This window comes from Theropithecus gelada, chromosome 11 (assembly GCF_003255815.1).
Source record: "Theropithecus gelada isolate Dixy chromosome 11, Tgel_1.0, whole genome shotgun sequence".
NCBI classification, from domain to species: domain Eukaryota; kingdom Metazoa; phylum Chordata; class Mammalia; order Primates; family Cercopithecidae; genus Theropithecus; species Theropithecus gelada.
The window spans coordinates 99,729,055-99,799,887 of record NC_037679.1 but is presented as its reverse complement, the minus strand read 5'-3'; the positions used below and the strand labels follow the sequence as shown (position 1 = coordinate 99,799,887).

Here is a 70,833-nt window from a genome sequence, read left to right as displayed (position 1 = left end):
AGAGGGGGCCAGTCAAACAATCTCGGTTGGTTTTATTGCTGCCACATCCAGGAATCAGGTGCCTGGAAAAAAATATGCTTACAGGATCAGACTGAGGAAGCTGCAATGCCATCTGGGGTCAGGAAAAGATTTTTGTCCAAGTGCCAACTGCGGGGGCTGAGGCAGTGTGGTGCTCCGCTGGCACGGAGTCTGAAATAGCCCAGGAGGTGCTGGGGAAGCAAGGAGGAAAGCTGCCCAGAATGTTACCAGGGGAGGACTGGGGACTTCGGTGGGGATGGGGGAAGATGCCGAAGGCTTGAGCCTTCTACACTGGACAATTTAGAAAATGTTTCGTTGGGAAATTTTGAAACATACACAGAAGTAGAGACATAGCCTAAGAAGTCCTCAGGCGCTCACTGCTCAACTTCAACACCTACCAACTCTAAGCCAATCTCGTTTCATCCTCATCCATATTTTCTTTTGTTTCCCAACCCCCAACCTCATTGGGTTTTATGGAGGCAAATCCTAGACATCGTATGAATATTTCTTTCTTTCTTTTCCTTCCTTCCCTCCCTCCCTGCCTCCCTCCCTCCTTTCCTTCCTTCCTTTCCTTCCTTCCTTCCTTCCCTCCCTCCCTCCCTCCCTCCCTCCCTCCCTCCCTCCCTCCCTCCCTCCTTCCTTCCTTCCTTCCTTCCTTCCTTCCTTCCTTCCTTCCTTCCTTCCTTCCTTCTTTCTCTCTGTCTTTCACAGAGTCTCACTCTGTTGCCCAGGCTGGAGTGCAGTGGCACGATCTTCGCTCACTGCAAGCTCCACCTCCCAGGTTCACGTCATTCTCCTGCCTCAGCCTCCCGAGTAGCTGGGACTACAGGCGCCCGCCACCATGCCCTGTTAATTTTTTTAAATTTATTTTTATTTTTTATTTTTAGTAGAGACCGGGTTTCACCATGTTAGCCAGGATGGTCTGGTTCTCCTGACCTCGTAATCCGCCCACCTCAGCCTCCCAAAGTGCTGGGATTACAGGCATGAGCCACCGCACTTGGCCGCATCCATGAATATTTCTGCAAGCATCTCTAAAAATAAAAACCTTAGCTATCATACCATTATCATATGTAAAAATTTACAATCATTCTACTCTATTAAAATGCAGTATTCAAATTTCCCAAATTGTTTACTAATAGCACTTGATATTTTGATCAACTTAGGTAGAATTAAAGCTAATAATTAAAAAGGGAAAATGAGAGATAAAAGGCAAAGATAATAAGGGAAAGAAAGAGGGAGAAATTAATGAACACGTATTTGTTGGATGTCTGTAATATACCAGGCCTTGTACTGGGTTCTAGGGCATTGTGACCTCATTTTAGGAGATAAGAAAACCAAAAGGCAGACAGGTTAAGTCATTTGTCCAAAGCCAGTTCACTTGTAAGTCTTGAAGATGTAATTCCAATTCAGGTCTATACAATTCCAAAGCCTGCCTTTTTCTTCTGTACCACGTTTCATCTGAAATAACTAAATAATCTACTAGGAGTTCTTGGAAAGAAAGAGAAGAGAAAGGATAAGGGGAGTAAAATTCTATTATCATCAAAAAGTAGTAAAATAGAATTGTTTTGGAGTCAGATATTCCTGGATTTGAATCTTAGCTCTGCAACTGAGTGGAGAAGTTTCTTTCCTTTCCTAAATCTTACTTTCTTCATAAGTAAAATGAGATGTAGCAAGGATTAAAATAAAGATTTCGAACATTTAATAGTGGTTGTTGGATGGGAGTGGGGATGGGAAAAGAGAAGACAAGAAGTAGTCAATATTTACCTCATTCTTCTGCAGACTAGGGCTTCCCAGTCACTGATAAGAATGATAACTAAGACCTAGACAAGGCAATCCAGCAGTGATAACACGAACAACAGGGGTCCGTGTAGGAGGTGGAGAGGTGCAGAGGCAGGACGGATCAAGGAAGTACTCAGCCAATGCCTGTCCCTTTCTGAGCACAGGAGCAAAAGAGGGGAGTGAAGGTGAAGATGGTGTGAGAGTGGGAGAGTCACGGGACCCACCTGAATGATGGAGTGGGTGGGAGTGGCTCAGCAGAAGTGGGGAATAAGACTGGATTGACGGAACCTCAAAAAGTGGGAGATAACAGACATACTCCTTTAAATACTGTTATCGTGTATATTTAAGGTGTACAGCATGACGTTATGAGTTACATATAGATAGTAAAATGGTTACTATAGTGAAGCAAATTAGCATATCTGTCATCTCACTGAGTTACTCCAACCTGTTTTTTTGTGTCAAGAGCAGCTAAAATCTACTCATGTAGCAGAAATCCCTCATACAGCACAATTTTATTACCTACGGTCCTCATGTATACATTAGACCTCTAGACTTGTCCATCCTACATCCTGCTACACACACACACGCAAACACACACACACACACACATACACGGGTTCTTCTCAGACACACAACTCTTTATTTTCTCCCTCCCACTCCCGTGGCTGGTAACCACTGTTTTATTCTCTACCCAGAGATATTCTTAATCAAACAAAAGGTTTGCTCAGAACTTCAGGAACATGAATCCAACTCTGATATGCCAGTCAGATTGGGTAAGAGAGAGATGTGGGGGCAGGGATACTAATATAGTAAGTGGTGTAAATCCTAAAGCAGGTCTCAAGGTGTTGGGATGAATACTGATTTTATAGGTTTCTGCGAAGTTTCCTATGCACAAAGATTTTTGAAGCCTATTCACAGAAATTCTTCTTCTTTTTTTTTTTTTTTTTTTTTGAGACAAGGTATTGCTCTGTTGCCCAGAGTGGAGCACAGTGGTACCAACGTGGCTCACTGCAGCCTTGAGTTCTTGGACTCAAGTGATCCTCCCACCTCAGCCTCCAAGGTAGCTAGCACTACAGGCCTGCATCATTATGCAGCTACTTAATTTTTTTTTTTTTCATGGAGACGGGGTCCTGCTATTTGCCCAGGCAAGTCTTGAACTCCTGGCCTCAAGTGCTCCTCCCACCGTGGCCTCCCAAAGGGCAGGGATTACAGGTGTGAGCCATTGCTTCCAGCTGATGATATTATGCTAATGTTCTGATAGTAATGTCTTCTGGTTTCAAGAAAAAAAGAGAGAAGTTCCAGATGTCCAAAAACACCTTGACCAACCATGGCCCCTTTGCAGAAAGAACCCACCAATCAAAGCCAAAACCCTATCCACCAGCAACTGCAGACACAAGTCATGATGAATGAAGAAGATGTTGCCAAAGATTGCGCCAGCAAAAATATGCAAGGGAGACACTGTGTTATTATCATAAAATAAATTCAGAGACCCAACGAGTTCTGAGAATCTTGCTGATTTTGGATACGTGTTCAAATAGACACTTATTTTAAGACTCTTAAAATGCCATTTTGGAGCAGCAGCTTTAGTGACAGTAAAATTTGAGCTGATGACAATGTCAAGGGTTTCCTCCACGACTTTTAGCTATTAAAAACAATCTCATAGTCTCTTAGGAAGATTTCCTTTTGATCCAAATTGAGGTTCAGCTATTGATTTCCAAAGAGTTAGATTACTAGGATCGTTAGGTTGGAATGAAATACCAGGGACGTCTTGCCTATTGTCATTTTCCTGCAGAAGAGCCCGTGTGTGTGTGTGTGTGTGTGTGTGTGTGTGTGTGTGTGTGTATGTGTGATTTTCTAGTGTGTGTGTGTGTATATATATATATATATATATAGAGAGAGAGAGAGAGAGGGAGAGAATCATAAAATCATGGTAAAGCTTAAATGCTGTATGTGAAGGATATTCCACCAAATATTTTTATTTGGTGGTTTAACAATACTCACTTTCAGGAAATTCTTCCATCTATCTTGCTTGCATTCCATTGTTGTAATTCAGGTCAATATTCTAGATTTGCAAGCACATTTAATAAGCTTTACATAAGCACTTTAAAAACATTTAGTCAGAGTACCAGGAGAGAATTATGATATAATAGGGCCCATTTATTGAGACATGAGGATTCACTTTCAGCACTAAATGATGGCTTAAGGTCAGTGATAGCTTTTGGTTCAAGCCTACAATCTTGATTAGACTTTAAAGTGGTAGAGAAATACATCTAGTTATACGTCGTTTCTTCATTTATTTCTTTGTTCATTCCTTCATTCCTTCTTTCCTCTCTCCCCTTCTGTTGATACCTATCAACCACAGAGATATTATAAGGCAATTTTCAAAACAGCGACTTTCTAATCTGTCTCTTGTTCCTTTGTCTTTACTCCTCTTTTGATAAATATCTTCTCTAAATAATCAATTTTTGGAGCAATAATTTTTTCTGAAGGGACAGCTGAGAATTCATTTATTCTGTTCTTTGAGCAGTAGTGAGAAAAGAAATAGTGATTAACTTCAGTTCCTGTGTCATGCTAGGTGTGTGAACCAATCCTTCTCTTAAATACAATTAAAAATTTGGCTACAATTTTTTTAAAAAGCATCTTCAAAACCAGATGTGGAAAGAATTCACCGATCAAAGCCAAAACCCTGTCCACCAGCAACTGCAGACACAAGTCATGATGAATGAAGAAGATGTTGCCAAAGATTACGCCGATGAGAGAGAGATGAGAGATTAGGAAAGATTAGGAAAATGATGAGAGAGTAAGATGAGAGAGTAAGAAAGATCAGGAAAAATATCAGAGAGATAATCAGAACTCCAAAGTGGCCTCAAATATTCTTGATTCTAACAAACCTGAGCTTCAGTTTTGGGAGACATGAGGGGTAAAAGGGAATTATTTCAAGGATTTAGTCTTACTCAAGGTGGGAAGTCTGATAGAAAATATTCCCTCCATTAAGTGAGGACCCAAAGTGATTCACCACCAGAATAAGAGGAATAAGAACTAGCCCCAAGTCCAAATCTTGGGGAAAGTTGCCCTGATGCTGAAGGGGGCAGAGGAACAAAGGCAAGAGAAACATCCTCAGGAGGTTGTGGAAATAAGATGGGCCTATAGGGATTTGCAAGCATGACTGGTGTTGTCTACGGGGTCCAGGGAAGCTGAAGCAATGAACTTGGTTAACATTACCTAGAACAGTAGTACTTCCAGGAGCCTAGAATAAACAAACAAAAATTCTTACTGGACGAAGATACTCTTTATCCTAGACCTCAAAAAGTCTCCCATAAATGCATTTTGCAAGGATAGTGAACAGTACACTGTAAAACACAATTAAGAATAAAAAGGGAAACAAGGCAATATCAGTGAGAAGCAGCAGAAACGACAAATGGCAGGAACCAATCCATAAAGATTTTAGATATGAAAATTATCAGATACAGGCTATAAAAGAACTATGCCTTATTTCTGGATTACCAATATGAAAGCATGAAATTATAAGATGTGAAATATTTTTTTCAAAGGCACATTGGAAAGAATTTCTAGAATTGAAAAACATAATAACTGGAAATAAACCTAAATGGAATGAATTAACAGCCAATTAGATGAAGGGAGAATTTGTGAACCAAAAGATAGATTAAAAATTAACATAGTGAAACAAAAAGATGAAAAATATGGAAGAGAGGTAAAGAAATCTAGAGGATATAGTTCCAGAAGGAAGAGGGAGAGAATGAGGACAGTATTTGCAGAGAAAATGACTCATGAAGGACGTAAGTCCACATATTCAAAATAGCAAATAAGTTACACAAGATGAATAAACGAAAGTAAACCACACCTGAATTTATTAGAGGAAAACTTCAGAGATCTAAAGACAAACATAGCACATCAAAAGGAAAAAAGACAAATTACCTTCAAAGAAGCAACAATAAGACTAAAATTAGACTTCCCAGCAGACACAGTGGAAGCCAAAGAAAATAACTGTTAACCTAGAGTTCTATATATAACAAGAATACATTCAAGAATAAGAAGTGAAGATATTTTCAAACAAAACGGTAAGTTCAATACCAGAAGACCTGCACTAAAGAATGCACTTCAGGAAGAAAAGTTACCTCTAATGGGAAGTATAAGATGCAAGAAGGATTGGAGAACAGAAATTAATTAAACAGAAAAGATACATATAGTAGAGTAGATGAACAAATGTAAAATTGATTCTTTGAAAAGTCTAATGAAATTGACAAATCTGATGGACAATTGATCATAAAAAGAAAGGGAGGGTGCAAATAAACAATGTTTTGAATAATAAGGGGACATAACTATAAGTATGCATAATTAAATATATAGTAAGAAGATACCAATAGCAACTTCAATGCAACAAATCTAAAAATCTGATTTCTTTGAAAATACATAGTAGCAGTCTAAAACAAATTCAAAAATAGCCACCTTGATTAATCTTATTACCTTAAGTTGTTAATCAAGTTCATAGGTAAAAATCTTCTCATAAAGAAATAATCAGGCTTAGTTGACTTTGCTAAAGAATTCTACCACAATTTAATAAAAAATTTCCAGCATTACACAACTATTTCTAATATACCTCATGGAAGACTAACAGTTTCCTAACTCTTACTATGAAGCTAGCATAACCTTGATACCTATCTTAAGGAAGGAAAATCACAAGCCAATTTCACTCATGTATCGCCTATAGATACAAAAATTCTAAACAAAATAATAGTACAACGAAACCAGCAAAGTTGGGTTTTATTGAAGAATGCACGGGTTGTTTAATAATAAAGAAAATTAAATTCACCACATTAACAGATTCAAAGAGAGATGCTATGGACTGAATATTTGTGTCTCCCCTTCTCAACTCATCTGTTGAAATCCTAGTCCCCAGTGTGAGCGTATTTAGAGATGGAGCCTTTAGGAGATAATTAGGTCATGCGGGTTGTATCTTCCTGACAAGATTAGAGCCGTTATAAGAAGAGACACAAGAGAGCTTGCCTCCTCTGTCTCTATCCTTCTTCTAGGTGAGGATACAGCAAGAAGGAGGCCATTCAGAAAGAGGGTCCTCACCAGGCACCAGTTCTATCAGTGCCTTGAACTTGGACTTCCAGTCTCCAGAACTGTGAGAAATAAACGTTTGTTGTTTAAACCACCTATTCTATGTCATTCTATCACAGCAGCCCAAACTGACTAAGATGAGGGAAATACTATAATTATTTTAAAAGATGCAAAAAGTGATAAAATTTAACATCTATTAATGCTAGTAGCTATCAGGAAAATAATGTTAGAGGGGAGCTTCCTTTATCTAATAAGGAATATTGAAATAAACACAAAAATAATAAAAATTTCCTAAGGCAAAGATTGTACTTTATAGAGGAATGTCAATCCTGCTCACTACTTCTAGTCATTCTCCTAGATAGCACAGTAAGTCAAGAGAAAGAAATACGAAGTGTAAAGATTTCAAAGGAAGGAATAAATCTATTATCAGTTGCAGATGCCATATTTCTGACCTAGAAAACTCAAATGAGACTACAAACAAATTATTAGAATTAATTAGATAATTTAATGAGTTTGCTGAGTGCAAATCAACACAAAAAATTAATTGCATTTCTGTATCCTAGCAATAGTTAGAAGCGTATATTTAAACTGCATGTCATTTGCAATAGCATAAAAATAAAGTAGCTACAAATAAACCTAATAAAATTATAGAAGACTTTTATGAAAATATTATAAAACTTTTATTGAAATACATTAATGAAGACCTTTTCTCAAAATTGATGCTTTACATTCAATGCAAACAATAGCCCCAGTTTTGTTTTTATTTTGAGGGAATTTGGCACAATGTATATGGATCAGCAAAAGGCCAAATAAAGCCAGAATATTCCTGAAGAAGAAAAGGTTCAGAATGACTATGAAGTTATGGTAATTAAGAACTTTTAGTGTAGGACTGGTGAAGGTATACAAAAATATAAATCACTAATACAGAAATAGAGCACACAAACAAACCCACACATATATTTATACTGCAGCATAACAATGTAGATCAATAAGGAAATAAGGTTTTTCAATAAAATAACTATTTGGATAATATGAAACTATTTGCATTAAAAATGAAACTGGGCCCCTATGTCATGTCAAAAACAAAATTCATTGCAGATTAACTTTCACATTTCAAGTGTTAAAGTGAAAACTATAAAAGAGTTAGAAGACAATTTAAGATACTTATTTTTTTGCCTTGGGTAGGACCTTCCCTTCTTAAATAATTGAGAAGAAATGCAAATTGTAAAGAAAAATATTCATTAAATTGTTTATTTTAAAATTGAGAATTTCTCTTCATAAAAAATAATATAAAGAAAGTGAAATTAAGCCACAGCTGGAAGAAAAAAATCATAGCAATAGAACAGAGAGAGAATTAATATCCAGCATATATTAGGTTGGTGCAAAAGTATTGCAGTTTTTGCCATTACTTTTAATGGCACCAGTAGATTTTGCACCAAGCTAATATAAAGAACTGTTACAAATTAATATATAAGACACATCTCAAGATAAAAATAGGAAAAGACTTTCAGGTATTCAATTAAAAAATGGTCATTATGAAAAGATTTTCAATTTCAGAAAGTCAGGGAAATAAAAATTAAAATACAATGAGACATTTCACTTCATTCCCATTAGGATGGTTAGTATCAAGAAACAAATAAACAAAACTAGAAAATAACAAGTGTTGACAAGGATGTGGATAAATTGGAATCCTTGTGCACTGATTGTGAGAATGTAAAACGATATGGGCACTGTGCAAAACAATATGGTATTTCCTCAAAAAATTTAGGCAGAATTACCTTATGATTCCACTTCTGGGTATGTACCCAAAAGAACTGAAAGTAGGATCTCAAACAGATATTTGTACACTCATGTTACAGCAGCATTATTCACGATAGCCTTAGGATGGAAGCAACACCAGTGTCCCTCAATGGATGAATGGATTAGCAAAATATGGTATATTTATACCATGGAATTTTATTTACTCTTAAAGAAGAAGGAAATTCTGACAAATGTTGCAACAAGGATGAACCTTGAGGACAGTGTGTTTTTTTTTTTTTTTTTTTTTTTTTGAGACGGAGTCTCGCTCTGTAGCCCAGGCTGGAGTGCAGTGGCCGGATCTCAGCTCACTGCAAGCTCCGCCTCCCGGGTTTACTCCATTCTCCTGCCTCAGCCTCCCGAGTAGCTGGGACTACAGGCGCCCGCCACCTCACCCGGCTAGTTTTTTATGTATTTTTAGTAGAGATGGGGTTTCACCGTGTTCGCCAGGATGGTCTCGATCTCCTGACCTTGTGATCCGCCCGTCTCGGCCTCCCAAAGTGCTGGGATTACAGGCTTGAGCCACCGCGCCCGGCCAAAGGACAGTGTGTTAAGTGAAATAGGCCTATCACAAAATGAAACATACTGTGAGTCCAGTATGTCCAATATTCTGTGAGGTACTTAGAGTAGTCAAATTCATTGAGACAGAAAGTAGAATGAATGAATGGTTGTGGCCAGGGGCTGGAGGGAAGAGAGGAAAGGGGAGGTATAATGGGTACAGAGTTTCAGTTTGACAAGGTGAAAAGCATTCTAGAGATGAGTGGTTGTGATGGTTGCATGTCAGTGTGAATGTGCTCGATGTCCTCAATCTGTACACCTAAAATGGTTATGATAGTAAATTTTATGAGATGTATATTTTACCACAATTCCTAAAAAAATGAGATATTTCATATCCATTAGAATGGCAAAATTTTAAAAGTTTGGACAATAGCTAGTGAAGGTGAATATATGGAACAACTCTAAGTCTTATATACTGCTTGTGGGAGTATAAGACTCAATAACTTTGGGAAAATAATTTGCCATTACCTTATAAACTAAATGTCTCTATACCTGATGGTTCAGATCTTCCATTCCAGGTATAGACCTTAAAGCAAATCTTGCACATGTACACAAGAAGATGCCAGCCCTGTTTATAATGGCAACACAAACACACCGAAAATAACCCATATATGCATCAACAGTGGAATGGATAAATACATTGTATATATTCATAAGCTGAATTATCACACAACAATAATACATGACTGAATTCCAGGAACACAAAATTGACTAGAGAAAACACATGACAAAACAATGCATATTCTGTTTGGAATATTCTGTTACAGGTTGAGTATCCCTTATTTAAAATGTTTCGGACCAGCACTATTTCAGATTTTGGATTTTTTTGAATTTTGAAATATTTGCATATACGTAATAAGATATCTTGCGGTTGAGACCCAAGTCTAAAACAAAATTTATTTATGTTTCATACATACTGCACGCACATAGTCTGAATGTATCTTTATAGAATATTTTAAATAATTTTGTGCATAAAACAAAGTTTGCATTACTTATGTGTGGCATTTTCCACTTATGATGTCATGTTGATGTTCAAAAAGTGTTGGATTTTGGAGCATTTTGGATTTGGGATTTCAGATTTTTGGATTAGGGATGTTCAATACGTGCATTCAAAAGTCCACAAAATATGCTCCGTGAGACTATAAAACAAATGTTGTAAAACTATACTGAAAAGGAAGGGAATGAAATGAGAAACTCTGGGCAGGGATCAGGGAGGGAGTAGAGACACAGAGAGACTCCTAAGGGTTTAAAAGGTAGTGGTAATGTTTTATTTATTAACCCTGATGGTTGGTACATTGTTGTTTACTGGATTTCCTATACCTCAAACTTGTTTTCTAAACATTAATTTATATATTTTCAATATTTAATAAAGTTTCTTCAACACTGGCCCATGGGTGTGTTGGAAGATAGATCAGGAAGTAACCAACTATAGGCACAAGTATGTGTTTACATTACCCGTGGCTATGTGTACATATGTGTAATGTAGATACATGTTCTTTCCTTTTCAAGACAGGCATTTTTACAAAACGGTAGGGAAAAAGCCTTCCAGAAGGATCCATTTAAGAGGGAATTTGAAAGTACAAGGGAGAGAATTTGCTAGTAATCCATAGTGAAGCTTCCTGAGAAGCTATGTGGGCAGAGGATCCAAGTTCAGGTGGAGGCATGGGCCTTGGAGAAGGGAAGAACAGGCCCAGGTATAGCTGGGCACAGGTGTTTGCTGGATAGAAATGAAGTGTGGGAGTTGCCTTCCAGTGGATTCTGGTTTTCTCTGTAAAGTAGAAGGCAAGGGTATTTTCTGAGAATGAGGAATTGGATGCAAAATCTTTTCAGAAATGATTAAAACTTTGGAAGTGAGAACAGGGTCATTGGACCTTGTTCTTGGGAAGGAGAGACTGGGAAGGCTATAGCGCATGAGGATTCCAAGTCAAGGTGGTCTGTCTTAACTTCCTAGTAGTTCCTGGTCTGAGACCCTTCTGACATCAGAGATCTGAGAGCACAGTGGGTCAGAGTCTACAGGGAGGGCTGGAAAATGAACCGTAAGGGATAAGTGTTGGCATTGGTCCCAGGGAGAGACCTTTGGGAACTGGGTTATAGTCAAGTGGGTCATGGCTCCGAGCTGAATAAGTAGCTGGACAGTGCTGACAGAGTCAAGGCAGGGTGGAGCCTTAACAGCTCAGAAGAAACAAACACATACAGCTGAATCGATTCATTGCTGAAATAGATGAGTTGTTTGTTCTATCAGGCTGCCAAGAGAGGAGATTTCCTCCTAACGACAATAGGTAAAGCTGTTTCCAACAGTGCTGAGAAGGTGCTGAGATTTTAGAGAAATGCAGAGTTTTGGGGGAAGCACAGGGTGTTCTGCCATGTGCAAAATTATTGTGTCTGATACATGAGCTTCTTTGCAGTGGCTTTGAAGATGGAATTCATTTGTCCAAGCAAAAGTATTTAATTCTGTTGTGCTGCAGTTTATAAAATATTTACATTGTTATTCTACATATACACATCGCTTACAATCCAGTTGCATTTCTCTCTGATGCACTTTCAATAAGACTTGGACTCCTGACAATGTCATCCAAGCCAATTGTTAGGGGAAAGAATCACAGAATCATTGCAGCTCACAAAGCCCCCAGGATGTCAAACCATCCATCCTGTTGTCTTCAGGCAGAATAGAACCCAAACTAGCCCAAATAAAGAGACTTGTCTCCTACGCCTCAAAAATCAAGACAAGCTGACCAATCTTTCTTAATTTACAGCTATCTTCCTCGAAATCAGAATGTTCTGAATAACCCACTTTCCTCTTACTGTAATTACTGTGTTTCTTAGAATGTGGTATTTAAACAGAAAATCCCAAAGTTGCTGACAATAGACTCTGAGTTCCAAAAGTGTGAAAGTGAATTAGAAGCAACTTAAGGCAATGTGGTATAAAGGAAAAATAAGGGACTAGGAGTCAGGGGCCAGTGTACGCTGTCTCTGTCCACATGTCCACATTGCCTAGAAAAACGTGGAGGGGCCAAGGGCCTATCATCCCTTCCTACTCAGTGTCCTTACCATGTTAGGATAATAAATGCTTTCTTCCCCTACCTCCAAGGGTTTGTCTGAGGATTAAGCAATAATGCATAAGAGTTTTTGAAAAGTAGAAAGCATGGTATGTAGATAAAGATTCAAAACAATCCATTACCATGGGCTGGGTGATGACTGGCATCAGAAACCCACCTTCTTTTACGATAACACTGAAAAGTGTCTGCAAATTGGCTTTTATTTTTCCTTCTGAGACTAAAAGCAATTGGTATCCTATTGATACCAATTCAAGGGTGGATTGCTGAGTGTGCAGGGTTTTCACAGTTCCTTGCTTGCTCTTCCATCTCCCTCCCACCTGGTTTTGTCATTTCACTGCTCATTTACATCTCCACTTGAGTGCGCTTCCACAACTGACCTACTCTGTCCCCGGAAAGGACTTTGCTTCCCACGTCTGCATCTTTGCTCTTGCCTTCCCTCCCCCGTAAATTGCACCCTTCTCTTCCCCTCTGCCGGCCTTTGGGAGACATTGCTCCTGCAGAGCAGCTCCAGCTGGCCATGCTATGAGACCACCTGTCTCCCGTCCCAAAAGCCTTCTTGAACACATTCGATTGCACTAATCACTTGCCTTCTTTTGGAAGCTGTCATTTTCCATCCATACGTCTTGTCTCCGCAACAAAGATAATAAATTTACTGAGGGTATGGGCAATGCTTTTTTTTTTTTCTCAGCAAAAGACATATGCCTTGTAAATATTCAGTACTGTAAAGAGTTAATTGGCGGGGCACAGTGGCTCACGCCTGTAATCCCAGCACTTTGGGAGACCGAGACGGGTGGATCATGAGGTTAAGAGATCGAGACCATCCTGGCCAACATGGCGGAACGGGATCTCTACTAAAAATACAAAAATTAACTGGGCATGGTGCTGCATGCCTATAGTCCCAGCTACTTGGGAGACTGAGACAGGAGAATAGCTTGAACCCGGGAGGCAGAGATTGCAGTGAGCCAAGATTGTGCCACTGCACTCCAGGCTGGCGACATAGCGAGATTCCATCTCAAAAGGAAAAAAAAAAAGAGTTAATTGATATGAATAAAAAGAAGAAAAGTGCAAGACATTCAGAGTGGGGCGTTTTTTTTGGGTGAGATGTGAAAAGACAGAAGGAGCAAATTGGTTTGGAAATTCTGAATTCAATGTTTCTATGGCATTCCTATCTTTAATTACGTTGGATAATTAATCATAGTATTTATTTGTGGCTTAATTTATTGTGTGAATAAAGTGTGTGCTGCATAATCAGTGAGGGAGGTGAGGCGGGCATGTTAGGTTTCGTAGTCTGAAATCAGAGCAATGGCATTTTGCTTCTAAATGACTAGGATTTTAAAAAATATGGTATTCATAAAACCACACTGCAACCACTCTGGAAACCATTAAAATAACCACAATGCAGGACAGACCTGGCTCTGCCTGTTACCTGCCAGCAGCAATTACATGTTGGATTTGTGAAGCCTCTAAAAGTCTAGCACTTTAATAGGGGTTTGAGTATTTGTCACATGACACCGATACCTCGGTTATGGTGAGTTTGTTATGGAGCAAAGCAACGGTTTAGGGTCCTGTCCTAGGTGGCTGAGAAGGATACTGGAAGTGATGAATTAGAGCATTTAAGGGCTGTGTTTTAAGGATATGGATTTTTAACTAATGATCTCATCCTAGGAATACATATCTGGGTTGTGAATGAAAGATAACTGTATGCATACAAGTGTGTACATATGCATGTAACAGTTTGATCTGTTTACTTATATTTTACCTCTATGTCAGGAAGGACTTAGGAATTTAAAAAATACACGCAGCCTAAAAGCACAAAATAAATTTTGGAGGGCAAGAAACACACACACATACACCCTACCCACAGAAATGCATACCGTGGTGCCCTATTTGGTTGCGAGAGGAAGGCTGAAAATGCGGCTTTAAAAGTTTACCTGAAGATAAAAATGCAAATTTTTATCTTACCTGAAGATAAAAATGCAAAAGTTTACCTGAAGATAAAAATGCAGAATCACAGTAACCACAAGACACAATGGATGTTTAAGAGAACCACACCTATCTCGGACATTGAGACCAAGATTTCTTCTCGGGATCCTCATAGCGGAAGACACTGTGTCACATGGTGGATGATGTCCTCCACAAAGTCTAGATATACTTACCATCATGCATTTATAGGGTTTTTTCTTATAATGTTCCTCTTTGCAAGCTAAAAGCATAAAAACAATTCTATGAGGGACCCAAACGGTGCTGTCCTTGTATAGAGCGCACCGTGAGCCTGGATTGACCCAAGGGTAGAATCTCGAAGCAGCATTGTCTAATAAACATTTCTGTGGCCGGGCGCAATGGCTCATGCCTGTAATCCCAGCTCTTTGGGAGGCCGAGGCAGGCGGATCACGAAGTCAGGAGATCAAGACCATCCTGGCTAATATGGGGAAACTCCGTCTCTACTAAAAATACAAAAAATTAGCTGGGCGAGGTGGTGGGTGGCTGTAGTCCCAGCTACTCGGGAGGCTGAGGCAGGAGAATGGCGTGAACCCGGGAGGTGGAGCTTGCAGTGAGCCGAGATTGTGCCACTCACTCCAGCCTGGGTGACAGAGCGAGACTCCATCTCAAAACAAAACAAAACAAACAAAAACATTTCTGTGATGGCGAAAGTGTTCCATATCTGCACCATCCAATATGGTAATCACCAACTACACATGGCTGTTCAGCCGTTGACATGTGACCAGGGGATGGAGGAGCAGAAGTTCAATTCTTATTTGAATTCATTTAAATGTAAAAAGCCACATGCGAGTGGCTATTGTGCTGGACAGAGCAGCTCTAGGAAATGTCTGTGTTATAGGCCTTTCAACCATCACGGATGTTATTTCTTGCAACTGAGATTTGACAAGTTATAGGGCTAAGAGAATACTTATGGCAAGGGCAAAATTTACCTCTGAAAACATTTCTAGGTGTGCTGCAGCACAGAGAAGATTAGGCAATAGAGGTCTCAAAGTTCCATGCTATCAGGTAGATGTAGTTATTATAGACCATTCTGAGATGTAAGCACTCCCAGCATACGTATTCTTAGAAGTTCTAATCTATGTTTTGGTGTTCTAATCTGTTTTGTACCTTACAGACATATGCATCATTTTAACAACTGTTTTTAAACCAATGCTGTCAACCTCCTTTTCTATTCAACACCAGAGATGCTGAATTCTTTTGGAGAAAGATCACACACAAATAGGCATTTCTTCAAATTCCTGGTTTCTGATCTCAACGGGGCCTTTGATGCTTTCTTGTGAGCCTTTTATGTGTGTCCTTCTTAAGGCTTCATTCCTCCCACTCTCACCTCTGGTGGAGAGGGGATCTTTTCCAAAATAACACCCTTTGGGTGCATGAGTGGTTCTGTGGTAGAGTTCTTGCTGCCAGGATAGCACAGTTTGATTATCACTGTGAGAGGTGATCAACATTAGCAAGAGGGAAGGTAGCTTTTCTTACCATGATCGTTTCTGAGGGCTCCATCGTTGCCCTGCTGGGATAAGCATAAGCACAGGTCTCTCCAGCTCAGATATGGGGGACAAAAAGATTTCTCCAATCTGCTGTAGAAGGGCACGATGGAGTGGGGACCTTGAGAGCAAGGCAGAGGAGTGAACAAAGAATAAAAGGGATGACAAGGGGAGGAAAGACTTTTGGGCTTCCATCTGATGTGGAGTTTGAGTGCATTGGAAGGTGATCCACTTAGAAGAATCACCTTAGAAGGAAGGTAACTGTTAAATATATTCATGAGATGGAAATACGTTCTGAGAAATGCATCATTGGGTAATTTCATCATTGTACAAACATCACAGAGTGTAGTTACACAAACCTAGATTGTACAGCCTACTGCACACCTAGGCTATATAGTACAGCCCATTGCTCCTAAGCTACAGACCTGCACAGCATGTGACTGTACTGAATACTGTAGGCAATCGTTACACAATGGTAGGTATCTGCGTATCCAAACATATCTACTCATAGAGAAGATACAGTAGCACTGGCCTGGTGGCTCATGCCTTTAATCCCAGCACTTTAGGAGGCCAAGGCAGGAGGATCAAGGGTTCAAGACCACCCTGGGAAACATGGCAAAATCCCATCTCTACACAATTACAAAAAATTAGCCGGGTGTGGTGGTGTGTCCCTGTAGCCCCAGCTACTTGGGAGGCTGAGGTGGGAGGATGGCTTGAGCCCAGGAGGTCAAGGCTGCAGTGAGCTGTGATCACACCATTGCACTCCAGCCTGGGCAACACAGTGAGACCCTGTCTCAATTTAAGAAAAAAAGAAAAGAAAAAGATACAGTAAAAATATAGTATAAAAGATAGAAAATGGTACACCTCTATAGGGCATTTACCATGAATGGAGCTTACAGGACTCCAAGTTGCTCTGGGAGAGTCAGCGAGTGAACGGTGAGTGAATGTGAAGGCCTACGACACTACTGTACACTATTGCAGACTTTATAAACACTGTACGCTTAGGCTACACTAAATTTATTAAAATACGTTTCTTTTTTCAATAATAAATTAACCTTAGCTTACTGTAACATTTTTACTTAATAAACTTTACTTTTTTTAACTTTTTGACTCTTTCATAACACAATTTAAAACATAAACACACTGTACAGCTATGCAAAAGTATTTTTTCTTTGTACCCCTATTTCATAAGCTTTTATCTATTTTTAATTTTTAAAAAATCTTTTAAACTTTGTTGTTAAAAATGAAGACACAGACACACACATTAACCCAGGCCTTCACGGCGTCAGGATCATCAATATCACTGTCTTCCACTTGCACATCTTGTCTCACTGGAAGCCTTTCACGGGCAGTAACACTCACGGAGCTGTCATTTCCTATTATAACAATGCCTTCTTCTAGAATACCTCCTAAAGGACCTGCCTGAGGCTAATTTTACAGTTAACTTTTTTTAATAAATAGAAGGAGTACGTGATAAAATAAGAATAATAATTATAGTAAATACGTAAACCCAGTAACAGTTATTTTATTATTACTAGGTATTATGTACTGTACATAATTGTATGTTCTATAGTTTGATATGATCAACAGCAAAGTAGGTTTGGTTGCCCCTGCATCACCACAGGCAAGGGAGTCATATGTTACACCACCATGTCACTAGGCAGTAGGAAGATTTTAGCTCCATTACAACCTTATGGGACTACCATCTTATATATAGTCTGTTGTTGACCAAAAGGTTGTTATCTGATGCATGACTGTACATTATCCCAGACATTGAACTCTGAGTGATTTGTGATTTACTGTGAGTAAGACTGGGTCTTTGTGGAAACGGACTACACACCTTCCAGATGATGTGGGGCAAAACGGCAAGGTCCCACGTGTTTTCCTAATCCACTCTCTCTTCTATTCTTCTTTGGGCCTCTCTTCAACCTTTCAAGGTCTCCTTTTCTGTGCCCATCAGTAGATAACATCTACTTCACTCAGAAACTAGAAACCTTCAGATGAAATCTCCCTCTAGTTTCTGAATTCACTCTCGGCTCGCAGGTGCAGTAATGCGTTCCCACCAGTCCTTGCCTCTTTCCAGTTGATGACAGTGAATAGGTCCCTTACTCTAGAAAACGAATGATTCCAGCTGTACTCTTTTTTTTTTTTTTTTTTTTTTTTTGAGACGGAGTCTTGCTCTGTAGCCCGGGCTGGAGTGCAGTGGCCGGATCTCAGCTCACTGCAAGCTCCGCCTCCCAGGTTCACTCCATTCTCCTGCCTCAGCCTCCGGAGTAGCTCGGACTACAGGCGCCCGCCACCTCGCCCGGCTAGTTTTTTGTATTTTTAGTAGAGACGGGGTTTCACTGTGTTAGCCAGGATGGTCTCGATCTCCTGACCTCGTGATCCGCCCGTCTCGGCCTCCCAAAGTGCTGGGATTACAGGCTTGAGCCACCGCGCCCGGCCCAGCTGTACTCTTGATCCCTCTTCTCATTATTCCTAGGGATCTCTATTAATTTTTCCCATTTCTCCGCTATAGCGTCAACCTTGATCTCATATTTTCTTCAGTTATCATTCTCAGCATTTAAGCAGGCTCGAATCTTTAAAAAAAAAAATCACTTGACCTCAGGGATCCCTTTAACTATTACCTCTATCTCTCTCCTGTCTTCTAGTTTTAAATATCTTCAAAGAATGCCGAGTTTCCCTAACATTACTTGCTCCCTTCATTGACTCCTTTCCTACTGCAACCTGGCATCTGTTCCCACTACTTCACTGAAACCTCTGCTTCAACGCAAGACAATCAATGGCCAGTTGGTGGCTACATCTGACTATATTTCTTATTCTAACTGATCTTCCTGAAGTGCTCCCTTCTGTTTGTACATTTCTCTCTAAGATGCTCAGGCCAAAGATCTGGGAGCCACTCCTAACTCTCTCTGTCCCTGCTTTTCTGGACACTTGTTAATCAACTCTCTACTGTGCAGTCCTAGCCTTGTCCTTTTTAACATTGCTCTGAAATCTCCAGCCTCACGATTTAGGTGAGATTGACCGCATTCCATCTCCAGGAAAGGGTCCTGATTTCTTTAATCCAATCAGCACATCCCATGTTCCTGACTGAAGTGATTGGCTCAAGGATGAGTAAATAATGCAAGGCAGGGCAATCAGAGTCACTGAGACTCAATTCTGAAACTCTTTTTTGAGCCATCAGAGAAGCGAACTTATTTCCTGCTAGACATGAGGAATATAGCCTCAGGAGTGCTGCAGCCATCTTGGGAACTCACACAAGAGGCCTGCTGGAGAGTAGAGTCAGTCAGGAGGCCTGGAGGGATGGAGAAATGCAGAGGGAAAAAAATAGGTCATGGTCATAGAATTGCGTGCTGGCAAAAGCCTTTCCTGAAGCTCCAAACCTATTCTAAAAATGCTCAGTTTTCTTATCCATTAAGTCCCTTTTTCTTGTGTAAGACATTTTGGGTCAGATTTTTCATGTCTATAATGAGAACAAGTTCTGACATAAGGCCCTACATCTGACTGGTTTATCCATAATGTGTTGCAAGTCTGTTTAAAATTTTTAACGAGAAGTTCTTTAATGAAATGTAATGAGCAAACTCAACTCTAACTTGAGAATGAGGAAAGTTACTGAATTTTGCAACAGGAAGTTCCATGAGAAGAAGGCTCCATGACTGGTTGATTCAGCAGTCTAACGACATTGCCAGATTCCAGGGTTTTTGTCTCTCTCTGCTGTGCCGTCTTCACTGTCGGCTTAATCATTTGGCCTGGTAACAGCATGGATATAGCAATGACTCATCCAGACATGGCATCTAGACGATGAAAGGAAAACAGTCTTTCTACAGTGTTTTCCTATCACTGAGGAAGTCTCTCCCTGAAGACCTCCAGAAGACATCCTCTCGCATCTCCTAAGCTAGAACTGCGTCTCAGACCAGTTCCTGAGTGAGATAACCTGGAGCAGTGGGCTTCGGTTCTGGCACATGGCTAGGTAGAAGGCAGTTCTCAGGGAGATAACAGGGAAGACTGGAAGCTCAGGAGGAAGCCAACAGGATCCACTCTAGCGACAAACAAGAGGCTTCCTGACCTGGCTTCTGCTACTTCTCTGACCTTATCTTCTACCACTCACCTCTTTGTACTTGACCTTGCAGCTCTACTGACCTAAGTTCTGTTTTTCTGAGCATTTTATGCACTCACTTGTGCATCTAAGACCTTAAAGTGTGCTGCTGCCTTTGTTCTAGAAGGCACTCCCACGTCCATAACTCATTGTCTACTCATCTTTTGGGATTCATCTTATGTGTTACTTTGTTGCTTACCCCGAGAACTGCTCCCTCACTCCCAAGGCTTGGTTAGAGGCCATTCTTCTACACTCCCAACACACCTCTGCCTGTCCCATTAAAGTGTTTGTCATGTTGCCTTGTTTATTTCCTTGTCTTCACAACTAGAATATGACCTTGAGGATATGATTTCCATCTTGGCCTCTGACGTATTACACAATCACTGAGGCATAGCAGGTGTTCCATAATTGTTTTTTAAGTGAATTTCTAAGTGCATACTCCTCCAAGATCTGAGCCTGTCCAAGTAGTCCTACTAAGGCAAAATATTCCGCCAGTCCTTCCTACTACATATACTCCTCTTTTCAAGGGCAACCCAGAGCAGTTTCTTTAAGAAATCACAGGTCGAGCTCTTGAAAAATTCTTATTTCTAAACTTCTGTCAGCTATATATACTTCAATATTATTTATTTGACAAAGGCATAATTAAAATAAATGTTACTTAGGTATAATTTACACACAACAAAATGTAACCACCTTAAGTGTACAATTATATGAGTTTTGGTTAAATTAGACGTCCATGTAACTGCTACCACAATCAAGATTTGAAACCCTTATAATTCCCTTATGCCCTTTTCCAGTCAATCCCCTCATCCTTGATACTCAGAAACCACTGATCTGTGTTTGCTTCGTCTAGAATCTCATATAAATAGAATCATACAGTATGTGTTCTTTTGTATCTATTCAAATATTTGCTCTTTTTTATTGTGTCGTCTGTCTTCTGCTTGTTGAGTTGTAAGAGCTACTTATTTGTCTCAATATGAGCTCTTTGTCTGACATATGTATTATGAATATTTTCTCCCAGTCTGTGGCTTGCCTTTTCATCTTCTTAACCCTGTGTTTTGAAGGACAGAGTTTAAAGTTTCTATAAAGTTCATTGTCTCAACTTTTTATTTTATGGTGTGTTTGTGTGCTCAATTATAAAGATTTTCTCTTGTGTTTTCTTCTAGAAGTCATACAGCTTTTACATTTAGGTTGTGATCCATTTTGAGTAGTTTTTGTATAGTGTGTGAGATGGGTGTGAAGGTTAATGAATGTCCAGTTGTTCTAGGTCCATTTGTTGAGAAGACTGTCTTTTCTCCATTACCTTGACACCTTTTTTGAAAATCAATTGACCATATATGAGTGGGTCTGTTTCTAGAGTATTCTGTTCTATGGATCTAAATGTCTCTCCTCATACCAATACCAATAAACTGTCTGGATTATTGTAACTTTAAAGTAAGACTTAAAATGAGGTACAGTAAGTTCTATAACCTAGTTCTTTTTAAAACTTCTTTTAGCTATTGTAGGTCCCTTGTAGTTTTTGAAATAAGCTTTAGAATCAGTTTGATTTTAGAATCAATTTCTGTGAATCAGTCTGATGGTATTATGATTATGTTGAATCTTTACATATTTGGGGAGAATTGATATCATCTTAGTATTGAGCCTTCCAATCCACGATCATGATATATCTTTCCATTTATTCATGTCTTCTTTAATTTGTCTCAGCAGTATTTTGTAGTTTCCCATGTATAGGTCTCACATATAACATATTTTATTACATTAATCTAAGTATTTTATGTTTTTTATTATTTTAAATGCTAGACACATGACTGATTTTTAAATACTCAACTGGTATCCTTCAAGCTTCATAAATTCACTTGTATTCTAGTGGCTTTTTTGTAGATTCCCTAGGACTTTCTATATACTCAATCATCATGATGTCTATAAATAAGGACAGCTTTTTTTCTTTATTTCCAATACATATTTTTTATTTCTTTTTATTGCTTTATTGCATTGGCTAAGTCTCTAATATGATGTTGAGTAGAAATGATAAGAGTACATATCCTTGCCTTGTTCTCAGTCCTCAGAGGAAAGTATTCAGCTTTTTTACAATTAAATAAGATGTTTGCTGTAGGTTTTTGTGTGTGTGTGTGTGGACATCATTTGTCAGATTAAAGGAATTCCCTCTACTCTCAGTGTGCCAAAAGGTTTGTTTTGTTTTAATTTAAATGGGTGTTGAATTTTGTCAAATAGCTCTTCTGAATCAATTTTGAATCTCCTGTGAGTCTCTGAATTGAGTGAATTGCATTGACTAATATTTTAATATTAAAGGAACTCAGCTTCACAGCGTTGTGTAGAGTTTACCTTACCCATGCACAGTTTAGTGTTCAGCAACAGGCTCAAGGGGGACTCCATGCAGATTTCTGGTGCTTTTTCTCTATGTATCTCCTTCTTCTCCAGTGCTTTGTCTCATGACTTTCAGTCATCTCACCCTTCTCAATTTAAAATTCTTTCTGAGTGAGAATGTCAGACTCTGCTTGGGTCTCGTCTTTCTGCATAGCTTCTGAAAAGTACCTCCAGGCAAAAAGCCAGGGTGATCATAGGGGTCACCTCATTTGTTTCCCTTTTCTAAAAGGTCACCATACTGTCCTGCCTATTGCTCAGTGCTGCCCCACACATATATTTTAGTTTATGGTGGAAAAAGTCCAGTACTCATTATACTGATGTAGCTGAATGTTGAAGCTAGCTGTAAGGATTCTTGATGGTAGAAGGACATTTGTTCTTTTCTCTGATTCTTTAGTATTTATTGACTGTTTTCTCTCAGTGAATATTTATTAAAGACCTGCCTAATGCAATGTTTCCTGACCTTTTTGGTGCCTTTTTCTTTTGAAGTTGGTACTTTGTTGACCATCAACTCTATGCTGGGCACTGATCAGTATTTGATTGTGTTATATACCCTCACAGGAGCCTATGACATAGGGATTATATTTTACAAATAAAGAGATGAACATGTAAAGTGACAGAGTGACTTATCCAAGATCAAAGTGATTTAATTCATCTCTGATTTAAGAACTTAGGCTTTTGGCCGGGCACAGTGGCTCGCACCTGTAATCCCAGCACTTTGGGAGGCCGAGGTGGGTGGATCACGAGGTCAGGAGATCGAGACCATCCTTGCTAACATGGAGAAACCCTGTCTCTACTAAAAATACAAAAAATTAGCTGGGTGTGGTGGCGGGCGCCTGTAGTCCCAGCTACTTGGGAGGCTGAGGCAGGAGAATGGCCTGAACCCGGGAGGCAGAGCTTGCAGTGAGCCGAGATTGCGCCACTGCACTCTAGCCTGGGTGACAGAGTGAGACTCCATCTCAAACAAAACAAAACAAAACAAAACAAAACAAAAAACCCTTAGGCTTTTAACTATCATGGTGTAATCTCTCATTGATATTTTGATAAAATTATGTTTGGATCTTGTCCTCAGAAATAAAATTATGGACATGTACACCCCAAAATATGTGTACAATTTCAAAGGGTTCACAGATCCCTAGAGCTCTTCCACAGATGAGTCTAATTATAATGCCACCAAGAGGACCCCATATTACTCATTGTCATCTTAAATCCTTGGTGACTTCTGAGCTTTCCCTTTCAAGTCCTACTGGTTCTATATTACCTTTTACAGTCATACTTCAAATCTTGTAAGACCCCCGTTCCTCTGCTTGTGACACTGCCCTCAACAGGATCTATAGTGAGTCTGTAGGCACATTCATACCCAATATGACCACCTCCTTTTATGCTATCTCTTGCCTTACCACTGCATAACGCTTAAGAAACTGATCTTAAGGAGGACACTACATGTAGAACTAGTGCACATGTTTTTTTTTATAAATAAATGATCATCAGGACGAAATCTATCCTGACTCACTTCCAAGTTTATCTCAGACACCCAGTGCCCAATCACTTAAATGCGTGGTTCCTCACCACAAGTGAGCCCTTGGTGCTGCCAGGCAACCCTGCTACATTCCCCAACCCATTCACTTTCCAGTTCTCCTAAGTGGTTATTCTGCAGTTTTCTCCTCTCATTTCTTTTCTTTCTTTCTTTCTTTTTTTTTCTTTTTTCAGAGATGGAGTCTTGCTCTGTTGCCCAGTCTGGAGTGTAGTGGCTCAATCTTGGCTCACTGCAACTTCCGCCTCCTGGGTTAAAGTGATTGTCCTACCTCAGACGCCCAAGTAGCTGGGACTACAGGTGCACGCTACCATATCTGGCAATTTGTGTATTTTTAATTGAGACAGTTTTCACCATGTTGGCCAGGCTGGTCTTGAACTCCTAACCTTAAGTGATCCACCCACTTTGGCCTTCCAAAGTGCTGGGATTGCAGGCGTGAGCCACCACGTCTGGCCACCCCTCCTATTTCTAAGGCCTCCTTCCCCAGCCTCACTTTCAGCTGATGACCTTGCTTTCCTTTTTACTGAGAAAACTTCTTCTGATTGCATAGGTGAATGTCCACTAACTCCCACAACTTCTACTCCACTACTTGCAGGTGACTTCTGCTCTCTGTGACTCTCCCATTTCTACAGACAAATTGCCCTTTTCCAAGGCCAATCCCTTGTTTTGGGTCTTAGATTTCATTCTCCTTTTGCTTTCTCAAGAACATTGCTCTCATTTTTCTGTTTCTACCACATCACTATTTCTCTGTTTTTTACTGAATCATTGCCTTTAGCATACAAACATATTGTAATAGCTCTCATCATTTGTTTTTTTAAAGTCTCATCGCTCATCATCTTCCTTCAGTCTACTATTCCATTCTTCTGTTCCCCTGAGCACCCAAACTCCAAAAGCGTTTTTTTACCTACTGTCCTCAGTTCTCTCTCAATCTCTTTTCAACTCAATTTTTCTAAATCTGATAGTCATTTCTATGTTCCTCATTCTACTCATCCTACTGGCAGTATGCGGCAATGTTGATGTCTCCCTTCTTCTTAACATACTGTTCTCATTTGGTTTTGCAGACCCCCACATTCTCCTGTTTTGTTCACCTCATCATCACTGCTTCTCAGTTTCCTTTGGTGGCTTCTTCCTTCTTTTACTGACCTCTAAGCATTAGAGTGTCCCAAGGCACAATCTCTGCACATTTCCTCTTCCCTTTCTACCCTCAGGTTCAAGTGCTCTAATCTGCTACTCTGGATTTAATTACTATCCACCCCAGTGGTTCTCAGCTGAGGGTAATTTTTGCATTGTCTGGAAACACTTTTGGTTGTCACAACTCGGGGAAGGTGCTACTGGCATCTAATGGCTGAAGGCAAGGGAAGCTGCTGAATATACTAAAATCCACAGGACCACACCCCACAACAATAAAAAGTATTCAGCCCAAATGTGCTAAAGTTGAGAAACCTTGATCTACCCAGACCTCTTCTCTGAACTCTAACCTTGTATGTTAAACTTTCTACTCAACATCCTCATTTGCATATTTATAGGTATCTCAAAGGTAACACATCCCAAAGTTGTGATTCCCCATGCCTCAGCTCAGCTTCCCTAGAAAGCATAACCCAAGACAGGTTTACGTGCTAATACTTTAATGGGACGTGTGAACCCAGAACCATGAGAGGAAGAGAAAAGGAAAGCGAGACAGAAGGACAGGGTGCAGATCCAACGAGAAGAGTTACCAAACTGGTTACTGCTTCATGAGTCACAAAGAGACACAGCCTTTTCATTAGACCATGTGGTTGCTTGGCCATGAAAAGAATAAAGGTAGAGGGAATTTACCTACGAGCTCCCTCCTAGCTTGCATCTCCCACTGGGCAAGCTCCTCTTGGTTCATTCAGCTAATGCCCCCCTAGGTTTGTGTTGCTCACCTAGGCCTTTTTGCAGTCCTGAGGAATCCAGATTCCACTCCTTGCAGTGTCATCAACTTCAGAAGGCAGAACTATGCCACCCATAGAGTTGACTTTTCCAGCAGCACATGCAGTGGGGCAAGTGGCCATAGGACAAGACAATGGTGAGCTGGAGAGAATCTGAGGAGATGCCTAAGCTGCCCAAAACAGTGACTACTAAGACACACAAGGTCTCAGACTTCAAGGAGCTCCTAAGCCGCACAACACAATGACAACTAAGACACAGAAGATCTCAGACTTCAAGGAGCTCACATTCAGGTAGGAGAGAAACTGTTTGGGACACTCCTGCAGTAAACGATATTACCATTTGTCTGGTTATTAAGGCCACAAGCCTAGGAGACAGTCCTAAAACTTTTCTTTCCTCACATCCCAAATTCTGTCATGTCTATTTCAAGATGAATTCTCTTCCAAAAACTCCTCACAAGCTCACCACGGTCTCCCTCATCTAAGCCATCATTGCTTATGCTACTTAATAACCTCCAACCTTGTGTCTTGTTTCTAGTAGCCAGAATAATCTTCAAGAAATGCAACTCATATTACTATATTGATGCATATCCTCCAGTAGGTTCCCATTGTACTCAGAATGAAATGAACTATTCTTACCATAGCCTGAGAGGCCCTGCATGATCTGGGCTCTGCCTGCCTTTCTGACCTACCTTTGTTGACATTCTTTCTCAGTCACTTCTTTCTGGCCATAGTGGCCCTCTTGTTTCCTGAATATGCTGAGTCTGTCCTTGCCTTGGGACCTTTGCTCTTACACCCATCCTTCTCATCTTCCTGTTCCTTGCTCTCTCTTCTTGATGTTTTTCGTTCAAATGTTACTTCTACAGAGAGGCCCTTCTTATCTGCAAACCTGTATTTGTCACTTACTGTGCCTGTTTCTTAATTTTCTTTATCCAACACTATAATGTATGAGGTATGTGTTTATTGCCTGTATCTCCCACCAGAATATGAGCTCCATGACACCTGGGACCTTATATGTCTCCATTCCAGTGAGAGGGCAGTGTCTGGCCCACAGCTGGGGCTGGGCAAATATTTGTTGAATTAATAAATATCTTCAGACCCTTACCAAGGGAGGACTTCCATCAAGAGTGTTGAGTTCCAGTTAGCCAGGCGTGATGGCTTGTGCCTATTGTCCTGCTAGCTACTCCAGAGGCTAAGGTGGGAGGATTGCTTGAGCCCAATACTTCCAGGTTGCAGTGAGCTATGATTACACCACTAAACCCTGTCTCAAAGAAGAAGAAGAGGAAGAAGAAGAAGAAGAGGAAGAGGAAGGAGGAGGAGGAGGAGGAAGAGGAGGAGGAGGAGGAGGAGGAAGAGGAGGAGGAGAATGCTGAGTTCCTAGCTCACAATTTTCTTCCAGTCCCTTGGAGGTCCAGTCCTGTAAACACATCTATCAGAGATGTCGAAGATTTCCTAATATGCCCCCCAATAAAACCCTGAATTTAGGAACCTTGGATCCCATCCAATCTGTGAATCCCTTCTAGTAAGGCAATCTCCTATTGCTGAGTTAGGGCACGTGCATTCACATGAAGCTAGGAAGATGACAATCTTAGGGACATTTAAAGAAAGGCAATGGTTTATAGGAAGAGGGAGGTACAAGATAAGGACAAAGAAAGTGGAGAATAGGGAAGCTCAGTAGTGCTGGGATATGATCAGAAAACCCTTGTCTAGTAGAGTTATCCCCGATAGGATTCTAGCAGCAGCAGCAGCAACAAAACCAAGAGACTTGATGTTACTTCAGCTGGGAGCTTCATGTTTATATATCTATTTTTATTTTTAAAAATAAAAAAACTATTTATTTGCATTAGAGCAGCAGTGCAGAAAGGTAGAGATCCCTGGAGCTATTGAGATTGAAGGATATGCGTGTGGAAGGTGGGAAAAGGGCAGAGTTCAACATGGGAAGGAGGAGTATAAGAGAACTCATTGTTCATGAAAGAAAAGCTGGGGTATGGATCTGAAGGAGGGGAGGGAACATACACTTTTGTTTTTCTGAAGGGAATGCTGGCGTCTGAATCTGGAGGAAGGATTTAACTAGTTCCAGACAGGGACTGTTGCACTGCCTGGGCAATCCCGCAGAGGCGCCTGCTTTCCACTAGCCACAATACAGCGGGGAGGATGCAATCATTGGCTTTGATTAAGGAGGTGGGTGGTGTAGGCGGGAGGCAACAGTGGTGAGAAGGGTGGTCCCAGGGCCGAGGGAGGAGCCAATCAGCGGCGACTCTGGGCTCTTGCAGCCTCCTTAGAGACTCCACAGCCCTGGAAGTACCAAACTGCCGGCAGCCTTTTCTCGAGCTGCAGGCGCGGAGACTCAGCGCCTCTGGGGGCGCAGCTCCAGCCGCACTCGCAGGGCACGGCGCACGACCCCAGCTCCTGCTGCCATGCGCCTCTGCGGGGGACCCTTTCCGAATAAATTGCAAGCTTTGAAAGTGGCCTTGTGGAGGCACTAGGCTGGGGAAAGAGGCTGCGGGAGGAGGGGCATAGGGTGGGAGGTGAGTAGGCGACTTGCTTCTCAGATTATTCCCAATTAGCACCAAGTTGGCAGACAACCCCACAAACCCACGAAGCCTTCGGTCCCCCACAAGTCACATTCTCTGTATTTCAGAATAATCGGATTGTAAGAAAACTTCAAGTCCCATCGTAGGTTAAAGAGGGACAGGCTCTTAGCACCACCGCCGCCTAGTAAAACTACATGGAACAAACCCAGGGATCCTCAACTGCACAGCTCTGCCTAAAGTCTGCAGCTCTGAGAGTCCAGCCGGCGGGGGGAAGCTGGGAGGGCCCCGCAGAGAGCAAGGGCCTTCTTGGGGGAGGAGCGGAATGGGGCGCAGAGCAGTGCGATCGAAGAGGGTTACTGTGGGACTGCACAAAAGCAAACCCATTGGAGGAGTTTTGCCAGAAACACCACCGCCTGCATTGCGTCGGACCTGACCATTTCCAATGTGAAATTCCCGGGGAAGGTCGCGAGCCGCCAGGGGCCGTGCGTGGGCGGGGCGGTGGGCCACAAGGGAAGTAGAGTTAGTGGTCGGCTTTTCTGGTAGGAGAGGAAAAAGCTGTGCTGGCAAGGGTGGGAACTGAATGACAACCCCGCTCTCTTCCAAACCACCCCCTCATATTTTCCATCCACCTCCTCGCGCCTGCCCTCCCCCGCCCTCCCCAACCCACGCCCGGGTGGGCCAATCGCTGCTCTGTATTCCAGGCGCTTTCTCAGGTTTCTGCTGATCTTGCAGCGCCCAGAAATGGACCGAGCGGACCCGCCGCCGCACGCACCCTGCTCCACTCCGAGCTCCTGAGGGCTCCCGGCGCGCCGCGTAGCCTTGGCGAGGTCCGCGCTGGGGTGCGGCGAGCGAAGGGAACTGGAGAGCCATGTAGATCCAGGCTCTTGCCCGCCCGCCTCCTTCGGGATCGAATCAAGGGCTCCCATAGGGTTAGGAGGGGGCGAGAGTGCTGTTTATCGTCATTTGCCTCTGAGCTTCGGGAGAGGGTGAGATTTTGCTTTTCCGCCCCGCATCCTCCGGAACTCCCTGCACCGGAGAGAGGACGGCGTCTCCAGGTTGCTGGCAACCGGTGAGAATGGGGGTAGGGAATGAACATTTTCGCCGTAGCTCCTCGGTAAAGCGATTGTCCAGCTGAGAGGGGCGTCGGACGAGCGGACCAGGGCGGCGAGTTTGCCCGGCGGCGCGTCTCGGATGCTGCTGCGGCGGCCGCCGCGGCTCCCGCCAGGGCACTGCAAAGGCGACCTGCCGCATTCCCACGCGGGCTCTCCGCCGACTCAGCACCGCCCCTGCGCCAAGCCGGCCGGCCAGGTAGGGGGTTCCCCAGCTCGGGGCTGCAGAAGCGGGGGTTGGGGCGACGGGGTGGGGGAGGCCGGGGGTGCGGGGATGCTGCCTGGGACCCGGAGCTTCCCCCGGCGTCTCTCGGCGCTTTTCCGATCTCTAGTTTAACGAAGTTGTAAACAGATCGGCTGTTGGGCATTGGGGAAAGTGGGATGGAAGAGCCCCAAACTTGGATTTCCGGGTGTCTGCGTGTCGTCTGTCCGTGTGTGTGTGATAACCCTAGTAAACGTCCAGTGCTTTCTCAAGCTAGAGGTCTGTGTTCTTCGGTGTCTGTAGGTCCGTCCCATCCGAATGCTTCTGATTTTCTACCCCCGTATCACTTTCTATTTCTCTGCAGCGTCCATCGATCGCCCTGGTGGGAGCTTAGAAGGCGGCAGGCGAAGAGGGGTAGGAGGGGGGAGAGCCGAGGAGAAGCAGAGGGGGTGGCAGGCGTGGGGATCTGCTGAGCCGGCACTGCACCGGGTCCTAGCAAGGCTCTCGGAGGGGAGGGGAGGCCAGGGCGACCCCCGAAGCCATGGCCCAGTCCGCTAGAACGGCACTGCATTAAGGCACCTGGGATCAGGAAGAACTATCTAAACAACAACAACAACAAAAAGCCAACAAACCCCCAAATCCAAACCCGACCCTCTGCAAAAAGCGGCACCCGGCCCGCAGGCGAGGGGGATTCCAAATTGAGTACAAGGCAGGGTGGAGGGGAAGGCAGCGAGAGGCAAAGTCGCAGATCTCCCGACCTGCTCATTTTGAAGCCCCTCCCCCTGGGCGTGAGGGAGACGCGCACTCCGGTGGGGGGGCCGCTTGGGTCCCCCCCACCCCTGGTCCCTGGCTGTTTCCCACCCTGGGCTCTCTCCTGGCCTCCCACCCCCGCGCCCGGCTTTCACCATGACGGTGATGTCTGGGGAGAACGTGGACGAGGCTTCGGCCGCCCCGGGCCACCCCCAGGATGGCAGCTACCCCCGGCAGACCGACCACGACGACCACGAGTGCTGCGAGCGCGTGGTGATCAACATCTCCGGGCTGCGCTTCGAGACGCAGCTCAAGACCCTGGCGCAGTTCCCCAACACGCTGCTGGGCAACCCTAAGAAACGCATGCGCTACTTCGACCCCCTGAGGAACGAGTACTTCTTCGACCGCAACCGGCCCAGCTTCGACGCCATCCTCTACTACTACCAGTCGGGGGGCCGCCTGCGGAGGCCGGTCAACGTGCCCCTGGACATGTTCTCCGAGGAGATCAAGTTTTACGAGTTGGGCGAGGAGGCCATGGAGAAGTTCCGGGAGGACGAAGGCTTTATCAAGGAGGAGGAGCGTCCTCTACCCGAGAAGGAGTACCAGCGCCAGGTGTGGCTGCTCTTCGAGTACCCCGAGAGTTCGGGGCCCGCCAGGGTCATTGCCATCGTCTCCGTCATGGTCATCCTCATCTCCATCGTCATCTTTTGCCTGGAGACGCTCCCCGAGCTGAAGGATGACAAGGACTTCACGGGCACCGTCCACCGCATCGACAACACCACGGTCATCTACAATTCCAACATCTTCACGGACCCCTTCTTCATCGTGGAAACGCTGTGTATCATCTGGTTCTCCTTCGAGCTGGTGGTGCGCTTCTTCGCCTGCCCCAGCAAGACGGACTTCTTCAAAAACATCATGAACTTCATCGACATTGTGGCCATCATTCCTTATTTCATCACCCTGGGCACCGAGATAGCTGAGCAGGAAGGAAACCAGAAGGGCGAGCAGGCCACCTCGCTGGCCATCCTCAGGGTCATCCGCTTGGTAAGGGTTTTTAGAATCTTCAAGCTCTCCCGCCACTCTAAGGGCCTCCAGATCCTGGGCCAGACCCTCAAAGCTAGTATGAGAGAGCTAGGGCTGCTCATCTTTTTCCTCTTCATCGGCGTCATCCTGTTTTCTAGTGCAGTGTACTTTGCCGAGGCGGAAGAAGCTGAGTCGCACTTCTCCAGTATCCCCGATGCTTTCTGGTGGGCGGTGGTGTCCATGACCACTGTAGGATACGGTGACATGTACCCTGTGACAATTGGAGGCAAGATCGTGGGCTCCTTGTGTGCCATCGCTGGTGTGCTGACAATTGCCCTGCCCGTACCTGTCATTGTGTCCAATTTCAACTATTTCTACCACCGAGAAACTGAGGGGGAAGAGCAGGCTCAGTTGCTCCACGTCAGTTCCCCTAACTTAGCCTCTGACAGTGACCTCAGTCGCCGCAGTTCCTCTACTATGAGCAAGTCTGAGTACATGGAGATCGAAGAGGATATGAATAATAGCATAGCCCATTATAGACAGGTCAATATCAGAACTGGCAATTGCACCACAGCTAACCAAAACTGCGTTAATAAGAGCAAGCTACTGACCGATGTTTAAAAAACAAAAGCAAGCAAACAAAAAAGCCCCACTTAGCAGCTCAAAAGACTTAAAAAACAAAACAGAAAAACCTGGTGACTCATGTCACGCTTTGTAGATACTTTACTAAGTAGACTTCGAATGCTCTATTTAACTGTCAATGCATTGTTGCATTGAGGATTTTGGGGGTGGTGAACCAGAAGCTTTCAAGATCCATGACAATAAACTATTTTCCTTTTATTAAAAAATGGGAAAAGAGAGAGTATTTTCTAAAACTGGCTTAAAAAGATTAGTCCATGAACTAGTCTAGGTAAAACAATAATCATATGCTTCCCCAAACTGAAACATTTTTAATGCTTTGGTTTCTTTAACTTTTTTAAAAACTCAAAACAAGATGATCGCTTAGAAATATAAAATTAAAATTTGCATGGGACTCCAGTAAAAAATCTTTGCAAACTGCATAGCACATTGAAGACAGTGCATCAGATGTATTATATGTAACATGATAGACCAGCCAAAATGGACAATGAATAGATATTTTTATTTCGATCAACTGAACTGCATATTACAAGGTGAAAAAAGAAAACTCCAGTTACTTAAGACTGGTTCACAAAGCACCTTATAAATTGGATACTGGTCCTGATCTGTAGGGATTTCCTCCTGGGCCCATTCTCTTTCTAATCCAGATTGTTCTCTAAGAAAAAGATAACTGAATTAAATTAATTGATTCATCTGCAGTGCTGCTAAATTTTCTCAACTGCAGATGAGCCAAATACAGGTCTTTTCTCACCAGGCCTGCACTCCGACCCCTGGCTTTCAGAACTGGATGTAAAACCTTAGCCTCCTTATTGCAAGAGAGCACAAATGAAGTTAAATGTAAGCATGTTTGAATCTGATACAATTTATTTTATAATCGCATGCTGAGAAGTTAGCCCAGACAATAGGGGATAAGCTTAAGTTGAAATCGATTCTTCTAAAAATAGATCCTTTTTCATTTGCATTCACCAAAAGTGCACTCCTCCATTTATTAACTATTTTATTAGTAAATAAAGTACTGTATTTAAGTGCATATGTTAGTCAGATGGGAACAATAACTTTTTGGAGCTCAAAGCATGTTCTCTTATTCAGCATTATGGCCTATTTGACTAAGATGTACCTTGAATTAATTAATGCATGATTTCAGTAATAAAAATTTAAAAAGTAATAAAAATTACAAGTCTGTGGGATGAAAGGCCCAATAGAAATTATGGGGGGTGGGGGTGGGGGCACTCAGTCAATTTTCCTGCCTTTGCTCAGGGAAATACCAGGTTTTTTGTGCAGGTATAGGCGGAGAGAGGACCAATATGCCCATCCCTTAAAGGGAAGTCATGTGAAAAACTAAATAAATCATCAAGGTATATATAGCAACACCTAAGAACAAGTATTCTTTCTAGCTGAAGACAAACACAAGCAACACAAACAAATAAACAAAAAAAAAAAGGTGCAATACTGCATGTTTTTTGGTGCATTCTTAGGATGTAAATGAAAATGTTTCTCTATTGTATGCATCCAAAGCAGAGCTGATTTTTTTTCTTTGCAGTCATTATTTGAAGTCTGCAGAGACTTCAGCCCTCCCCTTGAGGCTCCCTGAAGAAACTAAACCAATTGATTTAATAGTTGCTTAGTGCCTTTATCCTGTACCCACAGTGAACTGCAGAAAGTGCCTCCTTGACACAGCTGAGAAGTTAGGTAACAAAAGTGGGGAAGGGTTGGGGCACAGACCTTTTGCTTTTTCTTTTTCCATTCTCGCTCTCTCATTTCACCACTGTGAGAAGACCACACCACCCTAAACCCTGGAGAGGAGAGTCCCAGGAGGGTGCTGTCTCTCTGGCCGTCTACTAGCATTGGTCCCTTTGACAGCCTGACGCTGGATGTGAACTGAGACCCATCTTTGAAGTGGACGTGAACTGTGAACTTGTTTTTTCCTCTTCTCCACCAGAAGCCAAGATAAACTTTTTGGGAATTTGTTTCCTATCGAGGGCCACTTTGGACACACAAGGCTTCCTCAGGTCCAGTGTAGTGCTCCTGGCACCTTTCCTTATTCTTTCTCTGTTAGTAACAGCACTTTGCAAATCTCTCTGATGGTCCAATCTTTTCGGGCATTGTTGTGGATGTGGGAACACTCAGTTCATAATAACCTTTCCTAGGCCTTCCGTCCCGGTCTACCCCTTTCAGGTATTTCCTATGACGCTCCTATGACCTTCCCACCTGGCAGTCACTTCACAGGCTGAACATCTAACTTCTGCTGCCCCAGTCGCTCAGCCCAGAGAATGGTGGGGACCCTGTTCCTGGCTGGAAGACAGCCACGGAACACAGGCCTCTGGAGCTTGGCAGCTGTCCACCCGTGGAGAGGTACTCTCAGCCTTTTTAAGGACCCTGAGGTGGGGAATCTTCATTCTGCGCTTAGCATGTGGCTGCCTGTTACCTGACATTCTGGCCCAGCTTCTTCCGAAAATCTGTTCTGTTTCTCCCACCCCTTTCCCCCATCCTGTCCTAGAACTAGCAGTGAGGCAGTCACCCTAGAAACTCGAGTTACACCCATTCTGGCTAACTCGATTAAAAGAAAGAACATGAATATCTTTTTTTCCTATGTGACTTCTGTGAATCTGTGAGATGAACACAACACACATCGTGGAAGATGAGGGGCCAAGAACTGCACGGCATTCGACTACAGGGCATTAAACCCTCCCATGTGATGTCTCCTTCTCGTCTGAACCTTAACTCATTCTGGTGATTCCTTTCCTACTTGCTTAAAAATCCCCAATTAGGAAAAAAATGCCAACCTCCTGCCAGTCCTGGGGATATCTTGATCTTTCATTTCAACGTTGAGGTCTAGTGCACACAGAACTTGAAACACCGCACTCTGTCAACAGCAATAATCCACTCGGTACTGTGGGATGGATGGGTTAATGGATGAGAAAATGGCACCAAGACTGACTTTGGGTACTTGGTATACTTACCATGGTTACACCCTGGAGTGGTTGATTCTTCTGCATGTGATATAGAAAAAAGTGCTGCATGCGGTGAACCTGTCAGCCTGGGACTGGGGATGAGTTGTTGTTATGAGTTTGGGGTGCTCTGAGGAAAATGGATGCTGCTTAGCTCATCTCTAGGTCATTGCAATGAATTCAGCAAGAATGGAGTACAGGGATTATCTGTGTAGCATAGGCATGCGATGTTTGACCAAGCTCTTACCCCTCGCACTGTAATGTGTTGAAATGTCTTTGTAGACCTGAAGGTGCACTTAACAAAACTGCCTATTAAGGGATGACTATTTTTTGGTTTACTTATTCTTATTTATTTTAGCAGGTTCTTTACCTTTTCTTCCCCTTCCTAGGCATGGAGCTCTAACAGCTCATGTCCTGACTATGTGTTTTCTCTAGGAGAAGACTGTTGATGTGCTGATAGCCATAACTCCTCTCTTCCAGTCTATTGGGGCCCTAGTTCAATAGGGTGGCATTGGAAGGGTTGGTCACAGCAGGGCTGTTAGCCATCCCAGAATCTCTGAAGTGGTTAACTCACCTGAAGTGATCTGAATCAGAGAGACCAAAGACATTCATTTCCTCTGTCCTCAGATTTCTAGAAGACAAATTCCAGCCAGGAAAACTTTCTGTTTTTGCATCTCCCTTTTCCCACTTGTGCACAACTCCCCTTGCACTGCCTGGAGACTTGAGTTCTGATTTTCAGTTATATCAGTTCATTGGGAGTGTGTTCGTGGGTGAGCCTTGCAAAATCAGATACACCAAGAGCAAGTCCTTCTCCCGGATTCCGGCCAGTGGGCAGTCATTTCCCTGAAATGGAATTGTAGGGCAGGTTTAGATTCCACCATGGTGGACCTGAAGCACAGGTGGTGTCACAGTCTTGATTCGCTTGAGAATTAAAAACATACATGTAAATGGCAAATGAGGAATACATTTTTTTTTAAAGTAGAAATTTGGTTGAGCCTATAAAGGGCCTTCTTCACATTATGTATAGTTACACATTTTTCAAATGAGTTACCATCTAAAAGTCAATAAAAATAGTTTCCTAGCCCTCTCATTTAATATAGGAGACCTCAAAACACATGCTTTTTAAAAATTTTACATTTTAATTCTTAGTTTGGTAGATTGAATTGAAAGAAAGGAGAAAGAACATTAGCAGAAGGCACTTTCCCATTTTCTTCCAGGAATGACTTATTCCTGGGGTGGTGAGAATTGGTGGGTGGTAACCATCCATAGTATAAAATTGTTAGAAAGAATATAAACTGCCAAACAAGCATGTTATCTTCAGGCTTTTCCAAGCAAGAATGGAGTCTTTTGATGTTTATGTTCATTTTAAGAAGACAAACAAACTAAAATTTTAAGACCAGACGCAACCCAAGTTGAATTGTGATCTCAGGAGGTGACCTCTCATCCACCATGTGGCATATTACTACTTGTATTTATATCATGGAATTTCAGGGTATATGTGAACATGTCTAGTATGACTCAGGTAAACCTTAAAAGAATGTATGTTACTTACCATTTTTGTAAAGAAGCAAACAGGAGCTGAATTGTTAACCAAAACTGTTCCATTACCTTGGGTCACTGTGCAAACTAATTCAGGGTATAGATGTAAAGTTTAGAAGCCTTGGGATTAAATGCCAGCCTCTTTGCTCAGGCAAAATGACCCTGGGCTTTCTTGGGAAGTCCAGCATGTATGTAAGGGGTGAGGCCCTGCTGACCTCAGGGCTATTAGCTTTAAGGAGATTAACCCTAGTCACAGTGATTTTCATTTAGGAGCTAACTAGGAGTTTACTTTTTATGATGTGAAACTTCAAAGAGTATAGAAAACTTTTGTACCACAATCAAAGAAGAAGAAGAAATGGTGTATGGGATGAAAACAAAACAAAACAAGAAATCTCTTGTAAAATATTCCAGGTCAAAGTTGTCTCCTCTCCAAACCTTGCAGAAGCACCTTTCTTCTCTTCAGCGCACTGTTTTGGGACTGTTTATGCATCAGATGTAAGTAGACAACATGGACTCCATGTGACATGCCTCTAATAGTAAAGATAAAGTATTACTGAGGTGAAAAATAAAAATGACTAGTATTAATTGAAAGTGCACCATCAGGACAACAAACCATTTAAGCTGAAAAAGCGCTATTTTATTTCTTCAGTTTGCCAGTTGCTTCACCTTGAGTTAAGGACATGTCTCATCTTCACCTACTGTGCATTTTCCCTTCTCTAACTGTGTAATATGTCAGGTCAAGGACATTGAATGTTATGAATTGAGAACCTAATTGATGCGCATAGTTTTCATCTATGCAATTTTACTTGCTTCTGTCACTTTATGATCTGTTCATATTTGGCATCAATTAAAGATAATTTTTAAGGATCTTATCAAGGAATATCTTGACTGGTTATTTGTCTCTTGTTTAACTGGTCTTTTGGGGGCCCTTTTCTTCCACCTTCTTCTGTGGGGTCTCTCTAAATAGTGGGATGAATACAAGATCAGATCATGAAACAGCCGTGTTGCCTTTGGCCCACACGGTCTGTTTCTGCTGTCCAAGGGCATACCCTGGGGTTACGTTTTGAGGATAAATTCAGTTTGGTCTCAGGTAAGATCCCAAGTGAAGACCATTGGAATTTGGCCTGTGGAAGTTAGAGTGGAAGGAGGATCAAGTTTTTAAAATAAAAGAAGAAATGAGGCTCAGGGGAGCAAAGTAATTGGTTATATTCACTTAAGTTGTTTTGATTTGAAACAATTTTTTATGCACAGTCTGAGAAGCTTTGCAGGAAAGATAACTGCGTGTGTGTGTGTGTGTGAGAGAGAGAGAGAGAGACAGAGACACGACTGTGTGTGTGTGTGTGTGTGTGTGTGTGTAACAGTGTTGTGGTCTGGAATCAACTGACTGGATAGTTGCAGTGCGGTGTTAGGAGTAATTTTGATGTGGAAAAATAACGTGGTCACTATCTATTCTTTACATAGGCTTTTTCCATGTAGTTCTACATGTGGTTCACATTTCTTTCTTCCTGTTGTTTTTCGGTTTTTTTTTGAAATGACTCGTCCGTGCATTTTCTTTTGAATCTTCCTAAGATTTAGATCTTCTCTTTTCCTCCTTGTGAATATCACATTTTCTACACATTCTTTTATGTCAGAGCAAACAGGCGGAGGTGCTCTTGACAGGGGTCTGTTACATGCTAACTGCACTGGGTGGCTGGTGCATCATTGTAGAAGAGTATTGCACTGTGATAGGTTCATGTTACAAGATTTGCAGATGAATCTTTCTTTTGCTGTAGAAGTTGCCACTGAAAGTAGACTACAAACCTGGGCAGGCTGACCATTATTTTTCTGTTGTGGTCAAGAAACATGCCAGGCTAAGCTCTGACAGAGAAGGTAAGAAGACAGCCCAAGACACACCAACAGCAGTGGATGTTTCTCAAAGCTCAGCCTTAGAATGGTCTTCTTGAAGCAGAAACAGATAGAACTAGGTAGCTGCTAGGAATAGGGCTGTAACTGGAAGCTTTGTTGTTGACAAAGCTTTAAAAAGAAGTCAGGTCAGTTTAAAGGGGGGAGAACAGAGAGCAGATGTGATCTGAAGTCAGCGACTCTGCCACTGGGTGGGAAACTGCCTGCCGCAGTCAGTCCTGATTTCTGGATTCTGACCAGGTTTGAGTGTGGAGGGAGGGCCAGCCCTAAGGCTGGTGGCAAAGTACTGAGTGGATAAGACACAGCATGGCAGGCAGTATACCTGGAAAAGAGCCCTTTGAACCAGTTTGAAAACAGACAATTTACAACATCTTATTTAATTAATTAAATCTAAGATACCATTAATTGTAAGATGCAGTGTTATCTGACATATTTGTAAGAAAGAGAGAACACTGACAATTATGACCTGCCATTGCATTGATTCATCCCAATTTTACAGATGTAAAAAGGTAAAAAGAGGAATCTTTGAATTGATACACTATAGTGATTCTAGTATTTCCCTCCCCCGCTTTTATTTCTTGGTGTGATTAAGTGTTTGAATTCTGATCCTTTAAATTTGGCAGTTTTGTGCAGATGTGAACCCTGAATAGAACCGTCAGATCTTATTTTAACTATATTTTTATCCCTCAGTATTTTTCTTGGCCCTGTCCCTGACTTAGGCTTTGTGCTAGGCATTGGAGGTGTGTTAGTTGACAGAGCAATGTACTCTACAGATCCTCTGCCCAGCAAAGGACTTAGACTTAATTGTGATCTACGGAATGAGGCTGGTCTTGTGTTATTCCCTCTCTCTCCCTAGAAAAGCACTCCCTCTATCATCAGATGTTCAGAATCGTCAGCGGCCCTTTGCTTTCAAAGTTCAAAGCAGCTGGGCACGTTCGTTCCCAGGAAGGCGCTAACAGCAACACTTCCAGTCTGGATAGCTATCTTTGCAGTTTTCAAACCCTTTCCACGTTAGTTATATTGCTTTCTTCTACTTGGTGAATTAGGTTGGGCTGATATTGCTGTCTTCATTTTATAGGCACAGGGATCTGCCCCCAAGATTGCTGGGCAGATGAAGCAGGCCTGGGTTTATTGATGATTCTTTGGGCCAGTGTCTGGCACACAGTAGGGGCTCTGAATATTTATTGAACTGATCAAATGTTGGAAAGTGTAATGTCACATGGTAAAAACAAACCAATGGATTTCACGTAGGCATTTAGCCTTTTTGAGTCTTTAAATTGCCCCCTTTTTTTTTTTTTTTTTTGAGATGGAATCTCACTCTGTTGCCGAGGCTGCAGTGCAGTGGCGCGACCTTGGCTCACTGCAACCTCTGCCTCCCAGGTTCAAGTGATTCTCCTGCCTTAGCCTCCCAAGCAGCTGGGGTTACAGGCGTGTGCCACCACACCCTGCTAAATTTTTGTGTTTTTCTAGAGGCAAGGTTTCACCATGTTTACCAGTCTGGTCTCGAACTCCTGGCCTCAAGCAATCTGCCCACCTCGGCCTCTTGCAGTGCTGGGATTACAGGCGTGAGCCACCGTGCCTGGCCTAAATTGCTCATTTCTAAAATACAACTATAATAGCTCATAAGGTTGTGTAGATTAAATGAGATCATATAGGTCCACATGTTTGGCGAATTCTAATGAGTTTTATCAATGTGAGACGTTAATAGATATGTTGTTAGTTACAAGGACAAAGGAAAGAGCAGGAGGAGGCCACTGCGTCATTCCTCTCTAGAGGGGGAGCCACATTTTAAAGGAAGACTCCAGGGAGATCAGGCGCCTAATTCAAAGGATGTCTTGTATGATGGCGGATCTGAAGACTTGGGGCTGAGGTTTTTTCAGTAGGAACTTCAGTTCATCTTGCACATAGTGCCAGGCATACAGCAGCCTCCCAGGACCCTCAGCCACTATGTCCAGTCTTGTTCCTCCCTTGCCCGGTGGTATTAATACTATTTCACATCTTCAGACCCCCAATGGGAAGGTTAAGCTGTGCCATGCAATACGTTGAGGAACAAGAAGGGCTCTTCAACAATTACATCACTTCTGATCGCCTCATTTCTCCTATGTGCAAAATGTTGTCTGATTTGATATTTTTTCTTCCACCTGTGAATATTGAAAAATCAAGCAAGATGCTTAGGAAGGGTTCTCATATGCTTGTCTGAGAGTCATTTTATAAATATAAAAATTTATTATAAACTGTCCTTGCTAAAAATAAAACAATGCTCACAAGAATATATGAGTCAATATAGTCTTTTCCTGAATAGCACATACGACACAGATGCTTATAAACATTTATAATTATAATATCTCACTAGTGGTCTAGCTCTTCCTTCTTAAAACTGACTGGATTTAAACAGCAGTCAACTTTTGCCTGCATTTCTTTAGGAACTTCATTGGAATTAAAGTAAGGAGTTAGAATCAATCTGTTAGAATCTTGGGTTCACAAAACATTTCTCTAGAGGATAATATTCAGGGGCTAGATTGAATTCTTTAAATCTTAATCATTTTTTAAAATAGATTTTATGCAGTATGTTCATGCGTGCTAACATATTCTCATGTCTCAAGCGTTGAGTATTAAATACACTGTAGGAATGTTTCCAGATAAACTAATTCCAGTTGAAATTTATTTTTTTCAGAATTGAAATCAGAGGATGATCAATGAGTAGGGACTAAGTTTAGAATAATTACGTTTTTGGGCTCAAGGCCAAATTCAACTTTTGTTAAAAATGCTTATTCCTCAGTATAATGAATTAAGAGTGTTTGGAAATCCCAAATGCTTTAATTATCTCTAGAGTGATGACACTTTCTTTGTTTGCATTCCACTCAATATCATTATTTCACTGCTTCAGAAAGGAAGTAACTTTGTTTTATGTGAGTTGCAAAGGGAATCTTTCTGAGACGAGGATTCACTGTACATTGTATTCCTCTTTCATTAACAGGCAAAACATTTTTTAATATTAAGGAGAAAGTTGTGCATGTGTCAGTCTTAAAAGATGGAATGCTCACCTCAGTTTTTGAAAGATCAAAGGATATTAGCTTATTGTTAAAGGAAGTTTCTAGTGAAGATGGAATAGCTGTCTTAAGTTTACACAGGGCGAAGATCACTTTTTTGGCATTTACAAAATAATGCTCAACCCTAACGGATAAAAACGAGTACTCAAAACATAATTTAATCATGGCGTTGGTGATTCAAGAAAGAAAATTATTTAACTTTATCCCATACAAAGTAATTAGTGTGCTGGAAGAAGAGTGTTTGCCCACTGCAAGAATTTCCAAGTAGTGCATTAGAACCGAATGTTTTAAGCCAAAGACACCCACCAGATATAAAACAAGGGTAAAAGAAAGTTGCTTAGCATGTGAAAGTCAAATCCTTTGTTTTAGTTATAATGCCCAAGAATTTGCAGCAAGAGTATGAAGGGTAAAATGAGATTGATGACGTTTACCTGACCGAAGGTGGTTAAGTTTGGCTAGGGCAACTTTCCAGTCTCCGGTTTTCAGATAGATGATTAGGAAGCAGACTGATACTGGGAAGATTTGACATCCTTCTTACCTGTTGAGCAATATGCAATATATCAAGTCACTCAATAAGTACCCAAGGCTAAAATGGTGACTAAAACAATGACTCATCAGTTAATGCTATTTAATGTTAAGTGATGGACTCTGATGCTGTTTTTAAAAAGCCATGAAAATCATCCCACGTGTCAATTTTGTGTGCTCAATGGTTAGCCAAATATGACGGAAATGGTTATTGGACTCTGGACTAAATGATCCAGGAATTTTGCTGGTGTACAGTAGCATAGACTCTTGGTTATCACAGATTTTGTAGACATAGTCTTGCAGAGAAGAAGAGGAATACATTAGATGACTTTAAGATGTGATCTTGGGTAGCCTTAAAATTCTAGTGTTTGATACTAAAGGGCAACATTTCATTAGTCCCAAAGCTACATACTGACCTAAGTGGAAAATGATTAAAGATGATTGTTAAAAAGCAGAGTCTTATAATGGCTATACAATAAGGATGATTTTTTTTCATTTAAGTACATTTTCTTTATACCTGATGAATATATTAGGCAAAATCTTTACCATTCACATAAATTATACAATCACTCTGTGAATGAAAATTCTGAACTTGGCCTGTTACAGCAATTCCCAACTTCTCTGGTTGGGCTGACATTCAACTTTTATTATATTGAGTTCAGTTCCCCAATTCAGAAAACATAGTAATTGAGATTCTCAACAAAAACTGTTGTTCTTGGTGTCCTCTTCTTTGGGGAGGAATCTTTATTATGGGTCACTTTGACAGAGTTTGTTGTTTTCATCAAAATAGTTCATTATTAATTGAATTCCCTCTCAAAACCTTCAGCCTGAACATTTCCAGAGAATATATTTCTTCTTCATTCTGCTTAAGACTGATTGGTGCATTCTCCACGTATATCCCTGCTTTCTTCAGAGATCAGAGGTTGGCAGTTAATTTTGCTAAAAAATGGTTTAGTAGATCATCTGGGATTTGATATGTTAGAGCATCATCTTTTGGACTGATGAGTGTAGACATTCTAATATTTCTTGAGAGTCTTAAAAGTTGTTTTATTGTCACTTTAGTGAAAGTGGGAAAAGGGAACTCAGCACTTAACTTGAAGATCGAGAAATGGGACTCTTAAAATAAGCGTTGAGAAGTCTCTGGAATTTGAATTACAGTTCAGATATATTTCATCTCTTGCATAGGCTTTAAACACCCATACATCACTTACTTGGGGCCCCTGATACTTGTGTCTCCAGGAAAATACCCATTCCCATCCCTTGTTCATGCATACATGGGTGCACATTATCATACACACACAACCACATGCATGCACACACACCTATACACCTGTCCATGAACCTGTTGGTATCATCCTGGGGCAGGTATGTGTTAGCCCCAGTAAGATAGCACTTTCAACTGATACTAAAGATTTGTCAGCTGAACACATTGGCTCATGCCTGTAATCCCAGTGCTTTGGGAGGCCAAGATGGGTGAATCTCTTGAGCCCAGGTGGTGTTTGAGACCAGCCTGGGCAACATGGCAAAACCCCATCTCTACGAAAAAATACAAAATTTACGTGGGTGTATTGATGCATGCATGTAGTCTTGGCTGCTTGGGAGGCTGAGGTGGGAGGATCAACTGAACCTGGAAGATGGAGGCTGCAGTGAGCTGTGATAGCACCACTGTACTCCAGCCTGGGCAACAGAGTGAGACCCCACCTCAAGAAAAAAAAAAAAAAAAAGATTTGTCACCACCCCCTTATAATTAAGCAGAACAAATTTTCATAAAGAGATCATGATAAAATTTTCCATTTGGTAATTAGAGAAATTGCCATTCAAATGAAGGAAAAAGCAAAACCAAAGAGCGGAAGTGGAAGATCCCAGGATATTTTCCTCTGGGCCCATGGTGCACATCACAGTGAATGTGGTGAGGAGCGCTCTGATTCTTTCCTGCCTGCTCTATGCTCCACCTGCTCCCCGGATGGCTCAAGTGCACAAAGACAAACAATGGGCCTGGGGCGGCAAGATGCATGTGAAGCTCTGACACAGCTGGAGATGTGGCCATCTCTGAACACTGGTCTATTCCTGCCTGGGCCATTGCCTTCTACTTTGTTAAATTCAAAAAGTGTGTATTTTCTGTCCTATGGTCTGCTGAGAAAGTGACATTTCTAAGTGGAACACTAGGCTTTAAAATTTTAAGCTTTAATTTATCACCTTAAATTTGCAGAATTTGGGTTTGTGGGCCAATTCCGTGTCTCTTTACTACCCCAAGACTTTGTTTGCTGGTTTATAAATATATGTGATCACAAGAATAGCTGCCTCAGCAATGCTATTTGGCTGAATTACTAACGCTACACTATTTTGATTCTTTTTGAAGAAAAGTGCTTTTCCCCTACAAATCCCAGTGACACTCTTCAAATCTGGATTCGTGTAAGACGTGTCATAAATGAATAAAAATGTAAGTGATATAATATGCTAAAGGCATGCCGTTTTAGTATTATTTAAATTCGTGCCTCGGTAAGCTTGGGCCTTCTGGCTTTATTTAAATTCTAACACTGCAGAACACAGGAAAGGTACACATTTGTCTACCCCATGTACAAATATCACATAATTTAATGGCGTCTTAGTTAAAGAGGAAATAAGTGTTTCTTTTATATTTTTTACAATTCATGGAGAGCTTTCTCATACATCATCCTATTTGACCATCACACTAGACTCTTGAGGTGGTGGGTAAGTTATATGTACTTCTTTCTGCATGAAAATTGAGTTCCCTGGGAAACAGACTAGGAGATGAAGATTACGTGCAGGAAGATTATTAGGGAGTGCTCTTGGTATGATACTTGAGGGGAGAAAGGAAATGCTGAACAGACGGAGAAGCAGAGCTGCAATGCAGTCAACACAGAGGCCAAGTCCTCCCGGAGGGAGCTCTGCAGGAGCCGGGATGGCCCTTCAGAGTTGTCCTTAGTTGGCACATGGAGGTGAGGACTTCACACTTCTCTCATTGACCTGTCTATGGGTGCAGCTGCCCTGGGAAGGAACATGACCTTGGGCAAGGTAACTCTGTTGTCAGAGGCAATTCCCCAAGAAAGCCGATGGCTGAAGGTACTTCTAGCAGCTGGGGGATAAGTTCTCCAGTAGTGAAGGGGATCAGGGTATGACATCAGAGCACTGACTATGGCAGTATAATACACTCATTTGTGGCCAGAGGGAAGGCACCAAGAAAGAAAAAGATGAACAGTAAAGCACAAGGAACATTCATGCAAGGAATCATCAGTTTCTAATAATCAAGGGTGGACTGTAGTTTATAAATTGACTTGTTAAATGTACAAAGTGCTCTGCGGCCCCTGGAGATGACCCTTTCTAATGCATACCAGAAGGCAGCCTCCAGACTAGCCTGAGCTCTCTTGTATGGATCGAGTTCAATTATTAATCAGAAGCGATGGGTGATGCTGGCTAATGCTGCCTAATGGCACAGAGTGGGTAACTGTGCTCTTCTGTAATGCTTGTTCAGAACACAGGTTTGAATGGAACTGATACAGCCTGCTCCTCCCTTGTCTGGGCCCCTCAGTGGTATAATGCTTTGAGGGCCCAGTGAAATGCACCAAACCACACCTGTGACTTAATGCATCTGTATAACATTAGCACTTCCTCTTAATGTGTCATATGGATGATAAAGAAGTGCCTGGAAGGGAGCTGGTGGGAAGGGGGCTTTTAAAAGCAAACCCTCAGCCCGTGTGGTATTATCGCCATGCCCCTAAGTGTTTTTGTGGCGAGTTTAGAAGTACTCGGCATGGAATTAATACACCTGGATCTTCTTTAAGAGAGTTAACTTGGCATTTGGTCCAGAAATGACAGAGCTATTTAGATTTTTCATCTGAAAACAGATCTCAGGGGAACTAATTGTTTGGGCAGCTTTGCATTTGGATCTGAAAAAACCTGTGTGCTATGTGATTACTGGTAATTGCTCTATTACTCTGTGCCTTCAAACTGTTAACAGGAACTTTGCATTTTGCTAAAATGTCCAACTTATTTCACCAGAAACAGAGTAGATTTGAAACTGTTCAGAAAACAAATATGGTTCCCCAAACTTCTGCCATTGTGTAGTATTAAATCACAGTTGTGTTGGAAATCTAGATTTCATATTTTAAATCCTGAATCTTAGCATTTTAATGCTTGAACTTTAGAATAAAATACCAACTTCTTTTAGTCTAGGTATCGAATTGTAGATGCTCATGGACTCCTGCAGTTTACAAATGAACCATTTAAGGAGTAAAATTGGGTATTTTAGCCGTATTTATGGCAAGCCATTTTCAGAGGTGTCGAAGACCCTATGATATTTGGATATTGCCAGAATGACTGAGGCCCTGAGACTACCAGAAGCCTGCAGAGCTCTGAACAAAGAAAGAGAGAAGATGGGGGAGCCTCCACCTCAAAGGTTTGGCTCTCTGACCTCCACACTGGAAATACTGTCGGTGTGTGTGTTGCTTTGCAGAGCCTTTACTTTCTTACTTAGCTTTCTTTCTGACTTTTCATTAAATTTTTCCAACCACCAGTAAAAAATAGCTAGTTATGACCTTATTTCCAAATCAGGCTCTTCTAGAAAAGTGACCTATTGGGAAGAGCTGAGTTGGAACAGAAAAGTCCATTTCTTTCCGGTACTCTAGCAACGTCATAGCAGTTATCTCGTTCTTCCTAGAAAAATGAGCAAGCCTCCCCAAATGGATTCCCCTCTCTCTTCAGAGCTGGACAACAGGACCTGAAGGTCTCTAAACAAATGAGATCATTAATACTGAAGTGCCCTCTGGTGAAGGAAGGCATTGTTTCTATGACGTAAACTGAACAGACATACAGAACCGACAGATTCACTTTTGCAAGTAAAAATATTTGGTCCTACCTAAGAGTCTACTGATCCACTCTTAGAAATTTGCAGAGGACACGGTGCGGTGGCACAAGCCTGTAATTCCAGCACTTTGGGAGGCAGACACGGGTGGATTGCTTGAGCCCAGGTATTTGAGACCCACCTGGGCAATATAACGAAACCCAGTCTCTACTAAAAATACAAAAATTACCTGACTGTAGTGGTGCACACCTGTAGTCCCAGCTACTTGGGAGGCTGAGGAGGGAGGATTGATTGGGCCTGGGAGGTCAAGACTGCAATGAGCCAAGATTGTGCCACTGCACTCCAGCCTGAGTGACAGAATGAGACTCTGACTCAAAAAAAAAAAAAAAAAAAAAAAAGAAATTTGCAGGGGTGTGAAGTTCTGAGTTACCTGCCCTCTTGCTGAATTTAACTGTGATGAATGCCACGTGTATACATGTGTGTAAGCAGCCTTTAGAGGCACAGTCCATGTCATTTTCCTTCAAGCAAAGTGTACCAATGACTGTTGACAGCACACCTGATCCTGGCCTTTGTCATTACCAAGCCTTCCTCTTCAAACTTGACTATCTCAAACAGCACAGCTTCCATTTAAACAGAATTTTAATTCATCCACATTTAAAGGTGGAACAATAAAAGACTATTATCGTTTTTGGGGTCTCAGGTCACAGAAAAACTGGAATCTTGAACAGAAGCTGCCAAGTAACATCCCGAATATTACAGAAGATCTAGGAATCAGCTGGGATTTCATTACATTTTGTTGGGAAAGAGCGGGTAATGGTATGAGATATGGTTGATGTCACAGGTTAGAACTTATATTGGTCAAGGCAGTCTGGTGAGCACAAACACCAGTCCAGGGCTGTAATAGACAGAAAAATCTAGACAATATGCAAGACCAGGAATATTTTTAGTTACTATGAAATGAATAATTCTTGGCTGCCAACTCCTTAAGAGAGAGGATTAAGGAAGTACATCCTTGCCTTAGAAATTTTCTCTCTGGGTCTTCGCAACTGCCAGGCAGTGGCAGCCTTGGGGCCTCTAGTAACATCTTGGGCAATATTTTGGTGAGAGTATTCTTAACTCAGTGGCGGCCTCACAAAGGTGCTCACTGTAACGTAGAGGGTTTTTGAGGGGTTTTTCAAAACTCACTCAGAAGCAAAATCTGAACTCAGAAACTCCCCATTTATTAAGTTGCTATGTTCAAGTGTCCTGTAGTTTTTGTAGCTGATCTTTTGTGTGTGTGTGCGTGTGTGTGAAGTGTTAAGAGACAACTTCTATTTCCATGGTAGCACTGAGATCTTTACATCGAGAGAAGCTAAAATTGTTATTTGGACCTTGCCTGTAAGCCAATGACAACCAGATCTGATACTAACAATGACTTGGATACATATCATAGAGTCATAGAATCTCAGAGTTGACCTGAACCTTTAAAGTAATCTCTGTCTTTCACTTGTTTCATATTTGAACCACCTTAATGCTGTCCTTTCCTATCTTTTCTGGGTGTGTTACTCAAAGAACTTGACAGTTATTTGTTTACAAATCCAGCTTTTTATTATTATATCGATGTATCATAAACTTGATTTTTTAGATGAGGAAGGGCAGAACAATAGAAAATGTCTAACTGCCGAAGGTCATAAAGCCAGATGCTAAAAGAGATAAAAGTCAGGAATCCCGATTCTCCAACTGGGATTTAGTTTATGTGGTCTCATAATGATACGAAAATAAGTGATCTGATGCAAGCTTAGAAAGATGGTGAAAATTGTAATTAATGTATTTTATTCGTGTGTCCGTGTTAAGTCAGCCTATCTTGACACAATGGTTATTAGTGCGATGTCAGGAACATTCATTTAAGCCAAATCTAAAATGCATTTGTTTTTGTAGACAGAAATGTTTGAAATTTGTAAAAGCCCATTTAAAAAATAAATTTGTTGAGGTCTTCCTACTGCAAGTTTGTACATGATTGTGTATTTTACCTGTGTTGTATATTGTAATATTAAACATTGAATTTTTTTTTAGCATATCAGACATCATTTTATCAGCCTAAGCATTTGCACTTAAATAAAATCAGGCTTTGGTTAAATAAAAATTTTAGCAGAAATAGAAGATTGACCCACTTTTTTGGGTGTCATTATTCTCTGCTTTAAAAATATTAATGCTTCCCTATTATATAGAGGATAAAGCTCAATCTCCTTAGCATGGTAAAGAAGGACCCTACAAATCTAACCCAGGAAAACTACCCCTGGCAGGGATACACTTCCTTCTTGCTCTCTGAAGTAGGTAGCACTCGAGTAAGTTTCATTGCACGATATCATCTTCTGCAACTTCACTTTGTGCATCCGGTATTTATTTCAAACTCACAGAACCACCCAGCATTTCTAAACGTTGTAGTAACGTCCTATGTATTGTTATTACATCTTTGCATGCATTGACCTTTATCGGACCTTGTTTTGCCCTCCCACTTTTATTCTCACTGGATCCATAAAGACCAAGCTCAGACATCACCACCACTGTATCCCACAATGATTTGAAAAATACATTTGAATGTGAATTCTTATTTGTCTCTGTCACCGCTACTACCCTGAATTCCACCAGAGTAGGACTTATATTTGGCACATGGTAGGTGTTCAGTGAGTCCTGAATGAAGAAAGAATATTTTGCTATGTTGGATGCTGTGGGGAGGACCCAAGGAAATTTTTGCAAGCAGGTAAGAATTTTAAGTGCTTATAATATATTATTTATACAACAGCTTTCTTCAAGGAGCTTAATGTTCTAAAGTCTTTAGCTTTATTTTATCCTTCCAGATTTACCATTTGACTTTTGCAAATAAGGTAAATAGTTCTCCATCTGTTATTCCTGTGGGCAGGAAACAGATTTCTCTCCTTCACGCTACTCGTAGAGGTCTTCCTAGTAAATTTCATGCCTTTATACATTAAATTAAAAATTACATAATGGGATGAATAACTACACTTCTTTAAGCATTCCTGGGAAAGGGAGACATTTCTGGAAGACAGGAAGACCTTTCTGGAAAAGATAATGAAACAAGCCCAGAAAAGGAGGCGAACCTTCAAAAATGACTTTAAATTCATGGCAAATCTGATACTAGAAACTAGAAGTCCCAGCAGGGTTGAAATATTCTCTCTCAGACCCCAGACTATGACTGTTCAGAGGGCAGCAGAGACTGCTTTTAGTCTTTCTGTTCTCACTCAGGTCCAGGAATTATGTGGGGTTTTCCATTTTGGCCTTCTGCTTTTCAAGGCTCATAAAAGCAGATTAACTCTTTTAATGTTTCCAGGATTAAACTAGTACAACCCCCCCCCCCACCCCCACCAGAGAAAAAGCATATTATGTCATCGTATTATAGAAACATCTGAGTTTTTTGAAAAAAAATTATTTCCTGTACATGAATGACTACGGAGGCAAGCTTTGTCCTGTGTTGAGGACCCGATGGCTTCTGTGGGTGAATTGGGTCCCTTTACCCAGTTGAATCCTCTCCTGCTCTCCTTTGCTGAGATTGTCTCCACCATCCCAATCTTGTGCTTTTTCTTTGTCCTTTGTGTGTTTGCAACACCTCCCAATTTAGCATCCTCCTGCCTTTAATGAATGTGCTGTTAGTGGTTTCCCCTCCTACCTCATCATTAATAAAGATGTTAAGGGAAACTGGGCCCATCACCAATCCAAGGAGCACCCCACTAAACACCTCCCACCCGGTTGCCACATAACTATTTATCATTACCCTTTGTTTACAATCCTTTCAACTGTTTCTAATCCATGTGGCAGTGCTTATATCCAGCTTGCAGCTGTTTTACAAGAAAGACAGAGAATCCTGCACTTTCCAGCGATCTTGTAATCCCTAGGAGAGCTTTTGTTCAGTGGAAGAGTACTTTCATGAGATGTAAGGAATTTGGGGAAGAAAGAATACAAATGCTTGGGGATAGATTTTTATTTTTCGATTATTTCCAGGGAAAAAAATAGACAGTACCCTGAGAGTTGATATGGGACCCAGACGCCAAGAAAGTGGCAAGTGTAGCCTGTTAATCTGCCAGAGAGATGCCAGCAGCTTTCATCAAGCCCAGAATGGATGTGGAGCCACTTGCAGAAGCACACACACTCACTCATTTTCTTGTGGCTTAAAAATAGGCTCATAGTAACCTGACCCCCAAACGCTGGGTGAGGAATACATTCTCTTGGTCCGTTCTCGGGACGAATTGTATTTGACTGGTATTCTAAACCCTGGCAGTGGAAAAACAGATAAGGTGCATTCCTGAGGTCCACAAGGAGCTTGGTGCAGTGAGACAGACAGACATGACCATGGGCAGTGGGATAAGCCAAGAACACTAGGAGCAGAGGAAGCCAAGAACAAGCTAGGGGAGCCCAGAAGAGGAAATCCTGGTTCTGAAAGGAACATCTAGAGAACTTCTGAGAGGGGGAAATGTTTACATTGGGTCTTAGAGCATTTCTTCTTCTTCTTCTTCTTCTTCTTCTTCTTCTTCTTCTTCTTCTTCTTCTTCTTCTTCTTCTTCTTTTCCTTAAAACAATATAAATTTATTTCCTCACAATTCTGGGGGTTGGAAGTCTGAAATCAAGGAGTTAGCAAAGCCAGGCTCTCGCAGCAGACAGAGGAGTCATTCCTGCCTCTTCTAGTTTCTAGCAGTGGCCAACAATCCTTGGCGCTCCGTGGCTTATGGCTGCATAGCTCCAATCTCTTTGTCTTCACATGAACGTCTTCCCACCGTGCATTTGTGTCCAAATTTCCAATGTCCTGAAAAGATATCAGTCACCGGACTGGAGCCCACCCTAACCCAGTAAGCACTGAGACATGTTATTGTTACAGATCGCTCTGCTTCTTACCTGTGGGCACTGATCATTTCAGAATGACCATTCATTTTCTGCCTCTCTTAAGTTTCAGTTGCCCAAACTGCATATTGTAGTTCCGGCATGGATATCCCATAAAATGGAAATAAGCTTTTTCTTTGTTCTTTCTTTAAAATGCCTGTTTGGTTGAAACAAATCTTCAAACTAAGTTCAGCCAAGTATCTTTTCTCTATTCTCTGAACTCCCACACCACTATATTTACCTCTTTTTGTGGTACGCAACACATAATAATTATTTGTGTGTATCTTTCTCCCTTATAACGTTGTAATGTCCTTCTCGGAAACGGCCACGTTGTATACACATGTGTGACCCCCTGCAAACGGCTTGATGCTGCATGAATGAATGAATCAGGGAACACATGAATGAACGAATGAATGAACGAGTGGTTATCTTAATATTTTCTGAACTAAATATCAAACGATTTCTCCTTCTGAAATCTTTCTGTCCTACTTTTCTACTTTAAAATTGTAGCAGATAAATTTAATCAAAGGTAATGGTTTTAAAAAGTGTCAATGATTGTCATTGACAAAATAGAACGTGTTTTGTCCTCACTTCGCCTTGACTTTGTTTATCTGACCTCTGCATACTTCCTTTCATAACCCTCAGCACTCCTGTGGGCTGGCAGCTCCTGTGCCTCTGATGGGAGGGTTGCTAGAGTTAGAATGGGGCTTTGGTGTAATTTTTCCTCTAGACTTACACAGTGCTTAAACCACTCATCTAAAGCTTGAAAGGAAAGTGTAAGTGTATGTAAACTTTATAGTCTTTCTTCAGATCACCGTGTCCATGAATTCTCTCCATTCCTTTCAGTCACTCTGACATCTAGGACATTTACATCACTTATATGTGATATACACATTGTTTCAATCCCATTTTGGTGTTCTCAACTGAGAGTGATGGTTGACAGGCATATACATGTGATTATCATTCCATCCCTTCTTTTTGCTTGGGAATGAAGATACTAGGGGAAAGGCAGAAAATTAAGTTCATAAGTATGATATTGGTGGAATGAGTAGGTTCAGTAGAACAAAGTCTGGTGGGACTCTGCGTACCAGGGTTCTACTACTGTTTTTTTCACTAATAGGCAATATGCTCCTGGGAAAGTTACTTCCTCTCTCTGGGTCTCAGTTTCCCTTTTATTCCCAGTCCCAATTTCTTGGTATCCTTCCAGCTCTCAAGACAAAGTAGACCAAGAGAATTCTTGTGGAGAATCGCCATTTGCATTTTTCAGCTCAGTCTTACAATTCCGAAGCATAGTTGAATTTGTATTGCTTATCATGGCCAATCCAATTCTTCACTTTGTGAAGAATTATTCAGACCCCATGCTTCTGATATTCCGCCATGCTTTTTTATGATTGGGTGAGGGGGAGGAAAGTGGGGAGATTGAATCAAATGTTACTTCTAGGCACTTCTTGCAGTGTTTGAGGGAGGAAGACTGAAATTCGTTTCTTAGCCAAACCTTTTCAATTCTTTGTGAATTTGATTGTAAGTTTTTTCGCTCATTTTTCCATGTGTCTGAATGTGTCAAAATGGACAGCTTCTTTTGATGGTAATGACATGGACATTTCATGTGCTCATAGAATGATGTTTGCTGGCACTTACGTAGACGTAGTGATGACGTAGTACAAGCTGACTAAGCCAAACCTTCTGAGCCACGTTTATTCATTTATTAATTATTCAGTTTTGGACTCCTTCCAAACATAATATGGAGGAGTATACAATAAAAGCTACTTGTTCAATAGAACTTTAAAACCGAAGATGAAATGACCATGTCATGATGGGAGCAGAGATCATTATACAAGAAAGCCAGAGTTAAAGTTCTTTCTTTCAGTTGTGCACATGCTTTACCTTTGAGATTACTGGCAGCCCAGGAGAGAGAGGAAACATGAGTCACACAGCTCTCATCATCTAGTAAAATAAGCATGCTATGCATTTAGGTGAGACGATGTAATATTTTTTCTTATACCAAGCTCTAAGAGCAATTTAATATATGATTTTTATGACAGTATAATTTCTTTTCATATTTTAATAGTGCTTTTACAACAGACGTAGAATTTTTACCTCACACAACTATATTTTATATTAATGTTCAAATAAGGCTGATGGCATATTAAATTGTAATTACGCAAAGCATTTCTACTTGGGTAAAATAAAGCAGTTCAGGTACATAGGTGTATTGTTTTTGTTTCGTGATTTTGATAATTTAAGTGCATGCAGTGATAGAGCTTAGAAAATTAGATCAAATTGTTATCATGTCCCCTACATTGTCTGTCTCAAAGATTAATGGTCACCTGCAGGTTTTTGACTGTACTGGGATGGTATATTGAGTGCCGAACACATAGAAGCCCAGCTGTTGATAGAAAAGGTAGCCATACACTTAAGCTACAGGGCAGGTTGGTGGCAGAGTAAACATTTTGCTGTACAATTAAAAAGTTTCTCTTGGATTCTCACCCTATTGAAATCCATTCTGTGTGAGAGGGAAGTGGGCTGCTGAATATTTCAGACAGGGTTAGGTTTCAGTATTTAGAATAAGGTCAAAAAGAAAGGTAGAAAACACCCAATATGGCATAGCTTTCTCGTTTGGGGAGGCAGCCTTGAGTAGAAAAGATATTTTTTTATTTTTTGATAGAGTCTAGCTCTGTGCCCCAGGCTGGGCAGTGGCGCGATCTTGGCTCACTGCAACCTCCACCTCCTGAGTTCAAGAAATTCTCTTCCTCAGCCTTCCGAGTAGCTGGGATTACAGGCGCCCGCCACCACACCTGGCTAATTTTTTTTTTTTTTTTGTATTTTTAGTAGAGACAGGGTTTCACCATCTTGGCCAGGCTGGTGTTGAACTCCTGACCTTGTGATTCACCTGCCTCAGCCTCCCAAAGTGCTGGGATTACAGGCGTGAGTCACCGCGCCCAGCCAGAAAAGATTATTCTTACAGTCCATGGAGATAACTATGATGTAGCGATGTTGTCATCATAGATAACTATGATGCAGCATTTCCCAAACCCATTGAACTAAGAAACTCTCTTTTACTTACAGTGTATTGATAGACCTTCAATAGAAGCTTCTGAAATATTATTCATGCTGAAAAATGTGATATCACAAATGCATAAATCATTGTAAGAAATGATCAAAACTTGATTCATATGTTTAATATATAATAAACATTGACTAATATAATAAAGATACACTAAAATAAGACATGATACATAACATAGACCAGCAGTCTTCAAAGAGATGATGTACTATTTGATGCTAGTTTGCAATTGTTAAGGCCAAGGTTTGAGTTTCGTCACCCCTTTGCTTCTCCAGAGTGCTTGCGGAAGGTAAGGCATAAACAAATAGCACTGGGCCAAATACGGGTGACAATAACAGCTTATTACCCAAGGCCTTGCCAAATGTTACTATAGAACATGACTTAGACTTAAAACCCAAGTGGACCATCCTCTTCCTCTTCATCTCTGCGAGCTGAACCTGCCCACTCAGGCATGGGTTGAGGAGCAGAATTTTGATCAATGTCTCTTCTTCACCACACACACCCCACCCAGTGCTGTGCTGGAGCCTAATATTCTCAACTTGAGAGATTCAATTGTTAAATTTTCAGGAATTTTGCAAGCCTGTTGTAAAACATAGCCATTATAAAAAAATAAATTTAATAAACTTCAAATAAAAGAAATTATATTAAAAATAAGGCAATATTTATAGCTCCTCAGCTCCCAATTATTTATTCCATTTTATCATTATCTATAGTCTTGAGATTCTTTACATCTATTTTATCCATATGGTAGAAAAACTCCATGATCAGTGATGTCAAGCTGGTAGCTTAAAATTGACTATGGTGGGAGTGTTTACACCATGGGAAATTGGCTACCACTCCAGACCCTTTTTTATTTCTTCAAGAGTTAGTTGTTAAACACTTAGCAGCACTACTAGTCCATTCCTAACCATGGCACTATAGTCTTCCCCATTTTGTTAAGAGGAAGTGCAGACAAACAAAACTTAAGTAACTGGCTGAAGATCACATAGCTAGTTAACCAGATGGACTGGCCTAGATCTTCCACTCAGGTACTTTCCTCTATTGTCTCTTTATGTGTTGAGCTCAAGGTTTCCACATGCGGGACCCTTGCTTCATGTATAAACAGGATATTAGGCAGTGGGAGACTATGGTGATTGGTTAATGGAGGCGTGAAAATAATTAACTAATTTATTCAGAAACACTGAGATCTCTACTGTGCTATACCCTTAGCTTGGAGCTCCTTGCACCTAAGGAGATCATAGACTGGACGAAGACCCAGAGAAGTCATCCTGGATTTCAGTATTGTAGGGTAAATGCTATGGTAGGACAAATACAAGGTCTCCTGACAGTACATAACGGGGGAACCTAGCCAGGAGTCAAGGTCCAAGAAGTCTTCTAAACTGCAAGAAGTGACTTCCAGACTGAGATCTGAAGGATAAATGAGCCTTAGCCGGGCAAAGATCAGGAAGGACATTGCAAGCAGTGGGAACAGCATGTGGTGGGGTCCAGCAGACAGACAGAGTGCTGGGGAGTTCCAGTGCCACAGGAGGCCCGTGAGCATGGAGCACAGAGACCAGCAAAGGGGGCAGGAAGCAGACTGTGGTCAACTGTGTGGAGCTTTGCCGGCCACACTTTAGATGTTAGACTTGACTCCACAGCAATGGAAGAGGGAAGATTTTAAACAGGGGACTAACAACTTCAGCTTCACATTTTATAATTCCTCTGATTGCTATTTGGAAAACAGACTGCAGAGGGCCAAGACTAAAGGTAAAAAAATACTCTCCAGGGTACTGAAATATGGAAATACAGCAGGCAAGGGGGCAGCTTGCAAGATTAAGACTCCATTCCTGGCCGGACTGGTGGCTCATGCCTGTAATCCCAGCACTTTGGGTGGGATTACAGGTGGGTGGATCATGAGGTCAGGAGTTCAAGACCAGCATGGCCAACATGGTGAAACCCCGTCTCTACTAAAAAAAAAAAAATACAAAAATTAGCTAGGCATGGTGGCATGTGCCTGTAATCCCAGCTACTTGGGAGGCTGAGGCAGGAGAATCGCTTGAACCTGGGAGGCAGAGGTTGCCATGAGCCAAGATCATGTCATTGCATTCCAGCCTGGGTGACAGAGCAAGACTCTGTCTCAAAAGAAAAAAAAAGAAGAAGAAGAAGAAGAAGAAGAAGAGCAAGAAGAAGAAGAAGAAGAAGAAGAAGAAGAAGAAGAAGAAGAAGAAGAAGAAGAAGAAGAAGAAGAAGAAGAAGAAGAAGAAGAAGAAGAAGAAGAAGAAGAAGAAGAAGAAGAAGAAAGAAAAGACTACATTCCTTCCCATGGATTTTTCACCTGGAAGATTAATAGTGACGTTGTTGGGAGCAGTATTGGGAGAATGGTTGAGAGGACCAATTGCATTGAGTTGAGGATTGAATAGGAAGCGAGGAGGTGTTGACAGTGTTTAGAAGAATCTTGGTAGAGCAGGAGGGATAGAGAAAGAGTGAAGGTCGCATGAGGTTGGAGGAAGGGGTCTGCCCTCGCCACCCCCTTGAAAGTGCCTTTGCTCTTTTCCTACTGGCTTAGGATGTTCTTCCTATCCTCCTGCGGACTACTTGATGTCCTAGTCCCAGGCTGCGACATTTAAATTACTTGTAGCAGCCACCCATAGTGTTCCCCCCACACACCAGACCTGGGCTCGAGAGCATTCTCTCCTTCCTCGGGCCTCCTTTGACAAAGAGTTAATTTCCTCCACTCTCAATTTTATTCAGAGTAGATATTTACCAGTCTTTGTGGAGTGATTGATTGATTAAGTCACAATTAGATGAGAATGACTTTTAGTACTTTCACATTAAAGAGGCATTTGTTAACTCAAATGAATCTAATTTGAGAATGTGAGGAGAAAAGCTATTTGGAGAGTGGAAGCATTTATGATTTCTTTTTAGTCACTCTTGCCCACTCAGCCCAGTCTCTTCAGTTTTCCCAGAACTGGATGTGGAGGTGGGAAGGGGACGTTTCTATCCACCCCTCTCCTCAGGCCCCTGTTTCCACGGGGAGGAATGTACAGTGCCGCTCACCATATTGCCCTCAAACCGGCTCCTCTTCCATTTCTGAAGTGGCGGACGGTTAATCAAACTCCTCAACTAAAACTTCCCTGTGGTCCTCAGCAACTCTCGATTGCTGCATCTTTGCAGCTCTGAGCTCTTGCCATACTGAGCTTCTCATACTTGCTGAGACACTGCCTCTGGCATCACGCAGGCCCTCTTATGCCACACGCCTTTGCCTTGACGCCCATCTCTTCCTAGATAATTCTTAGCTCTCCTTCAAGACGCTGCTCACATGTCACTTTCTTGATGGAAGCTTTTTGACTCACACAGGCAGACTGAGTTGCTTCACATGTTTCTCCAGTAACACTTTCACGTTGTCAGGTAATTTGTCTGTTTACAAGCCTGTCTCTTCTAAATCGTGAGCTATTTTTGTATAGACTCACATCTATAGGATGAAGACATGACTACATGACTAAGGAGGACAGGGTTCCTGGTGGGTCCCTGGAAAACGTCTCTGTATTTTAAGAAGACGTTCTCCATGCCCTTCTCTAGACTGACGCGGTTTGATTGGCTCCTCAGTTCCATTTAGTGATGCTCAGTTGAAACCCAACTGTCTCGTGCATATCCTGTGACATTCCCAGTCTGCCATATACGTTTGACTGCCTCTCAGGAGGGCACACGTGAATGCTATTTCAACATGAAGCTGCTTTTGTTACACTCCCCTATAATTAGCCTCTCTATATAATGGCACTTGCTAAATCGGGAGCAGTTAGAGCAGGTGTGGGGGTGGGAAATAAGACTGATAGATTATATTCAGCTCAAACTCTCAATCACTCGCATAATCTGTTGCAGACACGGCAGATGGTGAAATGTTCGAAAGGGACTCCTAGGAAGGATGCACAGGAGGCTGTGGAAGCCAAAGGCAAAACACAGCCAAACGTGACGTGCAGTGGTCAGGCATGCACACGAGAGGGCATTCGTTCATTCACTCCCCCAATATTTTCTTACTCTGGCTGTTCTACATGTCAGGGATACTGCAGTGAATGATATAGGCCAAGCAATCTCTACTATTAAGGAGCTTCTATTCTTGTGGGAAGAGGTAGACAATGAAGAGTAAATAAGTAAAACATATAGGGTTTTAGACAGTGCCATGAAGCACAATAAGGCAGAGAAGGACAAAAAGGAATATCAGGGGATTCTAATTTTAAATAGAGACTCCAGGAAAAGCAACACTAAGATGGTGATATTTAGATGAAGACCAACAATAGTAAGGCAGCGAGCCCTGCAGATACATGGAGGTGCACGTTCCAGGCAGAGGGCACAGCAAGTGCAAGGGAGCTGAGATGGCAATGGGCCTAGCCTGTTCCAACAACAGTCTAATAGGAGGGGGTAGGTTAGGTTGGATCTGAAGGTCATTTTAAGGACTTTGGCTTTTACTTTAAGACAGGAAACCATTGGTGGCTTTTACTTTAAGACAGAAAACCATTGGAAAACGATGAGTCAAGGAGTAGCATTTGACTTTGTTTTACAAAGATAGAATGGACCTATTCTATTTGGTAACCTTGAAATAATTAGATTTCCTAGATGAGGATAAGACTCAGCAAGACACAGTAGGTAGCTGGGATTCTATGTTACTCCTCCTGCTAGTGTACTGGGGCACTACCTTCTCTTTTTCATTCATTCAGCAAGTCTTTACTGAGAGCCTTTTTTTGTGCCAGTCACTGAGGATACAGTGATGAGCAAGAGGGATGGTGTTCTTGCTTTTTCTGAACTTGCAGTATAATGGGAAAAACTGACATGAAACAAATGTAGATAAGGCCATTGTGTTGTATATAGGAGAATACACTAGGAGCACACAATAGGTGTACTTAACTTCTTCTGGGAGCACAAAGGCATCTCTCCAGGGGAAAGGGCATCTAAGCTGGAATCTGATGGCCTACTAGAGACAGTCGGGCGAGGCAACGTAGGAGAGCATTTCAGGCTGAAGAAGCTGCAGGTGTGGAGGTTCTGGGGCCAAGGCAAGCACTACACTTTCTCCACCCTAACACATGCTGAGCAGCTGGTATGGCCTGGGTAAAAAGAGCCAGGAGTTTGAGGGATGGGCATGTGGTGTGCATGGAAGCTGGAGAGGAAGGTGGGTACCGCATCATGAAGGGCTCTGGAGGGATTTATTCTAAGGGCAAGAAGAGGCTACCAGATAATACCATGAGGAAATTTATGTTTTGGAAAGATCATTCGTTCTGCTGCAGTGTGGTGGACGGATTGTCAGGTGGAGACTAGAAGGACATTATTGTGCCGTCAGACAGGAGTGGTGGGGGTTTTGGTTAGCCTTGTGGCAGGGGCATGAAGAGAAATGGACAGATCTGGGCCTATTAGGAGGTGAAATGAACAGGAGTTGGTGATGGATTGATTAAGGTGTGGGGCAGGGGAGTGGGAAACATCACGGATAGCTCCCAGGCTCCTGGCTTGGGTGGCTGCAAAGAAATAGTGCTAAATTCTGACAGATAGCACACAGGAGGATGAACACGTCTGATGAGGAGAAGCCGAGCTGGCTTTTGGAAGTTGTGGTGTACCCATGAGAAATGTGTGACTAGCAGTTACGAAGGTGGATAGGAAGTGAGAATGGTGCACACTGGACATCAGATTTGGAAATCCTCAGCACGTAGGTGACACGCAAAGCCTTAAGGGTGGATGTGATCACTGAGGAGAGAGGCAAGTGATAAGGGCCCAGGAGGGGATCCAAGGGATGCCGCAGGTGATGGCCAAACTGAGTAGGAGCTCAGAGCTGCCCATCGAAAGCCAGAAGGCTGCTGTGTCTTTGGAACCTAGGGTAGAAGGGGCTGGTTCTGATTTGCTGCTGCTGCTCCCAGTTCTGAGTCTTGTCTTTGTGAGGTTGCTGTGGTGGCTGCATCATCCAGATGTGACCCTGCAGGCCTCCCCTTTGGGTCCAGAAAAGATGTATTTGCTGCTTCATTACTGAGGGAGTAAGAAGACAAGCTTCCTTGGGTGCTTCCTCCCCTCTTGCCTCACCAAAATCAGGCTAACTTTATTCCTGTCTTTCTAGATGAATGCAACCTGGAGAAGGTTTCTGACCCACTTCGGACACTACATACAGTGGAGAATTAATACTTTTCCTTTAAAAGGATTAAATAACATGTTCAGATTTGGCAAGTATTTTTTTAATCCGATGTTCTTATCTGGCCATCTACATTGGATCATGATTTTGCAGATGTGAAAACTGAAGCTCAGAGATGGCTTTTTCAAGGACACACAGTCAGCAGGCCCCAGCCAGGACTAGATCTTGAACTCCTAGTCTAGTGCTTTCCTAGTTCTTCTTTGCCCACACACACGCAACCAAAGCATCCCCACAGACACACCCACCTATGCGGTGCAGGCGCCCACCTAAGGAGCAACCACAGGTGTGTTTCCCCCAAATAATACTAATGGATGACTTTGGAGGAACTTAAGGCTTTTCTAACAATAAAGGCACTTAAAAACTTTTCTAAAGATAGGTAGTTTTGGGGAGAATGTTAGATGCTGGCCGGGCGCGGTGGCTCAAGCCTGTAATCCCAGCACTTTGGGAGGCCGAGACGGGCGGATTACGAGGTCAGGAGATCGAGACCATCCTGGCTAACACGGTGAAACCCCGTCTCTACTAAAAAATACAAAAAACTAGCCGGGCGAAGTGACGGGCGCCTGTGGTCCCAGCTACTCGGGAGGCTGAGGCAGGAGAATGGCGTGAACCCGGGAGGCGGAGCTTGCAGTGAGCTGAGATCCGGCCACTGCACTCCAGCCTGGGCAACAGAGCCAGACTCAGTCTCAAAAAAAAAAAAAAAAAAAAAAAAAAAGAGAATGTTAGATGCTGTTTGTCTATACTTGCCTCTCATGCTCTGGTTCTCTACTGATAGGCTGAGCAGAAACATAAAGGCAGACAGGATATTGACATGGACTTGCAAAAGTCATCTGAAGGACCTCAGAAGAGCCAATAAGTCACACTTGGCAAATATTACACTTTATTCTCAAAATCCAAAGGATCAAAACCTATGGCAACTGGCTTCTGAACCTGTATTGCTTTCATTACTGTATAAGTAACAACAGGCAGGCTTGGTTATGGGGAAAGCATAGGGTGAAAATGATCTTATGCTGAGTTAAAAGACTAACAGACCACTGACAAGACATAAGGATGCTATTTTCAGCATCTAAAATCACCAGAGAGCATTAAGAAGTCAGTAGAAAGAAGTGGAATGAGGTCAGGTGCAGTGGCTCATGCCTGTAATCCCAGCACTTTGGGAGGCTGAGGTGGGTGGATCACCTGAGGTCAGGAGTTCTAGACCAGCCCGACCAACATGGTGAAACCCCGTCTCTACAAAAAATACAAAAACTAGCTGGGTGTGGTGGTGGGTGCCTGTAATCCCAGCTACTCGTGAGACTGAGGCAGGAGAATCGCTTGAACCCAGGAGGCGGAGATTGCAGTGAGCCGAGATTGTACCATTGCACTCCAGCCTGGGGGACAGAGTCAGACTCCATCTGAAAGAAAGAAAGAGAGAAAGAGAGAAGGGGAGAGAGAAAGAAAGAGAAAGAAAGAAAAGAAAGAAAAAAGAAAGAAAGAAAGAAAGAAAGAAAGAAAGAAAGAAAGAAAGAAAGAAGGAAAGAAAGAAAGAAAAGAAAGAAAGAGAAAGAAAAAAGAAAGAAAGAAGTGAATGTATAAAACAAGTTAATGTCTAGTAAATGTTTGGAGAAATGCATTGTATAATTAATCAAATATATGCTATTTTTTTAAAACGAGAGGTTGCTTTGGTCTGATCATTATTAGAAACCATTTTAAAATGGGACAATATTTTTTATTTGTGAGGAGGTAGGAAAACAGAAGCTCACTTGGTGGAACTGAAGATCAGTGTAGGCCATTTGAGCAGTAATTGGCTTCAGCGTACACTCATGACCCCACAGCCCCACCTCTATGGGCCGACCTCAGAACAGCTCTTGCACAGGTCTGTCTGGAGACAGGACGAGGATGCCCATCACAGCATTGTTTGTGGAAGTTGGCAGCTGGACGCAACTTAAGTGTCATTGCTGTGGGAATGGACAAGCCACCTCTGGTTCATGAGCATTGCAGAATACTGCCCATGAAGCAATGGATGGTTCTGTAAAGGCATTGGCCTGAGTTAAGCGTGAGCTCTATAATACACATTTACTAGTGGAAAGTGAAAATGCACAGACCACCATTGGAACACTGTCTCTTCTTCGAGAATTCCTATTTATCCAAAAACACATGCCTATCACATTAGAATGGGTTCTATCGGGAGGCTAAGACGAGGGAAATAGGGGTCAGGATCAGGGAGGAAGGGGAAAAAATAAAAAATAACAGCACAAAAGAAGTGCCTTGCAATGCTTCTTGACTGAAGCATACTGTGAACTGAGGGGTGTGTTGTACTCTACTCTCAGGCCCTGAGATCTGAAAACAAAACAAAAAAAGTGAAGGCAGGGAATTGGAGTCAGAGGTTTCTAGTTTCCATGTGAGCCTGGTTCCTCACCCTGGAATTAGCTCTTCGTTCTCAGCCTTCTCATCTGTAAAATGAAAATAACAAATATCTTCCTAGAGAGAATGTGGTTAGTATTGACTGCGAAAAGGGAAGCATCTTGCTTGGCACTTAGTAGATGAGTAGTAAATGTCAGGTTCCTTTCTGCTGCCCAAGGGTTTTGCCCCCCAAATCTCTCCCATTGGCTGAGACATCATGACTTTACCAGTTGCTACCCTGAGACCATTGCCCTCCGTGGGTACTGCTGCTCACCACACAGTATAAGACTGTTGAGAGGACACAGGGTGTCCCAGAAGAGCCACCTTGCAATGTCAGTCTTCTGCAGCCTGACAACTCAGGGTGGGTACAGCAGTGCGGATGTTCCCAGCTTCCTGGGAAATGACCTGGCTTTTCTGCAGCCTGATACTCTGGGCTTCCGTGTCCTTCTTCTTGCTCTAGTGAAGGGCTGGCCTGGTCCTCTTGGAGGCCTTAATTTTGTCTGCCTCATTTCATCCAGCAGGTCTAGGATTACTTCCAAGCCCACATAGACTTTCCAAAGGGGTTTTGCTTTCTCTTCTTTGATTATATCTAGTCTCACAGAAAGCCCTTACCAGAGTTAGTAGCTGAAACTCTTCCATGGCTGCCTATAGTCCTTGGGATGAAGCCCACACTCCTCCCAACACAGTTACGTCCTCATTTCACCTGAATAGCCTCCTCTCTCTCCACTCACCTGAGGCCTTAACATTTTAGGATTCAGTCACTGAGAGTTTATTGCCTCTCTCATGTGTTCTGCTCTTCCTTTAGGGTGTTTCATATTTGATATGGCTTGGAGGTGTGTCCCCTCCAAATCTCATGTTGAAGTGTGATCTCCAGTGTTGAAGATGGGGCCTTTAGGGTGTTTGCCGAAGCTGTGCATTCAGTCCCTCAATACATAAAGATAAGTGCCTGCTTGATGCTAGGTGCATGACAGCTATTCCTTCTGCAAGGAATGCCCAGCTAGTTGCTATTCATCTTTCAAGACTCAGGTAAAACATCACTTCCTCTTGAGACCTTTCTTGATCCTCTTCCCTATGGGGATTAGATGCCTGTGTTTGCATTTTTATGGCACCTCATGTATCTCTTATTATTGCACTTTTGTATAGTTTCTTTTGCCTTTATTCCTGGACTATGAGTGCTGAAAATTTTGGGGCCACATTTACCTTGATCGCTTAGTATTTCCAGCTGCTGGCTGGATACCTAGTGGCACTCATTGAAATGAATACAAGAGTGCTCTCATAGCATCCTATAGTGCTGTGTGACGTTGCTTTTTTAGATTAGAAGGGACCCTAAAGATAACTCAAATCTGAGCACTTTTTTTTCTCACTCTTCTATTAAAATGTTTTTTTATATATATATATTTCACATGCCATAAAATTCACCTTTTAAAGTGTGCAATCTGTGGTTGTTAGTATAGTAACAAGGTTGTACAACCATCCCCACTACCTCATTCCACATTTTCATCACCTTCTGTGAAAACCCTGTACCCACTAGCAGTCACCAGTCTACCCCTGTCCTCAGACCTCAGCAACAACTAATCTACTGTTTGTCTTTGGGGATTTGCCTATTCTGGACATTTAGTGTAAATAGAATTGTATCATATGTGGCCCTTTGTCTCAAGGTTCATCCTTGTAGCATGTATTAGTATTTGATTCCTTTTTACTTCATTTCGTTTATCCATTCATCACTTGACGACTGCACATTTGGGTTGCCTCTACCTTTTGGTTACATGAATAATAATGCTGTGAGTGTGTGTGCATACGTTTTCATTTGCCCTTATGTTTTTAGTTGTCTTTATGTTCTTAGGAGTGGAATTGCTGGGTCATATGATAACTCTCTATGCCTAGTATGTTGGGGAACTGCCAAACTGACTCCCAAGTGGCTGCCTCATTGGTGATATACAACAGTTCAAATTTCTGCCCACCTCCACCCATGCGTATTTTCATTTTTTTAGTTAAAAAAAAATTAAGCTACCCTAGTGGGTCATGGCGTTATTTCTTATAGTGCTCCTCTATGGAAAAGGAATTTGGTGGTTTTTTGTTTGTTTGTTTTTGCATTTGACCATGAGCACATTACTTAATTTTTGTTACCTTTTAAAAATTTATTTATTTATTTATTTTGAGATGGAGTCTCGCTGTGTCACCCAGGCTGGAGTGCAGTGGTGCGATCTTGGCTCACTGCAACCTCCACTTCCCCGTTCAAGCAATTCTCCTTCCTCAGCCTCCCAAGTAGCTGGGATTAGAGGCACCCGCCACCACGCCTGGCTAATTTTTGTATTTTTAGTAGAGAGTGGTTTCACCATGTTGGTCAGGCTGGTCTCAAACTCCTGACCTCGTAATCTGCCCGCCTTGGCGTCCTGAAGTGCTGGGATTACGGGGGTGAGCCACCATGCCCAGTGGTACCTTTTTTAATTCACTAGGGCTGTTAACTTCTACCTCACAGGACACTGTGGGATAGAACAATGTGAAGGATATTATATTAGTCCATTTTGTGTGGCTGTAAAGAAATACCTGAGGCTGGGTAATTTACAAAGAAAAGGGGTTTATTTGGCTCCCAGTTCTGTAGGCTATATAAGCATGGCACTTGGATCTGCTTGGCTTCTGGGGAGACCTCAGGAAGCTTTTAGTCAAGGCAGAAGGTGAAGGGGGAGTAGATGTGTCACATGGTGAGAAAGGGAGCGAGAGAGAGGAAGAGGTGCCGGGCTCCTTTAAACAACCAACTCTTGCATAAGCTAACAGTAAGAAGTCACCTATGACCGCAGGGAGGGCACCAATATGATCATGAGGGATCCACCCCATGACCCAAACACCTCCTACTAGGCCCCATCTTCAACACTGGAGATCACATTTCAACATGAGATTTGGAGGGGACACACCTCCAAGCCATATCAGATATGAAGCACCGAACATGCTGCAGGCCCATGGCCAGTATTCAGAGGATGGGAGTCACGATTCCATGGCTTCTGATGAACTTTTCCTATGCATCCTGGGATTCCCATAGAGAGTGAAGATGAGGATTGTTTGACTCAGGACTTGGTTTGGTGGTGGCTCCTTCAGAGGGAGCAGTTGCCCATGGAGGTCACCTGTGGGGGCTGGGGAACACAGCGGTTGGAGAAGGCCAAGAAGGCCTGGAAGATCTCTCCGGAACCCTTCTTCCCATCACTGGTGCAGGGTCAAACGTGCTCTGCCCCTGCCTGGGGAGTGCTTCGTGTCATATCACAGACTGGGTGCCACACAGGCCTTCCATGTAGCTGTGAAACCCCAATAAAAGCAGGGGGCTTTGGCTGTCCCCGTCTCAGGCGCTTCATGGGTGTGGGAACACTTAGCAAGCTGAGAGGAGGTTTTGTCATCAACTGATTCTTTTCAGTATCTCTCTGCCAGGCCGAGTTACTCAGCTCCTAGTTTTTCCTCCTTTCTTTATAATCAGAGCTGCTTCTCCCCTTCATTCCTTCCAATTGGGCCTTTGGGAAAAGCACCTGGCCGTGCTTAATGCAAAGGCAGCAAGAGGAAAGGCGGTGATGCGACCCTTTGCAGCTCTGCTGTCATTCTTTTGGACTGCAGAGTCGCCTTTTTTTTTTTTTTTATTAGAGATCAATAACACTGAAGACCGGCCTGAGAAATGATGCTCCCTTCCCACGGGACCCTGGGCTTCCCGGGGCTCTGAGCAGGCAGAGTGATGGGACACATTACTTCCATTTGACCTACGCTCCCCCGCAGCCTGCTGATTCCGATTCCAGATAAAAAAATAACACCAAATGTGCCTGCTACGAGACTTTTAAAGTAGATTAACCCAGGCTTCCTATTTACTGTGAGCCCTGGGCTCAAGTGACAGGCTTTGCAAATCTGCCCCAGTTGTCACTCATTGGACCCTTTCCGGCTGGGGCCCTGGGATAAACAGACTTACTGAGCACACCAGGCCGGAGAAGCCTCCTTGCTAGTGCCTGGGGGGGGACTTGCTGCAAGTACAGTCTAGCAAGCTCAGCATTCTGTCTGTTGAGTTTGGATTAATTAAACCAAGTGAGGGTACATTGAGACTGTGGGGAGAATGTGAGTTAGAAGGGTGAAACAGCAAGAATAGTGGAGTCCAGACACAGGAGGTGTTGACGGAGACCATGGGTGGTTAGAGGGCTGCTCTGAAAAGTGTTTCCTCATCTGAAAAGTAGGATGTTAGACTAGAGCTTCCAGTCCCTAAATCTGTGCCTGCTGCCTTGAGTAGCCGCAAGACTAAGACGATGGATAAAAAAAAGTAGTATAGGCTGGCGTGGTGGCCCATGCCTGTAATCCCAGCACTTTGGGAGGCCAAGTCGGGTAGATCACCTGAGGTCAGGAGTTTGAGACCAGCCTGGCCAACATAGTGAAAACCCATCTCTTCTGAAAATACAAAAATTAGCTGGGTGTGGTGGTGCAGGCTTGTAATCCTAGCTACTTGGGAGGCTGAGGCAGGAGAATTGCCTGAACCCAGGAGGCAGAGGTTGCAGTGAGCCTAGATCGTGCCACTGCACTCTACCCTGGGCGACAGAGTGAGACTCCACCTCAAAATTAATTAATTAATTAATTTTAAAAAAAGATGGTATAAAAGTCTAGCAGGTTTTCAGGTGGAGGGAGAGGAGAGGAAGGGGGGGTTCTTATCCTTTCCTCTCTTCCTTTCCCCTCTCCTCCCCTCCCCTCCCCTCCCCTCCCCTTCCCTTCCCTTCCCTTCCCTCCTTCCTTTTTTTCCTGCCTATGTGAAAAATACTGTGATTGAATGATTAGTCAGGAACCAGCAGAGGCAACTTTTGGAGATCTCCGAGAACACAGGGTCTGTGATATTTTCAGAGAAGGAGCATACAGCTAGGAGGGTTTGGAAAATATACTCAGAGATGCCAGTTGGCGACAAGGGGGGCTATATCTGAGAACATTTTTTGAAGAAATAAAACCATGGAAACCTCAATCAAACGTGATATCTTTTTTCATCCTCATATGAAATTAAGGGAGCTGAATGATAATATTTCATTTATTAAAATATCAGATGATTTGCTCCTTTAAATCCACAAGTATTTTTAGGCATACATTGTATTTACACGTTGGGATTCCCACTGTTTTCAGAGTAAAAAAGTCAGATGGTATTTTGGTTAGAGAGAGAGAGAGAGAGATTGAGAGAGAGAAATATATTGGCTCTATGTGGGCAAGCAGCCTGAAACAATCATCCCAAACCCATTTTGGAAATACTGACTTTGTTCCATAGCAGTGGTGGGAGCATGGGGTCTCTGCTTGTGTGTGGAATGAAACACCCGTGATTCTAAAAGACATCCTCCGTGAATCTGATTATCAGCCCTCTTCCTGAAATTCTGATGGGATAAGCATTCCTCAGCTACTGAATATCTCTCATTAAAAAATGCTCATCCACCCAGCTATGGTGTTACGGTGGTGGGACTGTGGGTGTTTTCCTCTTTTTCCTAAACCTTCTGTACTGTTGGTATATTAATTTAAAAAGAAATAACTACGTTTTTTAAAAAAACCAAATTTAAGTTTTCCCAAAGCTCATTAAGGCTAAGCAGGCTCATCATCACCAAATGATAGTTTACAAAACACTGCTTGGTGATTAAATTGTAAATGAGGCAAAACCGTGAATATTATCCTTTTGAATTTGTGGAATGAAGCACGGTGGACAGAGGACCCTGGGAAGAAAGACAAGGGAAGGGGGAAGAAAGACAAGGGAAGGAGGAACAAAATTCGTACGTTCGAGATGGGGTTTTTCGCTACGACTGAGGATGGAGACCTGGGTGGATGCCGGGGTATTTCTTTGCCTCCATTTATCTAACTTCGACTCAGCCAATTCACATATGTGTGCGGGACTGAAAAAAGACTTGGAAAACACCAGTGTTGATATTGTGGGGAAGGATGTTTTTGGATTAAAGCATCAGATCTGGTTATCTTTGTGGATTTAGTGGACCACAGGCCTCTCAACTCTTCCCTGTATCCTGTGCTCTAATTACAGGTGATTCCATTATCCCTAAGAGTTGTTTTAATGCACTAGGTAGCTAAATGGTGGCCACATCTCCATTCTGTGCTGTATAGAAGGGACTTTTGCAAGGTATTTCGCAAGGCATTATTTTACAAAACAATAACAGAAGGGCTGTCCTGCAAAGTGGCCTGGGGACTCTGTGCTCTCCGCCGCGGTTTGTGCTCTCTCAGCCATGATGATGGCAACAGCAGCAGGCAGAGGTGAAGGCTGGCTCCTGGGTGCGCCCCAATACCAACCCTGGGTGCGGTGGCAGGAGACAGCATTAAAGGGACCTGGGGGAGAGAATGGAGGAAAGATTGGATGGGGGAAGAGAGAGGAGGCAGAGGCAGCTGGGGTCTGGAGCAGAGGTGGGAGAAACTTCCTTACTGTGCTATATAGGCTAAACAGATGGGACGGCCACGAATTTTTCCTAAACTCCTTCAAAATGCATCTTCCAAATTGGGCTATTGCATGCTTTGATTCTCTCAGGTGACCTAAGTACCCAGCCTTCCTGCTGAAATTCTGATTGGATAAGCGTCTCTCAGTGGCTGAGCATCCATCATTTAAAAACTGTCATTCACCACAGAAGGGGTGTTTCGTTGGGGTGGTGGGACTAGAGGTGTTTTTCTGTCTTTTCTAAACCTTATGTACTGTTGGTGTACTACTTTAAAGTAAAGTTACTATATTTAAAAAAAAAAAAACTTAAGATTTCCCAAAGCTCATTAAGGCTAAGCAGGCTCATCATCACCAAATGATAGTTTGCAAAACACTGTTTGGTGATTAAATTGTAAATGAAGCAAAAACATGGATTAATTTTCCCACTAGGGAAGTGATTGCAAATTTATTTTATATTTTAATGAAAATATAAAATATATTTGTAAACATTATTTTAGATATATTTTAAAAGGCTTCCTCAAACCAATGCTGAAGGATCTAAGGCTGGAAGAAATGCACATGAAACTGGGGTTTGCACTGGGACTAGCCACTTGCTCAGACTTGGCAATTATTACCCCCTGGTAATAACAAAAGTATGTTAATTTACAGTCCACGAACACGTGCGTCAAGTGAGGTATCCACATGGAGGGAGCAAAATCTTTTAGGTTAAGAAGCAAAATGTGGCCGGGCGCGGTGGCTCAAGCCTGTAATCCCAGCACTTTGGGAGGCCGAGGCGGGTGGATCACGAGGTCAGGAGATCGAGACCATCCTGGCTAACACGGTGAAACCCCATCTCTACTAAAAAATACAAAAAACTAGCCGGGCGTGGTGGCGGGCGCCTGTAGTCCCAGCTACTCGGGAGGCTGAGGCAGGAGAATGGCGTCAACCCGGGAGGCGGAGCTTGCAGTGAGCTGAGATCCGGCCACTGCACTCCAGCCTGGGCGACAGAGCGAGACTCCGTCTCAAAAAAAAAAAAAAAAAAAAAAAAGAAGCAAAATGTGAGACATCTAGACCACCGATTCACTCATCCTGAAGAGGGAATCACCCTTGTTCCTGAGAGCCTTAAATTGCAAAATGGTAATTAACCCAGCTCTTCCCTACTCTATTTAGATGAATGACCCAAGTGGGAAATTCTTAATGGTTATTATAATATTTAGGAAAAAAAGCACTTTACTAATCAGAATT

General features: G+C 42.4%; 1 protein-coding gene across 1 annotated transcript; it reads left to right on the top strand.

The window, feature by feature from the left end:
- The first annotated feature begins 28,968 nt into the window (after positions 1–28,968).
- KCNA1 (potassium voltage-gated channel subfamily A member 1) lies at positions 28,969–37,313 on the top strand. The gene is made up of 2 exons (XM_025403793.1): positions 28,969–29,539; positions 29,907–37,313. The coding sequence occupies exon 2, from the start codon at positions 30,449–30,451 to the stop codon at positions 31,934–31,936; it is 1,488 nt and encodes a 495-aa protein (XP_025259578.1). The 5' UTR covers positions 28,969–29,539; positions 29,907–30,448; the 3' UTR covers positions 31,937–37,313.
- The last annotated feature ends 33,520 nt before the right edge of the window (positions 37,314–70,833 follow it).

What these genes read in the sequence shown, in the direction of transcription:
- KCNA1 (XM_025403793.1), top strand. Translation starts at nt 30,449, where the DNA reads ATGACGGTGATGTCTGGGGAGAACGTGGACGAGGCTTCGGCCGCCCCG.